General features: G+C 49.1%; 1 protein-coding gene across 1 annotated transcript; it reads right to left on the bottom strand.

Moving 5' to 3' along the window:
* Nucleotides 1–22,486: 22,486 nt before the first annotated feature.
* LOC138368431 (uncharacterized) lies at nt 22,487–40,059 on the bottom strand. Its single transcript, XM_069330943.1, has 5 exons — nt 39,933–40,059; nt 30,396–32,119; nt 28,413–28,583; nt 23,951–24,025; nt 22,487–22,924 (listed from the first exon to the last, which is right to left on the bottom strand). Exons 1-5 carry the CDS (start codon nt 40,057–40,059, stop codon nt 22,487–22,489), a joined length of 2,535 nt encoding a protein of 844 aa, XP_069187044.1.
* Between the last annotated feature and the right edge of the window lie 32,030 nt (nt 40,060–72,089).

The raw sequence follows: 72,089 nt of genomic DNA, 5'->3' as shown, positions 1-72,089 counted from the left end.
TTAAAGATGGTGTACTCACCTAGTTGTGCTGGCGGGGGTTGAGCTCTGGCTCTTTGGTCCCGCCTCTCAACCGTCAATCAACTGGTGTACAGATTCCTGAGCCTACTGGGCTCTATCATATCTGCATTTAAAACTGTGTATGGAGTCAGCCTCCACCACATCACTACCTAATGCATTCCACCTGTTAATTACTGACACTGAAAAAGTTCTTTCTAACGTTCCTGTGGCTCATTTGGGTACTCAGTTTCCATCCGTGTTCCCTTGTTCGTGTACCACCCGTGTTAAGCAGTTTATCTTTATCTACACTGTCAAATTCCACCGAGGATTTTATAGGTAGTGATCATGTCTCCCCTAACTCTTTTTGTCTTCCAGTGTAGTGTGGTTTAACTCCAGTAATCTTCCTCGTAGCTCATACCCCTCAGCTCGAGGACTAGCCTGGTGGCATACTTCTAAACCTTATTTTAAATTCGTTTTGTGTTTGACTAGATGTGGACTCCAGGCTGGAGCCGCATATTCCAGTATTGGTCTGACTTATGTGATATATAAGGTTTTGAATGATTCATTACACAAGTTTCCGAAGGCAGTTATTTTGTTCGCTAGCCTTGCATACACCGCTGATGTTATCCTTTTGATGTGGGCTTCAGGGGACAGGTCTGGTGTGATATCAACCCCAAGGTCTTTCTCTCTTCCTGACGCCTGAAGGATTTCCGCTCCCAGCTGGTGTCTTGAGTTTGGCCTTCTGCTCCCTATACGCCTGTCTTCATCGCTTTGCACTTGCTCCAGTTAATTCTAGTAGTCATTTGTTGAATCTTTCAGTCTGTCCAGATTATCCTGTAGCCTCTTGCTGTCCTCCTCTGTCTTAATCCTTCTCAGAATTTTGGCATCAGCAGCAAACATGGCGTGGTAGTCCTGCATAACGTGGTGGAGGTGGGGTCCCTCGATTGTTTCAAGTGTGGGTTGGACAAGTATATGAGTGGGATTGGGTGGTTATAGATAGGAGCTGCCTCGTGTGGGCCAATAGGCCTTCTGCAGTTACCTTTGTTCTTATGTTCTTATGTTCTAACATTGTCTATAATTTCTGGAAGATCATTCACATATATCAAAAAGAAGATAGGACCAAGTACAGAGCCCTGTGGGACTCTGCTGGTAACATGACGCTAGTCTGAGGTCTCGCCCCTCACTGTAACTCTCTGCTTCCTGTTGTTTAGGTGCTCCCTTATCCACTGGAGCACTCTACAGTAACTCCTGCTTGTTTCTCTAACTTACACAACAGTTTATGTATTCACCTTGTTGTGCTTGCGGGGGTTGAGCTCTGGCTCTTTGGTCCCGCCTCTCAACTCTCAATCAATCAACTGTTACTAACTACTATCCCCCCCCCCCCACACACAGGAAGCAGCCCGTAACAGCTGTCTAACACCCAGGTACCTATTACTGCTAGATAACAGGGCATCAGGGTGAAAGAAACTTTGCCCATTTGTCTCTGCCGGAAATGGAACCCAGGCCACAGGACTAAGAGTCCCGCGCGCTGTCCACTCGGCTACCAGACCCCCTGGTACACATTTCGACGTATTATCAACAATTAAAGCACAGTAATAGTGACGCTTTCTATGCATAGGTTAGGTGGGTTGCTTGGGTGCGTACGTTTCCGGCTAAACGAAACAGTCGCATTTATTACGGAGTGACAAACTGAGAGAACGAGCCGCACTGTGGTCGCCGTGAACGTTTTTCATGGGTTGTGAACGATATTAAAAGGACATTAGGCAGCTTTAATGAGAGAGATCAAACCCGTTGCCTCGCAATGACCCGGCTTCCATTACCAGGCGCTACTCTCTTATTGTTTCGTGTAACTCGCACATTAAGCACATAATAAGGAACAGGAGCAGAACGTTTATGGGTTGGTGGTGGTTGTAGGGGGGACATGGTTGGTGGTGGTGTAGGGGGGGACATGGTTGGTGGTGGTGAAGGGGGGGACGAGGTTGGTGGTGGTGTAGGGGGGGGACATGGTTGGTGGTGGTGTAGGGGGGGACATGGTTGGTGGTGGTGTAGGGGGGGACATGGTTGGTGGTGGTGTAGGGGGGGGACATGGTTGGTGGTGGTGTAGGGGGGGGACATGGTTGGTGGTGGTGTAGGGGGGACATGGTTGGTGGTGGTGTAGGGGGGGGCGTGGTTGGTGGTGGTGTAGGGGGGACATGGTTGGTGGTGGTGTAGGGGGGGGTCATGGTTGGTGGTGGTGTAGGGGGGGACATGGTTGGTGGTGGTGTAGGAGGGACATGGTTGGTGGTGGTGGTGTAGGGGGGACATGGTTGGTGGTGGTGGTGTAGGGGGGGACATGGTTGGTGGTGGTGTAGGGGGGGACATGGTTGGTGGTGGTGTAGGGGGGGGTCATGGTTGTTGGTGGTGTAGGGGGGGACATGGTTGGTGGTGGTGTAGGGGGGACATGGTTGGTGGTGGTGGTGGTGTAGGGGGGACATGGTTGGTGGTGGTGTAGGGGGGACATGGTTGGTGGTGGTGTAGGGGGGGACATGGTTGGTGGTGGTGTAGGGGGGGACATGGTTGGTGGTGGTGTAGGGGGGGACATGGTTGGTGGTGGTGTAGGGGGGACATGGTTGGTGGTGGTGTGGGGGGGGACATGGTTGGTGGTGGTGTAGGGGGGACATGGTTGGTGGTGGTGTAGGGGGGGGGTCATGGTTGGTGGTGGTGTAGGGGGGACATGGTTGGGGGTGGTGTAGGGGGGGTCATGGTTGGTGGTGGTGTAGGGGGGAACATGATTGGTGGTGTAGGGGGGGTCATGGTTGGTAGTGGTGTAGGGGGGGGACATGGTTGGTGGTGGTGTAGGGGGGACATGGTTGGTGGTGGTGTAGGAGGGGTCATGGTTGGTGGTGGTGTAGGGGGGACATGGTTGGTGGTGGTGTAGGGGGGACATGGTTGGTGGTGGTGTAAGGGGGGGACATGGTTGGTGGTGGTGTAGGGGGGACATGGTTGGTGGTGGTGTAGGGGGGGACATGGTTGGTGGTGGTGTAGGGGGGACATGGTTGGTGGTGGTGTAGGGGGGGGACATGGTTGGTGGTGGTGTAGGGGGGGACATGGTTGGTGGTGGTGTAGGGGGTCATGGTTGGTGGTTGTGTAGGGGGGGGTCATGGTTGGTGGTGGTGTAGGGGGGGTCATGGTTGGTGGTGGTGTAGGGGGGACATGGTTGGTGGTGGTGTAGGGGGGACATGGTTGGTGGTGGTGTAGGGGGGGGGACATGGTGGTGGTGTAGGGGGTCATGGTTGGTGGTGGTGTAGAGGGGGAAATGGTTGGTGGTGGTGTAGGGGGGACATGGTTGGTGGTGGTGTAGGGGGGACATGGTTGGTGGTGTAGGGGAGACATGGTTGGTGGTGGTGGTGTAGGGGGGACATGGTTGGTGGTGGTGTAGGGGGGGACATGGTTGGTGGTGGTGTAGGGGGGACATGGTTGGTGGTGGTGTAGGGGGGGGACATGGTTGGTGGTGGTGTAGGGGGGGGACATAGTTGGTGGTGGTGTAGGGGGGAACATGGTTGGTGGTGGTGTAGGGGGGGTCATGGTTGGTGGTGGTGTAGGGGGGACATGGTTGGTGGTGGTGTAGGGGGGGTCATGGTTGGTGGTGGTGTAGGGGGGACATGTTTGGTGGTGGTGTAGGGGGACATGGTTGGTGGTGGTGTAGGGGGGACATGGTTGGTGGTGGTGTAGGGGGGACATGGTTGGTGGTGGTGTAGGGGGGTCATGGTTGGTGGTGGTGTAGGGGGGACATGGTTGGTGGTGGTGTAGGGGGGGTCATGGTTGGTGGTGGTGTAGGGGGGGACATGGTTGGTGGTGGTGTAGGGGGGACATGGTTGGTGGTGGTGTCGGGGGGGTCATGGTTGGTGGTGGTGTAGGGGGGACATGGTTGGTGGTGGTGTAGGGGGGACATGGTTGGTGGTGGTGTAGGGGGGACATGGTTGGTGGTGGTGTAGGGGGGTCATGGTTGGTGGTGGAGTAGGGGGGGACATTGTTGGTGGTGGTGTAGGGGGGACATGGTTGGTGGTGGTGTAGGGGGGACATGGTTGGTGGTGGTGTAGGGGGGTCATAGTTGGTGGTGGTGTAGGGGGGGGGGAAATGGTTGGTGGTGGTGTAGGGGGGACATGGTTGGTGGTGGTGTAGGGGGGGCATGGTTGGTGGTGGTGTAGGGGGGGGACATGGTTGGTGGTGGTGTAGGGGGGGACATGGTTGGTGGTGGTGTAGGGGGGGACATGGTTGGTGGTGGTGTAGGGGGGGACATGGTTGGTGGTGGTGTAGGGGGGACATGGTTGGTGGTGGTGTAGGGGGGGACATGGTTGGTGGTGGTGTAGGGGGGGACATGGTTGGTGGTGGTGTAGGGGGGACATGGTTGGTGGTGGTGTAGGGGGGGACATGGTTGGTGGTACTAGTGTAGGCAAATACATCTATTAACACAAACACTATTCTCCAAATGTTAAAGTTTTAAAGAGTCGCCACAACCAAAGGAGCACATAAAGTAACCAAACGCAAATATCATTGTATTCTGCAATATAATTCTTCAGAATTATGGAGGAATATCTTGACAGGCTCGTCCAAGTGATATATAATGATATATCACCTGGATATATCATTATATATCAATACCCAGGTGTTTGTGAACCTAACCTCCCTGACCTTTATCAACTGACGCAGCCTAGCCTGAGAGAACTGATATGTATTCCATGTTTTAAAGGTTACAGGATATGGGTTCCATACCGACACATAGTGCACGAGTTCAACTTCGGGTCCGCGCACAGCTAATTATGTTATTACCCTTTTGATTAGGTTAAAGTTTGTTTCGAGTATTATTGATTATTGCAAGTTAGCTTACGATAAATGTATTTGGAATTGTGGCCGGAACGACTGTCTGGTATTGTGGAAAGGATGTGGAGGAATGTTTTGTGGTTTATTAAGCTCTCTTGGGTGTCATTATTCTTGTGTCTCGATGGGTCTGTGTATATGTGTGTGTGTGTGTGTGTGTCATTAAGTGCCAGGAGTGCAGGTGTGTGTGATATTAAGTGCCAAGATTACAGGTGTGTGTGACATTAAGTGCCAAGATTACAGGTGTGTGTGACATTAAGTGCCAAGATTACAGGTGTGTGTGATATTAAGTGCCAAGATTACAGGTGTGTGTGACATTAAGTGCCAAGACTGCAGGTGTGTGTCATTAAGTGCCAAGAGTGCAGGTGTGTGTCATTAAGTGCCAAGAGTGCAGGTGTGTGTCATTAAGTGCCAAGAGTGCAGGTGTGTGTCATTAAGTGCCAAGAGTGCAGGTGTGTGTCATTAAGTGCCAAGAGTGCAGGTGTGTGTCATTAAGTGCCAAGAGTGCAGGTGTGTGTCATTAAGTGCCAAGAGTGCAGGTGTGTGTCATTAAGTGCCAAGAGTACAGGTGTGTGTGTGTGGCATTAAGTACCAAGAGTACAGGTGTGTGTGTGTGTCATTAAGTGCCAGGAGTACAGGTGAATGCAGTAACTTGTGTCAGGGGTGCAGTTTGTACTGTATCATCTACACAGGACGATACAGTACTGCAGTCTGTGTCCTTGTCTGTGTCGGGGTCTGAGCATGAGGAGGAATCCAGGGGCCAGATTCACGAAGCAGTTACGCAAGCACTTACGAACCTGTGCATCTTTTCTCAATCTTTGGCGGCTTTGTTTACAATTATTAAACAGTTAATGAGCTCCGAAGCACCAGGCGGCTGTTTATAACAATAACAACAGTTGATTGGGAAGTTTTCATGCTTGTAAACTGTTTAATAAATGTAACCAAAGCCGTCAAAGATTGAGGAAAGATGTACACGTTCGTAAGTACTTGCGTAACTGCTTCGGGAATCTGGCCCCTGGAGCCAGCACAGTACTCTGGGGGGAGACTGAGCTCTTCACGCCGAATGATCCGGATTCTACTTTCCTAAGAGTTTCACTTTGTATTCCGTCGGGTAAGGAATTAATGATCCATTTTCCTCCTTTTTTGGAAGTAATTTTGTTTGGTTCGCGCGTCGTGGGGCAATAGCGCCGCGCAGGTCACTTGCGCTGAAAGCTTTCACGATATCTGTGTATATATATTACAACCCGCTCTTGCACAATGCAGTACATACATGACTTATTGCTTATAGTCAATATTTGGCTTATTGATAAGTACATATGTGGTATATTCCAATTTATATTTTATTTTCAAGTTATAAACTGTTCCTGACGATATGCTTAACACCAGTTTTAATATTAGTATTTCTTTTTCAGTTTTATTAAACAATAGAGATTTTATACAAATTTGACAATATCCTGAGTTACTTTACAATTTGTTTAAATATTTTAGTTTTTTTTTATTATTTATATAAAACTGTAATATCAATATAGGTAAAGGTTAAGTACTAATTGTAATTAGGACGCATTAAGATGCTTATCTTAACATACTAAGAAGGTTAAGTTAGGTCGGTGTTTTCTATTCAGCTTTTTAAGGTCAACTCAAATATTCACAATAAATTAGTATGTTACAAATGCACTTATTAATAAGCCAAATATTGAATATAAGCAAGTGCGAGAACGGGTTGATATATTACGTCGGCGTTTTGCTTGTCTTCCAGGGCAGCTAAGGAGAAGGGGAAAGCACCAAGCCATTACGACTATATAGCACTGGGAAGGAGTCAGGATAAGGATTTGGGGATGGGACGGGGGGAAGGAATGACCAACCACTTAGTGGACGGTCAGGGATTGAACGCCGACCTGCAGGAAGCGAGACCGTCGCTCTACCTTCCAACTGTGAGAGGCAGCAGCGTCCTCTTCTGAGCATCCAGCCCGGCCTCTCTACTAATACGTCTCATTTTGGACGTTATGGTTCCCAACGTAGCCGGTCGGCCGAGCGGACAGCACGCTGGACTTGTGATCTTGTGGTCCTGGGTTCGATCTCAGGCGCCAGCGAGAAACAATGGGCAGAGTTTCTTTCACCCTATGCCCCTGTTACCTAGCAGTAAAATAGGTACCTGGGTGTTAGTCAGCTGTCACGGGCTGCTTCCTGGGGGGTGGAGGCCTGGTCGAGGACCGGGCCGCGGGGACACTAAAAAAAAAAAAGGCCCCGAAATCATCTCAAGATAACCTCAAGAAGAAGATAACGTACACTGTACTAGCACCGGCTCACAAATATCCACGTTTTGTATGCTTAGGTTGGTTAGGTTAGGTGGGTGGTTTGGGTTCACAGGTTTAGGTTAGCACTTGTATTCTATACGTTGTGGCAGATGAAGTGAATGGCCTGGAGATAACACCACTCCACAAAGGAGGCAGTAAAGCAGCAGTAAAACATGATGCACCGATGGCACTAACATCGCACAGAATGAAATTCTAAGAAGTGGTATTACGAAGTATAGAGGTTTATATGCGGTTACCTTAGGAGGGTTTCGAGGATCAACATCCCCGCGGCCCCGTCTCCTGGTTGATGAGCTGGTCACCCAGGCTGTTGGACGCAGCTGCTCGCAGCCTGACGTATGAGTCACAACCTGGTTGATCAGGAATCCTTTGGAGGTGCTTATCCAGTTCTCTCGTGAACACTGTGAGGGGTCGGCCAGTTATGCCCCTTATGTGTAGTGGAAGCGTGTTGAACAGTCTCGGGCCTCTGATGTTGATAGTTCTCTCTCAGAGTACCTGTTGCACCTCTGCTCTTCAACGGGGGTATTCTGCACATCCTGCCATGCCTTCTGGTCTCATGTGATACTATTTCTGTGTGCAGGTTTGGGACCAAATGTCGCAACGTCTACATAACCCTCAACAACTAGTTTGTTTGAATAAATCCACAAGGGCCGTGACCAGGGATCAAACCTACGTCCGAGAGAATCCCAGACGGTGCCTTAATCGACTGAGCTACGACATGGTTTAAAGAATTGCAACCGGAAGTTCTACTGACCTTACAGCCTCTCAGAGATCCAGCCCAGAAGTGACCCACTCACACCACCCACCTAACCTAACCAATCTCAGCCAAGAGATCCTGCAGCCTCTCCGAGACACAAACAAGGGTTTTACACAATTCCCCCCATGCACCCGAGCTCTGTCAATAAGCTGATCTACCTCTTCGCCCTATTATCATTACACAGGATCTGAGTAAGGTCAGTAGAACTTCCGGTTGCAATTCTTTTAACCATGTCGTAGCTCAGTCGATTAAGGCAGCGTCTGGGATCCTCACGGACGTAGGTTCGAACCCTCGTCACGGCCCTTGTGGATTTGTTCATTTGATGCATCACGCTATTGTGATTTCTGTGTGTAACCAGTTTGTTTTCTTGATTTGCCACAACGTTCAAAATACAAAGTGGTAAATTAGCCAAACATGCGTTTACTTGAGACAGTTAAGCAAGTCCTAGCTGTGTCTGGGTACAAGTGACAGGATCAACAACCCAGCGGGTTTTCTTCCTATTGGGGAGTGTTGTACATGCTGCTATGGCGGTATGTCCACTCACAGGATGAGTGGCACTGCCCAATACTGTCACTATGGCGGTGTGTGTCCACTCACAGGATGAGTGGCGCTGCCCAATACTGTCACTATGGCGGTGTGTCCACTCACAGGATGAGTGGCGCTGCCCAATACTGTCACTATGGCGGTGTGTGTCCACTCACAGGATGAGTGGCGCTGCCCAATACTGTCACTATGGCGGTGTGTTCACTCACATGATGAGTGGCGCTGCCCAATACTGTCACTATGGCGGTGTGTCCACTCACAGGATGAGTGTGCTGCCCAATACTGTCACTATGGCGGTGTATTCACTCACAGGATGAGTGGCGCTGCCCAATAATGTCACTATGGCGGTGTGTCCACTCACAGGATGAGTGTGCTGCCCAATACTGTCACTATGGCGGTGTATTCACTCACAGGATGAGTGACGCTGCCCAATACTGTCACTATGGCGGTGTGTCCACCCACAGGATGAGTGGCGCTGCCCAATACTGTCACTATGGCGGTGTGACCACCCACAGGATGAGTGGCGCTGTCCAATACTGTCACTATGGCGGTGTGTCCACTCACAGGATGAGTGGCGCTGTCCAATACTGTCACTATGGCGGTATGTCCACTCACAGGATGAGTGGAGCTGCCCAATACTGTCACTATGGCGGTGTGTCCACTCACAGGATGAGTGGCGCTGCCCAATACTGTCACTATGGCGGTGTGTCCACTCACAGGATGAGTGGCGCTGCCCAATACTGTCACTATGGCGGTGTGTCCACCCACAGGATGAGTGGCGCTGCCCAATACTGTCACTATGGCGCTGTGTCCACTCACAGGATGAGTGGCGCTGCCCAATACTGTCACTATGGCGGTGTGTCCACTCACAGGATGAGTGGCGCTGCCCAATACCGTCACTATGGCGGTGTGTCCACTCACAGGATGAGTGGCGCTGCCCAATACTGTCACTATGGCGGTGTGTCCACTCACAGGATGAGTGACGCTGCCCAATACTGTCACTATGGCGGTGTGTCCACTCACAGGATGAGTGGCGCTGCCCAATACTGTCACTATGGCGGTGTGTTCACTCACAGGATGAGTGGAGCTGCCCAACACTGTCACTATGGCGGTGTATTCACTCACAGGATGAGTGTGCTGCCCAATACTGTCACTATGGCGGTGTATTCACTCACAGGATGAGTGGCGCTGCCCAATACTGTCACTATGGCGGTGTGTTCACTCACAGGATGAGTGGAGCTGCCCAATACTGTCACTATGGCGGTGTGTTCACTCACAGGATGAGTGGCGCTGCAAAATACTGTCACTATGGCGGTGTGTTCACTCACAGGATGAGTGGAGCTGCCCAATACTGTCACTATGGCGGTGTGTCCACTCACAGGATGAGTGGAGCTGCCCAATACTGTCACTATGGCGGTGTGTCCACTCACAGGATGAGTGGCGCTGCCCAATACTGTCACTATGGCGGTGTGTTCACTCACAGGATGAGTGTGCTGCCCAATACTGTCACTATGGCGGTGTATTCACTCACAGGATGAGTGGAGCTGCCCAATACTGTCACTATGGCGGTGTATTCACTCACAGGATAAGTGGAGCTGCCCAATACTGTCACTATGGCGGTGTGTCCACTCACAGGATGAGTGGAGCTGCCCAATACTGTCACTATGGCGGTGTGTCCACTCACAGGATGAGTGGAGCTGCCCAATAAACTCGCCCCTCGGGGCAAAATTACATCCGTAACAGGGCTCCCTATATATTAATGTTCAGGGCCAGTAACAGTGCTTTCTTTTGTGGGGTCTGTGACAGCTTCACCAGCCAGTAGTGGTGGTCAGTGACAGCTTCACCAGCCAGTAGTGGTGGTCAGTGACAGCTTCACCAGCCAGTAGTGGTGGTCAGTGACTGCTTCACCAGCCAGTAGTGGTGGTCTGTGACAGCTTCACCAGCCAGTAGTGGTGGTCAGTGACAGCTTCACCAGCCAGTAGTGGTGGTCAGTGACAGCTTCACCAGCCAGTAGTGGTGGTCAGTGACAGCTTCACCAGCCAGTAGTGGTGGTCAGTGACAGCTTCACCAGCCAGTAGTGGTGGTCAGTGACAGCTTCACCAGCCAGTAGTGGTGGTCAGTGACAGCTTCACCAGCCAGTAGTGGTGGTCAGTGACAGCTTCACCAGCCAGTAGTGGTGGTCAGTGACAGCTTTACCAGCCAGTAGTGGTGGTCAATGACAGCTTCACCAGCCAGTAGTGTGGGGTCAGTGACAGCTTCACCAGCCAGTAGTGGGGTCAGTGACAGCTTCACCAGCCAGTAGTGGGGTCAGTGACAGCTTCACCAGCCAGTAGTGGTGGTCAGTGACAGCTTCACCAGTCAGTAGTGGTGGTCAATGACAGCTTCACCAGCCAGTAGTGTGGGGTCAGTGACAGCTTCACCAGCCAGTAGTGGGGTCAGTTACAGCTTCACCAGCCAGTAGTGGGGTCAGTTACAGCTTCACCAGCCAGTAGTGGGGTCAGTTACAGCTTCACCAGCCAGTATTGGGGTCAGTTACAGCTTCACCAGCCAGTAGTGGGGTCAGTGGCAGCTTCACCAGCCAGTAGTGGGGGTCAGTGGCAGCTTCACCAGCCAGTAGTGGGGTCAGTGGCAGCTTCACCAGCCAGTAATGGGGTCAGTGACAGCTTCACCAGCCAGTAGTGGGGTGAGTGACAGCTTCACCAGCCAGTAGTGGGGGTCAGTGGCAGCTTCACCAGCCTGTAGTGGTGGTCAGTTACAGCTTCACCAGCCAGTAGTGGGGTCAGTGACAGCTTCACCAGCCAGTAGTGGGGTCAGTGACAGCTTCACCAGCCAGTAGTGGGGTCAGTGACAGCTTCACCAGCCAGTAGTGGGGTCAGTGACAGCTTCACCAGCCAGTAGTGGGGTCAGTGACAGCTTCACCAGCGAGTAGTGGGGTCAGTTACAGCTTCACCAGCCAGTATTGGGGTCAGTTACAGCTTCACCAGCCAGTAGTGGGGGTCAGTGGCAGCTTCACCAGCCAGTATTGGGGTCAGTTACAGCTTCACCAGTCAGTAGTGGTGGTCAGTGGCAGCTTCACCAGCCAGTAGTGGGGGTCAGTTACAGCTTCACCAGCCAGTAGTGGGGTCAGTGACAGCTTCACCAGCCAGTAGTGGGGTCAGGGACAGCTTCACCAGCCAGTAGTGGTGGTCAGTGGCAGCTTCACCGTTCAGTAGTGGGGGTCAGTGGCAGCTTCACCAGCCAGTAGTGGGGACAGTGACAGCTTCACCAGCCAGTAGTGGAGTCAGTGACAGCTTCACCAGCCAGTAGTGGGGTCAGTGACAGCTTCACCAGCCAGTAGTGGGGTCAGTGACAGCTTCACCAGCCAGTAGTGGGGTCAGTTACAGCTTCACCAGCCAGTAGTGGTGGTCAGTGACTGCTTCACCAGCCAGTAGTGGTGGTCAGTGACTGCTTCACCAGCCAGTAGTGGGGTTAGTGACAGCTTCACCCGCCAGTAGTGGGGGTCAGTGGCAGCTTCACCAGCCAGTAGTGGTGGTCAGTTACAGCTTCACCAGCCAGTAGTGGTGGTCAGTTACAGCTTCACCAGCCAGTAGTGGTGGTCAGTGACAGCTTCACCAGCCAGTAGTGGGGGTCAGTTACAGCTTCACCAGCCAGTAGTGGGGGTCAGTTACAGCTTCACCAGCCAGTTGTGGGGGTCAGTTACAGCTTCACCAGCCAATAGTGGGGTCAGTTACAGCTTCACCAGCCAGTATTGGTGGTCAGTGACAGCTTCACCAGCCAGTAGTGGGGGTCAGTTACAGCTTCACCAGCCAGTAGTGGGGGTCAGTTACAGCTTCACCAGCCAGTAGTGGTGGTCAGTGACAGCTTCACCAGTCAGTAGTGGTGGTCAGTGACAGCTTCACCAGCCAGTAGTGGGGTCAGTGACAGCTTCACCAGCCAGTAGTGGGGTCAGTGACAGCTTCACCAGCCAGTAGTGGGGGTCAGTTACAGCTTCACCAGCCAGTAGTGGGGTCAGTGACAGCTTCACCAGCCAGTAGTGGGGGTCAGTTACAGCTTCACCAGTCAGTAGTGGGGTCAGTGACAGCTTCACCAGTCAGTAGTGGTTGTCAGTGACAGCTTCACCAGCCAGTAGTGGGGGTCAGTTACAGCTTCACCAGCCAGTAGTGGGGTCAGTGACAGCTTCACCAGTCAGTAGTGGTGGTCAGTGACAGCTTCACCAGCCAGTAGTGGGGGTCAGTTACAGCTTCACCAGCCAGTAGTGGGGTCAGTGACAGCTTCACCAGCCAGTAGTGGGGTCAGTGACAGCTTCACCAGCCAGTAGTGGGGTCAGTTACAGCTTCACCAGCCAGTAGTGGTGGTCAGTGACTGCTTCACCAGCCAGTAGTGGGGTCAGTGACAGCTTCACCAGCCAGTAGTGGTGGTCAGTTACAGCTTCACCAGCCAGTAGTGGGGGTCAGTTACAGCTTCACCAGCCAGTAGTGGGGTCAGTGGGGGTCAGAATATGGCATCTGATAAGAGTGTTGTGGTCGGGGTCTGTTTGTTTATGGTCACTAACTCTCACACTCTCAAGACAAACTGTTTAACACGGGAGGGATGCGAACAAGGGGGACACAGGTGGAGACTGAGTACCCACATGAGCCACAGAGACGTCAGAAAGAACTTTTTCACTGTCAGCTGCCACCACTCGCGGCCTCGCTGCCACCACTACCACCCGCGGCCTCGCTGCCACCACTACCACCCGCGGCCTCGCTGCCACCACTACCACCCGCGGCCTCGCTGCCACCACTACCACCCACGGCCTCGCTGCCACCACTACCACCCACGGCCTCGCTGCCACCACTACCACCCGCGGCCTCGCTGCCACCACTACCACCCGCGGCCTCGCTGCCACCACCACCACCCGCGGCCTCGCTGCCACCACTACCACCACCACCACCCGCGGCCTCGCTGCCACCACTACCACCACCACCCGCGGCCTCGCTGCCACCACTACCACCCGCGGCCTCGCTGCCACCACTACCACCCGCGGCCTCGCTGCCACCACTACCACCCGCGGCCTCGCTGCCACCACTACCACCCGCGGCCTCGCTGCCACCACCACCACCCGCGGCCTCGCTGCCACCACCACCACCCGCGGCCTCGCTGCCACCTCTACCACCACCACCCGCGGCCTCGCTGCCACCACTACCACCCGCGGCCTCGCTGCCACCACTACCACCCGCGGCCTCGCTGCCACCACCACCACCACCACCCGCGGCCTCGCTGCCACCACCACCCGCGGCCTCGCTGCCACCACCACCACCCGCGGCCTCGCTGCCACCACCACCACCCGCGGCCTCGCTGCCACCACCACCACCACCCGCGGCCTCGCTGCCACCACCACCACCACCACCCGCGGCCTCGCTGCCACCACCACCACCACCCGCGGCTTCGCTGCCACCACCACCACCACCCGCGGCCTCGCTGCCACCACCACCACCACCACCCGCGGCCTCGCTACCACCACCACCACCCGCGGCCTCGCTGCCACCACCACTCGCGGCCTCGCTGCCACCACCACTCGCGGCCTCGCTACCACCACCACCCGCGGCCTCGCTGCCACCACCACCCCCACCACCACCCGCGGCCTCGCTGCCACCACCACCACCACCCGCGGCCTCGTTGCCACCACCACCACCACCACCACCCGCGGCCTCGTTGCCACCACCACCACCACCCGCGGCCTCGCTGCCACCACCACCACCACCCGCGGCCTCGCTGCCACCACCACCCCCACCACCACCCGCGGCCTCGCTGCCACCACCACCACCACCCGCGGCCTCGTTGCCACCACCACCACCACCCGCGGCCTCGCTGCCACCACCACCACCACCCGCGGCCTCGCTGCCACCACCACCACCACCCGCGGCCTCGCTGCCACCACCACCACCCGCGGCCTCGCGGCCACCACCACCACCACCCGTGGCCTCGCGGCCACCACCACCACCACCCGCGGCCTCGCGGCCACCACCACCACCACCCGCGGCCTCGCGGCCGCGGGTGGCCGCGAGGCCACAAACATCACATTTCTTGGACACCATTGATGATGTTATCTCTGAATTCAGCGATTTTTTCACATTACATCATATAATGACGCAAAGTATGCGAATAGTTCTGCTGACAGAGTTTACATTTAGTCAAATCTACATCAGCAGATGTTACACACTCCCAGAAGTACTTGTAGCCGAGCCTAAGCCTAGCAGTGGTAACATCTAGAAGTCTGCTAACATTATTGGATGACCCATAGACGTGCGGTACTTCCTGCATAATAGAATGATGATAGATGGAGGAACTGGTGTGAATTTCAATTTGCCTTAAGTCTCCGAAATTTAGTTGATGTTCCCGGAATATTGCTGCCCTCAGGCTGCTCAAATGCAATTCAAGTTGGTAATCAATTCCCTCTTTACGAGCAAAAGTCTTGGGTAATTCGTCAGTTCTATCATGCATTCGGAGACCAATATGGGAAGGAATCCACAGGAGACAAAATCTGACTCCATCATTGATTATTACATTATATCTGTGTCAAGCTTCAGAGATAAGCACGTCACAGTTATGCCTTGGGGAGCTGAGGGCAGTCATGGATGACAAGGAGTAACTTAAAATTAGCGTGTCAACTTTGGATTCATATACGCGCTCGAGTGCAAGATTATGGCAACCAATTCTGTTTGAAGAGTGGAGGCCCAGTTACTTAGACGCGCTCCACACTCATGGGAGAAGGAACCATCTCTCTCTGTCACAACAACTGCACTTCCAGCTGCACCATGGGACTGGTGCAAGGAGCCATCAGTGTAAATAATCTGGGAAAGGGAGCGCTCTCTGACTAAAGCATCAATTTGGCTTAAGGCATTGTACTTAGCTTCTTGTCGAAGCAAGGACTGTTCTTTAATCAACTTTTTGGGTGGGAAAGGGGGGAGAGTATTTTGGAAAGGAGTGATCTCCCATGGGGGCAGGAAAGTGTCGTTGTCTCTTTTGGAGGAGGTGATGAATATTATACATTATGAGCACAGTGGCAGTTTTGGTAATCCATTTGGAGGGATGGTGACCTTCAAGGAAGAAGGCTTGGAGGGCTTCAGTGCAGGGGTTAGGGTGGGTTAACTGAAGCATCTTGATACCAATTAAAGCATTAATTTCAGTGATACGATCACTTACACACGAAATATTCAGTTCCTTCCTCATGTTTAGTAATTTAGTTGTACGGGGACATCCGAGGATAATCCTCATGGCTTCGTTTTCCATCTTTTCCTGCCCTCCAAGCATTCAGACGGTAAACAGGACTATTATCTCGAAGTCCAGTGGAGGGGAGGTAACAGGACCTTCATTCCTTGGTCCATTGGTTATATATCATGGTCCATTCCACTGGACCATGATGCATAACCTGCATATCATGGTCCAGTGGTTGTGTCACTGTTCCTGTGTCACATAGGTTGTGTGTTAGGGTAGATAAGAATGGATTATTTAACACGGGTGGAACACGCACCAGGGGACACAGGTGGAAGCTGAGTACCCAAATGAGCCACAGAGACATTAGAAAGAACGTTTTCAGTGTCAGAGTAGTTAACAGATGGAATGCATGAAGCGATGTGGTGGAAGTCGACTCCATACACAGTTTCAAATGTAGATATGATTGAGTACAGTAGGCTCGGGAATCTGTACACCGGTTGATTGACGATTGAGAGGCGGGACCAAAGAGCCAGAGCTCAACCCCCGCAAGCACAACTAGGCGAGTACAACTAGGTGAGTACACACGGGGTATTCTGCACATCCTGCCATGCTTTCTGGTCTCACGTGGTGTTATTTCCGTGTGCAAGTTTGGGACGAGCCCCTCTACTATTTTCCACATGTAAATTATTATCCCACCTGCGGCCCTCACAAGAGATATTGTAATTTGGTCATATAACGGCCAAAATTCCAGTTTTCATAATTTAATCAATCGCCTTTTAATAATTTCAAAAGCACAAAAGGAACACGAATGCAGCTGTGAGCAAGCGAGTTAAGACCTCTCAAAATAGACATAACATTAACTGTTATTCTGGCCTAGATTTTGTTTCAGTTTTTAACCAGTGATTTTATTTTTCGTTTTATTTTTTTAGTTTTCAGATTCCAGATCATCTTTAAAATGGGTCGTGTTCCTCCAGCTAAGAGGAAAAGAAAACTGAACGAAGAAGGGCGAGGGAGGGAATTATCATGAGAGCGCGCCAAGCCAGTACGACTATATAGCACTGGAAAGGGGTTAGGATGAGCGTTTAGGATGGGACGGGGGGAAAGGAATGGTGCCCAAGCACTTGGACGGTCGGGGGAGTGAACGACGACCCGCATGAAGCGAGACCGTCGCTCTGCGGTCCAGCCCAAGTAGTTCGACCGAAGAAGAGCGAGTGTTTCCAGAACAATGGGAATTACAATATTTTTGCACAACGGTGAATGTAAAGATACAATGTTTAATTTGCAACAACAGCATTGCCACGCTAAAAGACTACAACTTGAAAAGACATTATGAAACGAATCATCGAACTTACGTTATATATGAATGTCCAATGTGTGTGTGTCTCAAGACTCAACGAATTGAAGGCTAACTTGAGACAGCAACACACCTGTTTTACGAACATTTGATAAAAGGAATGTGGCTTCCCTTACTGCCAGCTGTGAACTCTTCCCTTACTGCCAGCTGTGAACTCTTCTCTTACTGCCAGCTGTGAACTCTTCCCTTACTGCCAGCTGTGAACTCTTCCCTTACTGCCAGCTGTGAACTCTTCCCTTACTGCCAGCTGTGAACTCTTCCCTTACTGCCAGCTGTGAACTCTTCCCTTACTGCCAGCTGTGAACTCTTCCCTTACTGCCAGCTGTGAACTCTTCCCTTACTGCCAGCTGTGAACTCAATGATCGCCATGAGAGGGAGACATCTTACAGTGAAGGAGATGTCTTAAAGCAATGTCTTGTAATAACGGCTCAAGCTGTGTGTCCAGAGAAGTACACTTACTCAAAGATATTTCATGAACCAGGAACACTGTTGCTGAACGGAGTGATGAAATGTCGGGTGATTTGACACAACAGTTGAAGGCCGCATCATCAAGTTTGATGTGTTCTATTGATGAGACGGTTGGCACGACTGGCATAGCACAGCTCGGGGTCGTCATCAGGGCCTGTGATAGTGTGTGTAATATTGATGAAGAACTGCTTGAACTGATCCCCGTGTATGACACTACAACCACCCAGGACTTCTTGGAGAAAGTCCAGCAGGTTCTGCAAGACTTGGGGTTTAGATCCGAGTAAACTTGCATGGTTATCTACCGACGGTGTTGCCAACATGGTTGACAGAGATAACGGTATCGCCGCCAAGTTATCAACACAAATAGAAAACTCATCCAGATTCATTATTTTCACTGCATTATTCACCAGTAAAATTTGTGTTCAAAGATTTTCAACCTGGATCATGTGGTTAGTTTGGTGACCAAGACAGTGAACTACATCAGAGGCGGAGCTGTCAACCAGCGCCAAGTGAGCCAGGTGTTGGAAGATAAGGATAACCAGTCTACACCCAAGAGAGCCAGGTGTTGCAGATAAGGATGACCAGTTTACACCCAAGTGAGCCAGGTGTTGAAGATAAGGATAACCAGTCTACACCCAAGTGAGCCAGGTGTTGGAAGATAAGGATGACCAGTTTACCGGTTATCTTGAGGGTTATCTTGAGATGATTTCGGGGCTTTTAGTGTCCCCGCGGCCCGGTCCTCGACCAGGCCTCCACTCCCAGGAAGCAGCCCGTGACAGCTGACTAACTCCCAGGTACCTATTTACTGCTAGGTAACAGGGGCATTCAGGGTGAAAAAAACTTTGCCCATTTGTTTCTGCCTCGTGCGGGAATCGAACCCGCGCCACAGAATTACGAGTCCTGCGCGCTATCCACCAGGCTACGAGGCCCCCCTACGGTGGTTCAGTCTACACCCAAGTGAGCCAGGTGTTGGAAGATAAGGATGGCCAGTTTACCGGTGGTCCAGTCTACACCCAAGTGAGCCAGGCGTTGGAAGATAAGGATGACCAGTTTACCGGTGGTCCAGTCTACACCCAAGTGAGCCAGGTGTTGGAAGATAAGGATGACCAGTTTACCGGTGGTCCAGTCTACACCCAAGTGAGCCAGGTGTTGGAAGATAAGGATGACCAGTTTACCGGTGGTCCAGTCTACACCCAAGTGAGCCAGGTGTTGGAAGATAAGGATGACCAGTTTACCGGTGGTCCAGTCTACACCCAAGTGAGCCAGGTGTTGGAAGATAAGGATGACCAGTTTACCGGTGGTCCAGTCTACACCCAAGTGAGCCAGGTGTTGGAAGATAAGGATGACCAGTTTACCGGTGGTCCAGTCTACACCCAAGTGAGCCAGGTGTTGGAAGATAAGGATGACCAGTTTACCGGTGGTCCAGTCTACACCCAAGTGAGCCAGGTGTTGGAAGATAAGGATGACCAGTTTACCGGTGGTCCAGTCTACACCCAAGTGAGCCAGGTGTTGGAAGATAAGGATGACCAGTTTACCGGTGGTCCAGTCTACACCCAAGTGAGCCAGGTGTTGGAAGATAAGGATGACCAGTTTACCGGTGGTCCAGTCTACACCCAAGTGAGCCAGGTGTTGGAAGATAAGGATGACCAGTTTACCGGTGGTCCAGTCTACACCCAAGTGAGCCAGGTGTTGGAAGATAAGGATGACCAGTTTACCGGTGGTCCAGTCTACACCCAAGTGAGCCAGGTGTTGGAAGATAAGGATGACCAGTTTACCGGTGGTCCAGTCTACACCCAAGTGAGCCAGGTGTTGGAAGATAAGGATGACCAGTCTACACCCAAGTGAGCCAGGTGTTGGAAGATAAGGATGACCAGTTTACCGGAGGTCCAGTCTACACCCAAGTGAGCCAGGTGTTGGAAGATAAGGATGACCAGTTTACCGGTGGTCCAGTCTACACCCAAGTGAGCCAGGTGTTGGAAGATAAGGATGACCAGTTTACCGGAGGTCCAGTCTACACCCAAGTGAGCCAGGTGTTGGAAGATAAGGATGACCAGTTTACCGGTGGTCCAGTCTACACCCAAGTGAGCCAGGTGTTGGAAGATAAGGATGACCAGTTTACCGGTGGTCCAGTCTACACCCAAGTGAGCCAGGTGTTGGAAGATAAGGATGACCAGTTTACCGGTGGTCCAGTCTACACCCAAGTGAGCCAGGTGTTGGAAGATAAGGATGACCAGTTTACCGGTGGTCCAGTCTACACCCAAGTGAGCCAGGTGTTGGAAGATAAGGATGACCAGTTTACCGGTGGTCCAGTCTACACCCAAGTGAGCCAGGTGTTGGAAGATAAGGATGACCAGTTTACCGGTGGTCCAGTCTACACCCAAGTGAGCCAGGTGTTGGAAGATAAGGATGACCAGTTTACCGGTGGTCCAGTCTACACCCAAGTGAGCCAGGTGTTGGAAGATAAGGATGACCAGTTTACCGGTGGTCCAGTCTACACCCAAGTGAGCCAGGTGTTGGAAGATAAGGATGACCAGTTTACCGGTGGTCCAGTCTACACCCAAGTGAGCCAGGTGTTGGAAGATAAGGATGACCAGTTTACCGGTGGTCCAGTCTACACCCAAGTGAGCCAGGTGTTGGAAGATAAGGATGACCAGTTTACCGGTGGTCCAGTCTACACCCAAGTGAGCCAGGTGTTGGAAGATAAGGATGACCAGTTTACCGGTGGTCCAGTCTACACCCAAGTGAGCCAGGTGTTGGAAGATAAGGATGACCAGTTTACCGGTGGTCCAGTCTACACCCAAGTGAGCCAGGTGTTGGAAGATAAGGATGACCAGTTTACCGGTGGTCCAGTCTACACCCAAGTGAGCCAGGTGTTGGAAGATAAGGATGACCAGTTTACCGGTGGTCCAGTCTACACCCAAGTGAGCCAGGTGTTGGAAGATAAGGATGACCAGTTTACCGGTGGTCCAGTCTACACCCAAGTCTGCGGGTTGTCCTGTCACAAAGTGCTCACAAGATTGTATTTGTTGAGTCAAGAAATAATTATGTTTTTGGAGAGGCAAGGTCAAAACACGGAGGAAATAGAATAAGAAAGTTGGCTCCAGGATCTGGCTCTTGCTGTGGCCATTACTGCACAGTTAACTGATCTTAATTTGAAATTACAAGGCAAAAACAAACTCATCAATTATCTTTATGATGACATCAAGAGCTTCATTACAAAACTAAACTTATGGAAGTCACAGTTGTCAAATGAAAATTTAGTTAGTTTAAAATTTAGTTTTAAATATTATTAAATGACTTCATTTGCCTAAGTGCAAAGAGGTGAAAAACATTAAGTGTAACAGTCACCTGGAGCTGTTGTCAGAGGAATTTCAGGAAAGATTTCGTTATTTCTCATCTTTTGAACACCACTTTGCATTATTCTCAGCACCATTCATCTTGGATGTTGCCAAGGCGGAAGAAAGCCTGCAGACAGACCTATTAGAGATGCAGTCTGATACTACACTCAGAGCGAAGTATCTTCAAGTGGGGATACCTGGCTTCTTCTCGTACCGTCCTGAAAAGTTTAAAAACTTCAGAAAGTTAATAAACATTGATATAGATCAATGCCTTAAACATTGTCACAAGGATTTGGGGTATATTGTTCTACCGATGTGTGTGTGAACAGTTATTTTCCTTCGTGAAATGAACAAAAACTTGTCAGAGAACAAGGCTGACTGATCAACACTTGTCATATCTGATCAAAGTGGGAACTGCACAGACATTTCAGCCAAACATAGCAAAAATTGTCATTAAACAGAGGTGTCAAGCCTCAGGACAAAACACTAGAAATGATTGGATAGTCGTAAATATATGTTCATTTTTAACTTGTAATTTGTGTACAATGTATTTTTTGCTGTTGCATAGAGTTTACATAGAATGTAACATAGAATGTTGCCGTTTAAAATGTATTTTTTTTTTCAAACTACTTTATTACTTTGCATTCAACAATGTGGGTACCCGCTAAACCATTTGTATACACCTTGTATATTTCTAAGTTTAAGCAATACAAATATTGTTCAATAATGAACAAATCCACAAGGACCGTGATGAGGGCTCGAACCTATGTCCAGGATGATCCCAGACGTGCCTTAGGCAACTGCGCCACGACATAAAAAAAAAAAAATGCAACCGGGATTGCTACTGCTCTCTCACGGCTCCTGCAGCCTCTCCGAGACACAAACCAGAGTTTCACACAATTCCCCCCGTGCACCCGGGCTCTGTCAACAAGCTGTTCCACCTCTTCGCCCTTACCTCAATGCACTCAGAAATCACAATAGCCTGATATATCAAATGAACAAATCTACAAGAGCCGTGATGAGGGTTCGAATGTACGATGAGGAATCTATGAGGAACGCTCATCTCTACGCTCTCATCTCATTTGGGAGCCGGTCGGCCGAGGGGAGCACGCTGGACTTGTGATCCTGTGGTCCTGGGTTAGATCCCAGGCGCCGTCGAGAAACAATGGGCAGAGTTTCTATCATCCTATGCCCCTGTTACCTAGCAGTAAAATAGGTACCTGGGTGTTAGTCAGCTGTCACGGGCTGCTTCCTGGGGGTGGAGGCCTGGTCGAGGACCGGGCCGCGGGGACACTAAAAAGCCCCGAAATCATCTCAAGATAACCTCAAGATAACGCTAGTGCTTCGGAGAAGCTGCGGGATCCTCGTGAGGGCAGTAGCACACCAGGTTGCAATTCTTTTAACCATGTCATGGCGCAGTCGACTAAGGCGCGTCTGGGATCGCGTCTGGAATGTTGGGATTGAATGAATGTTGGGAATGTTGCGCGTCTGGAATGTTGGGATCATCCCGGACGTAGGTTCGAACCCTCATCACGGCCCTTGTTGATGTGCATTTGATATATCACGCTATTGTGATTTCTGTGTGTATTCTGCAATAATTTATATTAAATGACTTCAATTAAGTAGTAAATGTGACCCATATGGCCCTCGGGGGACCCTCAGTTTAACTTGCCTGCTGTACAGAACACAGATTTAGACTCTTTAGTCGGTCCCAGTAGTTTAGATATTTTACCGAGTGGATTCTAGCAGTCAAGGCTCTCTGTACGCTCTCCAGGTCAGCAGTTTCTCCAGCTTTGACATTGTTGTCACTGTCATCCAGCACAGTGTCACTGTCATCCAGCACAGTGTCACTGTCATCCAGCACAGTGTCACTGTCATCCAGCACAGTGTCACTGTCATCCAGCACAGTGTCACTGTCATCCAGCACAGTGTCACTGTCATCCAGCACAGTGTCACTGTCATCCAGCACAGTGTCACTGTCATCCAGCACAGTGTCACTGTCATCCAGCACAGTGTCACTGTCATCCAGCACAGTGTCACTGTCATCCAGCACAGTGTCACTGTCATCCAGCACAGTGTCACTGTGCAACAGTATTCCACTCTAGAGAGTGACCGGCCAAGAGCCCTCTGGTTATACTCCTAGGAATACAAGCAAAAAAGATACATCATAATAATCTATACCTACAAAATGGTGTATTGAGTGGGTAGAGAGATGCGCAGACCCGTATTGAGAGCGGGAGGCGACGCCCAGGTGCCAAATTGCTCATGTGAACGCTTGGGCAGAACTTGCGAACATAATATTTTCCGACATATTGCCAACCATATATTTCCTGAAGAGGTTTGCCTAAAATTAAATGTTATTTTGAACTCTTCTTTGGAAATCTTCACGATTTACGTCTCCATTAAGTTTAATTTATCGCTCAGAACAGCGAGGGGGAAGAGTTCCATTTTGATGTGAATAACGTCGCAGGGGTCCCGCCGAGGTCCTGGGGTCCCGCCGTGGTCCTGGGGTCCCGCCGTGGTCCTGGGGTCCCGCCGTGGTCCAGGGGTCCCGCCGTGGTCCAGGGGTCCCGCCGTGGTCCAGGGGTCCCGCCGTGGTCCTGGGGTCCCGCCGTGGTCCTGGGGTCCCGCCGTGGTCCTGGGGTCCCGCCGAGGTCCTCGGGTCCCGCCGAGGGCCTCGGGTCCCGCCGTGGTCCTGGGGTCCCGCCGTGGTCCTGGGGTCCCGCCGTGGTCCTGGGGTCCCGCCGTGGTCCTGGGGTCCCGCCGTGGTCCTAACTTAACCTAACCTAAACTAACATAACAAAATCAATAATTTCTGTTTTTAATATAATATAATACAAATATTTAAAATAAACCAACTAGAAACAATTTATTGAAAATAAAGAAAATGACTCAGCCTATTAGGCAAATCAGTCCTTGCAAAGTAGGCCGAGAAGTGTGTTCTGACTACTAGGTACGACATATATGTGTGTGTGTGTGTGTGTGTGTGTGCGTGTGTGTGTGTATATATATATATATAATATATAAAATATATATATATATATATCCAAAGAATAACGAGGACGTAGCTGTTCACACAGTCACATATATTGCTTCATCTTCCACTAAATCTTAGAGCGATGTTTACCGCGAGCCAAAAGTTTCCAGGGAAACTATTCTGACGGAAGTTAATCTGAGAAGTTGAAGGCTGTTGCTGCAAGCTCTGCCAGAGAAGGTTTTATAATCCAACTAAAACTATTTTCTCTTCAACATAATCATACTGGCTTAGTGCCTTCTCTGCCCAGTAGTAATATTAACACAGACCAACATATCTGCAACTTATTATTATTTTATACACCACAGCATCTCATAATCCTGTCATTAATAATTATTAATAATATTCAAGATTAACGGAAATTGAGGTGGGCGATTTCCGTTTGACGCTGGTAGCATGCCGGCCTTATTGGCTCACGTCCAATATAGCCATAACGGCCGTAGGCCTTTATTGCACATTCCATAGACCTGAGCAGAGGTATATCCTACCTCTTCCATTATGGGCTGGCGGCATGTCTGTACGGAGGAGTGTTACTGCTCTCACACAAACTGTTCAGAAGTTATAATGTCTCTTGATGTGTAAGAGTGAATTATAATGGGAAAGCGCAAGCCATTAAGGCTATATAGTACTGGGAAGGGATTAGGATAAGGATTTGGGGTGGGACGGGGGGAAGGAATGGTGCCCAACCACTTGGACGGTCGGGGATTGAACGCCGACCTGCTTGAAGTGAGACCGTGGTTCTACCGTCCAGCCCAAGTGGTTGGGAAGAAGAACGCCATACTCCACACCTTCAGCATACTGCAGGGTGTGGTCTCGAGTACTCATCTAGTTGTGCTTGCGGGGGTTGAGCTCTGGCTCTTTGGTTCCGCCTCTCAACTGTCAATCAACTGGCGTACAGGTTCCTGAGCCTACTGGGCTCTATCATATCTACATTTGAAACTGTGTATGGAGTCAGCCCCCACCACATCACTGCCTAATGCATTCCATTTGTTAACTACTCTGACACTGAAAAAGATCTTTGTAACGTCCCTGTGGCTCATTTGGGTACTCAGTTTTCACCTGTGTACCCTTGTTCGTGTTACACCCGTGTTAAACAGTTTATCTACCCTGTCAATTCCTCTGATTAATTTGTAGGGTGTGATCATGTCTCCTCTGTCTTTCAGTGTCGTGAGATGCATTTCACGCAGCCTTTCCTCGTAACTCATGCCTCTTAGTTCTGGGACTAGCCTAGTGGCATACCTCTGAACTGTTTCCAGCTTTGTCTTGTGCTTAACATGGTACGGGCTCCATGCTGGGGCTGCATACTCCAGGATTGGTCTTACATATGTAGTATACAAGGTTCTGAATGATTCCTTGCACAGGTTCCTGAAGGCAGTTCTGATGTTAGCCAGCCTTGCATACGCCGCAGACGTTATTCTTTTTAAGTGGGCTTCAGGAGATTGGTTTGGTGTGATATCAACTCCTAGAACTCGCTCTTTCTCTCTGTCCATTTCATGAAGGACTTCATCTCCCATTCGGTATCCTGTGTCTGGCCTCCTGTTTCCTCCGCCTAGCTTCATTACCTTACATTTACTCGGGTTGAACCTTTGTAACCATTTGTTGGACCATTCCTTCAGTTTGTCTAGGTCATCTTGTAGCCTCGTACTATCATCCTCCGTCTTAATCCTCCCCATATTGTTTGCTGATGATGCAAAAATTGAGAGGAACGATTCTGTATTTTCTGGAAGATCATTTATATATATCAGAAACAGAATAAGGCCAAGGATTGATCCCTGCCAGACTCCACTGGTGATTCCTCTCCAATCTGAGGCCTCACCCTTCAGAGTGACTCGCTGTATTCTGTTACTTAGGTATTTCCTTATTCAATGGAGTACTTTCCCTTTCACTCCCGCCTGCATCTCCAGCTTTTGCACTAGTCTCTGGTGGGGTACTGTGCCAAAGGCTTTCTGGAAATCCAAAAATATGCAGTCTGCCCACCATCCTCTTTCTTTCCTGATTTTTGTTGCCTGATCGTAGAATTCAATTAATCCTGTGAGACATGACTTGCCATCCCTGAACCCATGCAGATGTTGAGTCAGAAAGTTCCTTCACTCCAGATGTTCCACTAGCATTTTTCACACAATCTGCTCTATCAACTTGCTTGGTATGTAAGTTAGGTACACTCCTGTAGTTTTGTTCCTCCTGTCTATCCCCTTGTATATCGGGACTTCATTTGCCGTCTTCCAAATATCTAGCAGTTCACCTGTTACCAGTGATTTATTATACACCATGAGAGTGGCAGGCACCGTGTTCTGTTCCTTCCTTTAGTATCCATGGTGATATTCCATCCAAGCCAATAGTCTTTGTCACATCCAATTCTAACAAACACTTCCTTACATCCCCACTGGTAATCCCAAACTCTTCTAGTGGTGCCTGGTTAACTATTCCTTCTCTTATCTGTGGCACGTCTCCTTGCTCTAATGTGAAGACCTCCTGGAATTTCTTATTGAGTTCCTCACACACACTTCCTTGTCGTTTGATGTGAATCTGTCTGCCCCTGTCCTCAGTTTCATTACCTGTTCCTTCACTGTTGTTTTTCTCCCGATGTGGCTGTGCAGCAATTTAGGTTGAGTGTTTGTCTTGTTTGCTATGTCATTTTCGTATTGCCCTTCTGCTTCTCTTCTCACTCCTGATGTATTCATTCCTGTCAATATGGTAACCTCTGCTCTCAAGTGTTCTGTTATTTCTATAGTTTCTCCATGCTCTTTTACTTAGTTGCTTTGCTAGGTTACATCTCTGATTAAACCATGAGTTTCTCATCTGCATTTAATTTTTTTCCTATTAAACCGGGATAAACTTGTCTGCTGCGTCCTGCGCGATGTATTCCATCATGTTTTGGGCCGTCATTCTCCTGAGCTCTGTATCCCATGTTATATATGTTTCGAATTTTCTTATCTCCACATAGTTTCCCTTTTGGAATGCCGGCCTCTGGTTTTCAGGTTCCTTCCTTGAGTACATTAACCCTTCTTCGACCAGATACTCAAACACCAGTACACTGTGGTCGCTCATTCCTACTGGGGCCTCGAAGCCGATTTCCCTTATGTCGGAGTCGTTCAGAGTGAAGACTAGGTCGAGTCTCGCTGGTTCGTTGTTTCCTCCTCATTCTTGTGGGGTTCCCTGACGTGCTGGCTTAAAAAGTTCTTTGTTGCCACCTCCAATAGTTTAGCTCTTCATGTTTCCTCTCCTCAATGCGGTTCCTTGTTCTCCCAGTCAATCCTTCCGTGATTGAAGTCCCCCATGATGAGCAGATGGGATCGAATTCTACAGGCAGCAGAGGTTGTCCTCTCAATTATATTGTTAACTGCCATGTTGTTTCTGTCACACTTTTGCCGGGATCTTCTGTCGTTTGGTGGAGGGTTATATATCCCCACTACTACTACCGGGCTGTGGTGGGTATGTGGGCCTGCGGGCAGCTAGAAGCAACAGCCTGGTGGAACAAACTCTCACAAGCCTGGCCTCGGGGTGGGTTTAGGGAGTAGAACAACTCCCAGAACCCCATCAACCAGGTATCAACCAGGTAACCCTTGGTCCTCGAGTGTGTACACGGTATTATTTCCTCACACGGGAAAGATGTCTGGTAAAATACGCAAAATAACTCCACTGAAATGGGGGCTTGATAATGCCCAAACCACACATCAGAAAATTATAACCACGTTTCGTCCTTACACGTCGGGATAATGGTCCAGGACGGACCGAAACGTCGTCGTTTCTCTATTTTCTGACGTGTGGTTTGGTCATCATATCTCCAGCCACGTTACTGCGACATCGTCTACACAGGGGCTCGTTAAGAGAGGTTAGAGATACCTCTATAAGACCATGTTGCCCAAAAGTACTCCGTACTCTCTCTAGACGAACTAAGGAAGTAACCAACGGACCCCCCCCCCTAATTATCTTCGAATGGGAACGTGTCACATTAATACAGAATATTCAGAGTCACTTTTCCATATGCCGCTGATGTTATTGTGTTTATATATAACTCTAGTGCAGGAATAATATCCATTCCCAAATCTTTTTCAGTCACAAAGGTTTGTAGTTTCATTTCCCTTATGCTCTAGATTGTTTTTGGTCTTTGATTACCCAACCAATATAATAATGTATATTTGTTGAGGTTGAACACTAAGTCATTTATCTTCCCACTCTTAGAGCTCATCAGTCTCTAATTATCTCCCACTCATCATCAGGTTTTACAGTCTTCAATAATTTTGCATCATCTACGAACTTTCACAAGTTCAAGCTCACTCCCACGGGAAAGTTACTCACATATATTTGTCTCGATGTCCCGAAGTCTCGATGTCCCGAAGTCTCGATGTCCCGAAGTCTCGAATCGAGACGAATCTTGTTACCCCCCCCCCCCTCTAGCTCGGCACCTTTTGCTCTCATAGTGACTCTTTGTTTTCTCTCTGGCAGGTACTTCCTGATCCAGTTCAGCATATTCGATGTATTCCACCTTCTATTTCCAGTAGATTTTCAGGAGGAATAAAATCAAGTGTTTTTTGACAGTCAGCTTTGAGGTTACCTTGAGATGGTTTCGAGTAACCACAACCTTGGTCTCAGACCATGATGCCTCCTGGATGATGGTCTGGTTAATGGTCTGGTTAATTTTCCTGTTGGACTCTGCAGCATGTAGTCTAGCGTAGGAACCACAGTGTGATTGATCAAGTACTCTACGGAGGTGTTTTATCGAGTTCTTTTGAACACCGAAAGAGGTCAACTAATTATACATCTTAAAGATTATGGTGTCCTTATGTTTATAGTATCGACTCAAGAGTACTCATTGTACTCCTGATTGGTCAATGGGGCTATTGTGCATTTCCTGCCATGCTTCCTTGCCTTGTAAGGAATTTCAGTGTGCAGATTTGGATTAGATTCCTCTAATATCTTCCTCTGTTCCGGGTTTTCTGTAACTTTTCCATGCATGTTTTGGGCCTTTCCATCTCTTCCCTGCATTGTCTATTGAACCATATGTTCTATTGAACCATACGCGTTTCACGTCTGTTTCATTTTTGATTAGGATAAACAGCTCTGGCAACAGCACATTTCCGGGATATGAATTTCATCATTTCACTTCTTGGGCACCATTCCTACCTGCCGTCCCATCCCAAATCCTTATCCTGATCCCTTCCAAGTGCTATACAGTCGTAATGGCTTGGTGCTTTCCCCTGATACTTCTCTCCCCTCACTTTTTGTCTCCTGGTGGCTTACTCCTTGGTGTGACCGCCTCTCGTGCCCTCACTGTGTAGGCGACGGCACTACTGCAGTAGACACTAGCTCCTAGAGGCACCTCTTACCTTCTACCTTCCAGGTCTTCTCACCATTTGGGAGTGGGAGCCGGTCGGCCGAGCGGACAGCACACTGGACTTGTGATCCTGTGGTCCCGGGGTCGATCCCGGGCGCCGGCGAGAAAAAATGGGCAGAGTTTCTTTCACCCTATGCCCCCTGTTACCTAGCAGTAAAATAGGTACCTGGGTGTTAGTCAGCTGTCACGGGCTGCTTCCTGGGGGTGGAGGCCTGGTCGAGGACCGGGCCGCGGGGACACTAAAGCCCCGAAATCATCTCAAGATAACCTCAAGATAACCATATGCCTCGTTTTGGGCACGTACAAGGTCTGGTGGTTCCTCCTCCCATTCATCTTGTCAGTTCTGTGATATGTTGCCTCAAGAAGTGCGTGTGAGCTGTATCCGTAAGGTTGGGGCTCTGTGCCTTTTCACCCCCTTGGGTGAAAATTAACCCCTTCATTACTCAACCCTCTATGCTAGGCGTGGTTATAATTCTAAAGTACTGGTATCTTGTCCACCATTACTTTCAGGCAAGTCTCAAAGCATTGGTCGTATTCTTCTCGAGAGTTTCTGTGTATCGAGGGGTTATAAATACCAGCTAGCACAATCTTCATAGTTACAGTTCCTACCATGTTTTTCTACTGACCAGTTTTGTCAAATAATTCTCTTTCCTCAAAGCTGCAGTTGAGCAGTAACAGTAAGGCCAGCCCTCCCCCCCACTGCTCGCCCTTCATTCCATATTACCTGGTAACCTCACCATATTACCTGGTAACCTCTTGGAAAAGATCGTGTTCTCTATAACGCTTATAGTTTTGTTTCCATAATTGCAATAATTTGTGGCTTTTGTGGCATCCATTCTTTTAGCTCTACTCCCTTATTAGTAAATTGATTTGCATTCGTGTACATTAATGCTTCTCATATCCAATGAACTGGTGGGGTTTTAAACTTGGGTTATGGGGGTTCGAAAACCAGTGCTGATTGGACAAGAGGTGTGTACATTGAGCAAGTCACTAGTGAAAGCTCAGTTACATGGATCCTACCTGGAGAGGGTTCTAGCTGGGAGTTGATCTACTTGTGAGAGCTTGGTCCAACAGGCTGTGTTGCTTGGAGCGGCCCGCAGGCCCACCTATCCACTACAGCCTGGTTGGTCTGGCACTCCTTGCAGGAAGCTATATAGATGCTTTTTAGATGAAAGCCTCGACAGATTGATATGATATACTGACCTGTTGAGTTGCTTCCCTGTTCTTGCCCACTGCTTGTGTTGCTGCTTCCCTGTTCTTGCCCACCGCTTGTGTTGCTGCTTCCCTGTTCTTGCCCTCCGCTTGTGTTGTTGCTTCCCTGTTCTTGCCCACTGCTTGTGTTGTTGCTTCCCTGTTCTTGCCCACTGCTTGTGTTGCTGCTTCCCTGTTCTTGCCCACTGCTTGTGTTGCTGCCTCCCTGTTCTTGCCCACTGCTTGTGTTGCTGCTTCCCTGTTCTTGCCCGCTGCTTGTGTTCCTGCTTCCCTGTTCTTGCCCGCTGCTTGTGTTCCTGCTTCCCTGTTCTTGCCCACTGCTTGTGTTCCTGCTTCCCTGTTCTTGCCCGCTGCTTGTGTTGCTGCTTCCCTGTTCTTGCCCACTGCTTGTGTTGTTGCTTCCCTGTTCTTGCCCACTGCTTGTGTTGCTGCCTCCCTGTTCTTGCCCACTGCTTGTGTTGCTGCCTCCCTGTTCTTGCCCTCCGCTTGTGGTGCTGCCTCCCTGTTCTTGCCCACTGCTTGTGTTGCTGCCTCCATGTTCTTGCCCACTGCTTGTGTTGCTGCCTCCCTGTTCTTGCCCACTGCTTGTGGTGCTGCCTCCCTGTTCTTGCCCACTGCTTGTGTTGCTGCTTCCCTGTTCTTGCCCACTGCTTGTGTTGCTGATTCCCTGTTCTTGCCCACTGCTTGTGGTGCTGCCTCCCTGTTCTTGCCCACTGCTTGTGTTGCTGCCTCCCTGTTCTTGCCCACTGCTTGTGTTGCTGCCTCCCTGTTCTTGCCCACTGCTTGTGGTGCTGCCTCCCTGTTCTTGCCCACTGCTTGTGTTGCTGCTTCCCTGTTCTTGCCCACTGCTTGTGTTGCTGCTTCCCTGTTCTTGCCCACTGCTTGTGTTGCTGCCTCCCTGTTCTTGCCCACTGCTTGTGTTGCTGCCTCCCTGTTCTTGCCCACTGCTTGTGTTGCTGCTTCCCTGTTCTTGCCTACTGCTTGTGTTGCTGCCTCCCTGTTCTTGCCCACTGCTTGTGGTGCTGCCTCCCTGTTCTTGCCCACTGCTTGTGTTGCTGCCTCCCTGTTCTTGCCCACTGCTTGTGTTGCTGCCTCCCTGTTCTTGCCCACTGCTTGTGGTGCTGCCTCCCTGTTCTTGCCCACTGCTTGTGGTGCTGCCTCCCTGTTCTTGCCCACTGCTTGTGTTGCTGCCTCCCTGTTCTTGCCCACTGCTTGTGTTGCTGCCTCCCTGTTCTTGCCCACTGCTTGTGGTGCTGCCTCCCTGTTCTTGCCCGCTGCTTGTGTTGCTGCCTCCCTGTTCTTGCCCACTGCTTGTGGTGCTGCTTCCCTGTTCTTGCCCGCTGCTTGTGGTGCTGCCTCCCTGTTCTTGCCCACTGCTTGTGTTGCTGCCTCCCTGTTCTTGCCCACTGCTTGTGTTGCTGCCTCCCTGTTCTTGCCCACTGCTTGTCGTGCTGCTTCCCTGTTCTTGCCCACTGCTTGTGTTGTTGCTTCCCTGTTCTTGCCCGCTGCTTGTGTTGCTGCTTCCCTGTTCTTGCCCACTGCTAGTGTTGCTGCTTCCCTGTTCTTGCCCGCCGCTTGTGTTGCTGCTTCCCTGTTCTTGCCCGCTGCTTGTGTTCCTGCTTCCCTGTTCTTGCCCGCTGCTTGTGTTCCTGCTTCCCTGTTCTTGCCCACTGATCGTGTTGTTGCTTTCCTGTTCTTGCCCTCCGCTTGTGGTGCTGCTCACATCTCGTACTTGTTCTTAGTTTCCTCCATATCCTCCTCGGACCTGTCCCACCTACCGTGTAGTTCACGTCACTAAGATCCTCCCCTTCACTGGGAACCTTCCCAGCCCATCACCAGTGTGCCCATCACCAGTGTTCCCATCACCAGTGTTCCCATCACCAGTGTTCCCATCACCAGTGTTCCCATCACCAGTGTTCCCATCACCAGTGTGCCCATCACCAGTGTGCCCATCACCAGTGTGCCCATCACCAGTGTGCCCATCACCAGTGTGCCCATCACCAGTGTGCCCATCACCAGTGTGCCCATCACCAGTGTGCCCATCACCAGTGTGCCCATCACCAGTGTGCCCATCACCAGTGTGCCCATCACCAGTGTGCCCATCACCAGTGTGCCCATCACCAGTGTGCCCATCACCAGTGTTCCCATCACCAGTGTTCCCATCACCAGTGTTCCCATCACCAACATTGCTCACGAATTTTGGTGAGGGGTTTTCTGGGACCTTTTTCTGGCCTCCCTTCTCCAGACTCTGGCACTGGTAGATAGTAGATTCCCGCCTATTTCTCTCCTTTCTCCAGACTCTGGCACTGGTAGATAGTAGATTCCCGCCTATTTCTCTCCTTTCTCCAGACTCTGGCACTGGTAGATAGTAGATTCCCGCCTATTTCTCTCCTTTCTCCAAACTCTGGCACTGGTAGATAGTAGATTACCGCCCATTTCTCTCCTTCTCCAGACTCTGGCTGTGGTAGATAGTAGATTACCGCCTATTTCTCTCCTCCAGACTCTGGCACTGGTAGATAGTAGATTACCGCCTATTTCTCTCCTTCTCCAGACTCTGGCTATGGTAGATAGTAGATTACCGCCCATTTCTCTCCTTCTCCAGACTCTGGCTGTGGTAGATAGTAGATTACCGCCTATTTCTCCCCCTTCTCCAGACTCTGGCTATGGTAGATAGTAGATTACCGCCTATTTCTCCCCTTCTCCAAACTCTGGCTCAGGTAGATAGTAGATTACCGCCTATTTCTCTTCTTCTCCAGACTCTGGCACTGGTAGATAGTAGATTACCGCCTATTTCTCTCCTTCTCCAGACTCTGGCACGGGTAGATAGTAGATTACCACCTATGTCTTTCCTTCCAACTGCTGCTGTGCACTTCTCCACCTGCTGGGGGCTCACCGCCCCCCTTACTCCTGATTTAATGAACTGCTGTTCGCTCTGAGAATTTATCTACTTCAGTAAATATTTTTTTTTTCTTCAGATCTTGTTGCTTGTTTCAAGGTATTTGATTACCTCTTGGGAGGGAACTTTTGTTTTGTCTCGTCTTGCACTGGAGTAGTTGAGCATGGCAGGGGGGGGGGGGGGGACCTCAGTACCTGTGCCGCGTCCCCTTAAAGCGGTACTTACCTAATTGTGCTTGCGGGGGTTGAGCTTTGTCTCTTTGGTCCCGCCTCTCAACTGTCAATCGACTGGTGTACAGGTTCCTGAGCCTATTGGGCTCTATCATATCTACACTTGAAACTGTGTATGGAGTCAGCCTCCACCACATCACTGCCTAATGCATTCCATTTATTAACTACTCTGACACTGAAAAAATTCTTTCTAACGTCTCTGTGGCTCATCTGGGTACTAAGTTTCCACCTGTGTCCCCTTGTTCGTGTCCCACACGTGCTGAAGAGTTTGTCTTTGTCCACCCTGTCAATTCCCCTGAGAATTTTGTAGGTGGTTATCATGTCTCTCCTTACTCTTCTGTTTTCCATGGACGTGAGGTTCAGCTCCCTTAGCCTTTCCTTGAAGCTCATACCTCTCAGTTCCGGGACGAGCCTGGTGGCATACCGCTGAATCTTCTCTAACTTTGTCTTGTGTTTAGCTAAATATGGACTCCAGGCTGGAGCTGCGGTGTGGCTCAATAAGGTGTAACACTTGGCATGATTTTCCGGAACTGATACGAATGTCGTAATTTAATTAATTTTAAAGTCTGTGTTTTCCAAGGAAGAGTTTGGTCACTTGAAGACTTGCGTCTTGTAGTGGCCAGGAGTTGAGTGAATCACGACCTATGGGGGCCAAGAGACGAGAGAATCACGGCCTATGGGGGCCAAGAGACGAGAGAATCACGACCTATGGGGGCCATGAGACGAGAGAATCACGGCCTATGGGGGCCAAGAGACGAGAGAATCACGACCTATGGGGGCCATGAGACGAGAGAATCACGGCCTATGGGGGCCAAGAGACGAGAGAATCACGGCCTATGGGGGCCATGAGACGAGAGAATCATGGCCTATGGGGGCCACCGGACCAGCGGACAGCACACTGGACTTGTGATCCTGTTGTCCCGGGTTCGATCCCGGGCGCCGGCGAGAAACAATGGGCAGAATTTCTTTCACCCTATGCCCCTGTTACCTAGCAGTAAAATAGGTACCTGGGTGTTAGTCAGCTGTCACGGGCTGCTTCCTGGGGGTGGAAGCCTGGTCGAGGACCGGGCCGCGGGGACACAAAAAGCCCCGAAATCATCTCAAGATAACCTCAAGATAACCAAGAGACGAGGCTGAACCATGGCGTGTGACATCCCTGGAGTTTATCACCAGCGCGGCTAGGCCCATTTGTTTTTTCCCTCTTCTGCCGACGTGAGCACACATTGTGAGCGTGCTCTACTGTGTGAGCGCACACAGGCTCTAATCCTGTCCCGCCGTGACAGGATCAGAGATCTGCTCCAGTACATAGTGAGTGAGTGAGCCTTCACCCAAAGTAGGTGATTGAAGTGCTGTACAATTATATATTTTTTCAAATATATATACAAGAGTTGTTACATTCTTGTACAACCACTAGTACGCGTAGCGTGTCGGGCAGGTCTTTATTCCTAATTTCCCCCGGAATACGACCCGCCAAATCGTTTAACAACCAGGTACCCATTTTACTGCTGGGTGAACAGAGGCTACAGTTAAGGATTGGCACCCGGTCAATCCTCAGCCGGCCAGGATCCGAACCCCCACACCAAATTGTTTATCACAACGGCCAGCCGCGCTGGTGAGGTTCACACACAAAGGTGAACAAAATGAACTAAAAAAAACAAAAAAAGTCCCGGGATTCGACTCCCGGGCTTTCATTCGGCGCGATGCTTCACAACTCACAATGAACCATCTCCAGTGAAACAAAAGTCAAAGAACCTGATAACAAAAATCGTTGTCTATGTAAATGGAAGAATGTGAACGAATTAAAATTGTGAATAGTGAACGAACAAAATGGGGAAAAATATATATATATATATTTTTACTCCTCGCTGGAATGACAACATCTGTGTGTGGAGGCGAGAGGTCCAGCCAGGCTACTCTTGTGCGCCGGATTGAAGAATAACACTGTGAGGGTTTTAAAGCGATTTAGAGCGTATTGCAGGGTTTCTAATTCAAATATCCGATTTAGAAAGTGAAAACGGGATCTTGCCTGGCTTATAATTAAACTGAAAATGATTGCAGAGTTAAAATGATTTCTGAGTAAAATTTTAGTAAATACAGATACATTCAACGTCATTAATGAAGTCCCGGGTCGGGTACCTTTGGATGATTCGGAGGGGGGGGGGGGAGTAGGGGGGGCCCGGTCTCTGACCAGGTCACCTAGTTGGTGGAGTGGTCACCCAGGCTGTTGGACGCGGCTGCTCGCAGCCTGACGTATGAGTCACAGCCTGGTTGATCAGTTATTTTTTGCAGGTGTTTATCCAGTTCTCTCTTGAACTGTGACGGGTGATAACTGTGAGGGGTCGGCCAGTTATGCCCCTTATGTGTAGTGGAAGCGTGTTGAACAGTCTCGGGCCTCTGATGTTGATAGTTCTCTCTCAGAGTACCTGTTGCACCTCTGCTCTTCAACGGGGGTATTCTGCACATCCTGCCATGTCTTCTGGTCTCATGTGATGTTATTTTTGTGTGCAGGTTTGGGACCAGCCCCTCTACTATTTTCCACGTGTAAATTATTATGTATCTCTCCCGCCTGTGCTCAAGAAAATATACATTTAATATATCAGTCCGCATAATTTCGATGTTTTAGTGAGCATATTCTAGCAGTAAATGATCTTTGCACATACTCAGGGTCTCCATTTTTTCCAGCTTTGAATTCAGCTGAAATCCGGTGTCGGGCGTAATGAAGTCAAATGTCGGGCCTCCACGGTGTACCGGGCCCCCCTTCTCTCATAAATTTATTTATTTATTTTATTTATTTATTTATTTATTTATATACAAGAAGGTACATTGGGATTGTGAGGATACATAGGATAATAATTACAATCTTGTAAAGCCACTAGTACGCGCAGCGTTTCGGGCAGATTAAATAATTATATCTGTGTAGGTTTTGTCGTGGAATATGAGCTATCTTGCCTTCGCTCCACGATGCAATTCAGTTTGGACGCTTTTTAAGGTGTTGTCAGGAGGTTCTGCACGTTGGTGTTGGCGGTTAAATTTGTGTGCTTATGTTAAGTCAGCGGTTATACCAGCTTTAAATTGGGCTATTAGTGTGCATCAATATTCCAATCGAGAGAGTAGAAGTTCCTTAAAAAAATAACATCTATGCATTTATCGCCGAATTTAGACGGCATTTTGTTATATATAGACGGGGGGGGGGGGGAGAAGAGTCATGCATACGCGTAGACAGACAGACAGACAGAGGCGAAATTCGTCCATTGAAATTCCATTCCATTCGTCCATGTCCTTCAGAAAACGCAAATTTCTTGTCTGACTTTGAAAGTTGCATTAAAATTCCAACCCGTTCTCGCACTTTCGTATAGTCAATATTGACTTATTAAATAAGTGCATATGTGACATACTAATTTATTGTGAATATTTTAGTTTACCTTGAAAAGCTTCATAGAAAACACCGACCTTACCTAACCTTCTTAGTATGTTAAGATAAGCATCTTATTGCTTCGTAATTACAATTATTACTTAACCTATTATAGGTATAGGTTAAGTAATAATTGTAATTACGAAGCAATAAGATGCTTATCTTAACATACTAAGAAGGTTAGGTAAGGTCGGTGTTTTCTATGAAGCTTTTCAAGGTAAACTAAAATATTCACAATAAATTAGTATGTTATATATGCACTTATTTAATAAGTCAATATTGACTGTAAGAAAGTGCGAGAACGGGTTGTAAAATTCACTTCGACTCCTAATCCCCCCCCCCCCCCCTGTTTTTTCTTGTCTATGCGAGTTACTGACATAGAAGCCCGAGTTTTGTGCAAGCTAAAAGGCTGGATGTTTTCATGCTAGGCTAATATCGCTTGTTGCTGGAATGAGAGTTATTTAAGGTGTAAACTTTGGTATTGGAACACCAGTTACTAGAGTATACTGATGCTATAGTTACATACACACTGTAGTGAATGATGATGTTAGAACATCCACTGTACATAAACAGTTAATAACAGTACATAAGGTGGTAAACTCAGAACGTTCATTATACAAATAATTTATTCAGGAATAATAATTTCAACCTCACATAATCCTTCAGTAATTTAGTTAAGATCAGCGTTGTAGTCATAATACACGTAAATGAACAAAGTTATTTAATCAGTCATAACTTTATGCATAAATGTTCGTTTTGCACGCGCGCGCGCGCACACACATGTTTAGCTTATGTATATATATTAATACATCTTCATTCCTTCTGAAGATGTATTAATATATGAAAGTACTTAAGGAAATTCCTGTTTCGATTCTTCCTCCGTGGTCTGACACTGTCACATTTAGTTTAGTTTACATAAATGTATAGTAAATTTTTTACCTAAGAGAGTCATAATAATATGATATTTCAGAAGTTATAATATGTTTACTCAAGTATTAGATTTCGATTTGCAAGGTACATTTATCAATGATGTTAAAATCATTACAGTTGTCAAATTCAGAATAAGAAACTACTTCTGTAACAAGGTACACAAATTGTTACAAAAATAGTTGAACTAAACAGATGAACATCAGTCAAAATCAATCTTTACATTTTGGCTTAATAAAGCGAGTAACATCCAGTTTACTCCCCTTACTGAAAGGTGAAATAACTAAATAGAGTGTAATTTATCACTAGAGTTCGAGTTGAGTTTACTCATTATGCACCCCATACCCATTTCTTGGGCAGTACACATTATATTTTACAAAGTAAGACAATGAAAATTCAATTTAAAGTACTAATATTAACTAATAATTCAATTAATTTATGCCAAAAAAAAATACTGGAGGGCCTTGTCCCAAATTTGTGCAGTAGAATAACAACATACTGGAGCGAAAGGTACTGAAGGAAATGAGAACCAGTGAGATATAGAGGTATCATAGGCACAATCAGAGAACACTGTCTGAACATCAGCCACAGCTGTTAAACACCCTCCCAGGAAGCATTAGAAATATTGCTGGGACAAAGGTGGATGTATTCAAGAGACACTTAGACAGGTTCTTGCAAGAAGTGCCGGACCAACCAGTCTCTAGTGGACTTGTGGGCCTGCGGGCCGCTCCAAGCAACAGCCTGTTGAACCAAGTTATCACAAGTCGAGCCTGGCCCCAGGCCGGGCTCGGGGAATACAAGAACTTCTGAAAAAAACCTCTCCATAGGGTTAGCCATAAACCCTCTCCTGGTATGCTGCAGATAAAACAAAAATCCCACCCTCTACACTATCAATCAACAAATTCTAGGGAGATTGCGAATCAAAATCACTAACTGGACATCCACCTTGCAAGTTGAACTTTTTTTTTTTTTTTTTTTTTTTTTTACATGCAAGTATAAGGCAATAAATACAATAAAAAGAACAGAAGAAACAAAATAATCAAAACAAAAAACCACCGGCCAGAAGGACTGACAGCACAGCACAAGAACAACAAACATCAACAGAACACAAGAGGAAATAGCGTAAACAGGCTAGCAATACACAAAACATAATAACACATAAAGCAAAACAATCATAACACATTGGGAAAGCATTAGGATAACAAAAAAAATATATATAAAAATATACAACAAGCCAAGAAACAGAAACATAAGCCACACCTGGCACAATAACAACACAAACAATAAACAAGAACACGCACAAATAACCACTGGCCGTGCAAGAAATAAAAGGAGAGGCACAAGCACAGAACATAATAGGGCAAACATCATAGCCAGAGGGACACATAACACAACAGACTCAAAGGAACAGATAATCAGTGAGTGGTATAGCTACACGCAAAGCATGTTAAGAAATATAAGAAACACAATAAACAGGGTCATGAGAAAACTAAACATAACACCGGCCTGAAAGGCGCACAATAAATTATAACACATAGCAGAACATACCACAGGTCCCATTCACACAATAAACACACAGCAACCACACAAACTACTCAAATTACTCATACTTTTCCGGCCACTTCGCCGCCGGGAAACGAAGACAATATGCCTCCCAAAGCAACATGATGTTTTCCGGAACAGGGTGACTATGGGCAATACGAGGATCAGTCATCAAGTCCAGCACACCCACAACAAAACACCGAGCCTGCGGAACCCAGACGGATGAGGGGCACCACGGAACAGGCTGCACGCAATCAACAAAGTGAAACGACAAAGGGTTCTGCTTCCCATCATACGCCACGCCGGAGGCCAAGACGATTGGGAGGTGCTTTCCCCCACGGGGCCGAGCAACGGGCAGCGCACTGGTAGCCTCCTTGGCAGCCCCACAGAGCCCCGTGGCAACCACCGGACGTGTCACCTGCAGGGACCCCCAACGTCGAGCATCCTTCTTCAGCACCAGCACGAGGTCGCGGCCCGCACCAGCACCCACACCACCGACGTCCGGAGGAGCGACCACCCACACTGCGGAGAACCTTCTGCAGAAGAAAGAACAGGAGGTAAATCATAAGCAGAATCGTCGTCATCAGCAGGCACATGGACGTCAGCAACCACCATCGACATAGAACGAAGCACCCGAATCCACCACATCATCGCCCGAAGACCCACCGGCGTCGAAATCCTCCACATCAGCTCAAGCAGTAGAAGAACGCCGGGACTGCTTGGGCTCCAGCCACACATCCTCAGAGCCGGAGGCGGACCCAGAACCAAGGGCTTCACAAGCCATGTGAACCGATGCCCGTCGCATGACGGCTGCAGCCTCAACCGCAGAGGGAACCGGGCTGCACACAACAGGATGCTCCACAGCCCCCCCAGCACCCAGCTCAGCAGAGACAACCGGCGAGGGCGCAAGTCCAATCGCAGCAGCAGGAGACGAGGAAGACGAAGACGTCGACGACACGCAGAGACCATCTGGAAGACCCCCAGGAGCTGCTGGGACAGCGACAGGGGCAGGAAGATCAGCCGACGGCACTGGAACACCCGGAGGAGGGGCCGCACCATCAGGAGGACCGCCGGGCGACGCAGGGGGAGCCGCAGCAGCCAGCGGGACGTCAACATCCTTGCCCACGGAATCCACCCCAACAGGGAGCGGCGGGAAATCCTCCTCCCGGAACAGGTTCACAGGAGAGACTGCAGCCTCCGAGCACCAGGCAGCCTGATGCCCCAACAGGCCACACCGAAAGCAAGTACGGGGTTGCCGGGCATATTATACCCGGACGTAGTACCCCAGAAGCCGGACCGAAGAAGGGATGTCAGATCTCAGGCGCATCCCAAGGGTACGAATGTTCGTCCGCTTACCCTGATACCTCTCTGAGGACAGCGTGTGCACCCGCACACTGACGACCACGCCAAACTGCTGGAAGTAACGCCGGAGGAGATCTTCGGGAAACTCCAAGGGCGCCCCATGCACACTCACGTAGGTCAGGGCACCACTACGGTCTGTAATGGTCACAGAGCCGGCACCATCTGGCAGCGACAAGGAACGCCCCTCATAACGGCGGAGGAACGCACGGTTCACCTCCTCCTCCCCCGCCAACTTGATAATAACCCGGTGAGCAGTAACCAGCTCAACTCCGTAGACGTCGTCGACCGGGACATGGAGCATGTCACACATGACAAGCTCAACTAGAGGATAGCCAACACGGCCCGTAAACTCCAGTCCCACGGAGTGTACTCTCATCACAGGAGGGAGAAGGCCTCCCATCGCAAGCGTGCGACGTCAACACCGGCCAAGCAGCAACTGCAGGGAGGGTGGGGACGCCCACACCCCCTGGCGACGAAAACGGCAAATACCCCAAACTACCAGAGGCCAGGCGACATGTCTGTACCTCACGGCAGCTCCAGGTGCACCTTGCAAGTTGAACTGGTAACAATACTCGTAGCACTCAAAATTATTGAGAACACTGAAGCAGACAGCTTAATTATTTCTGACTCTCTTTCCTCTCTACTACCATTAAATATTTTACAATCAAGATATAACGTGCTTTTTCTCAGAAGCCACACATAGATATATAAGCATACTTAATAAGGGGGTAAATATAAATATGTTGTGGATTCCTTCTCACATTGGCCTGCAGGAAGATGATAAAGTTGACGCCCTTGCTAAGGTTGCAGTAAATAAAGACAGTATTGAACGGAATCTTGAGTTATCAAATAGGTCCCTTAAAAGTCTCATTAGACGAGAACTCTTTGATGAATTTTTAGAAAGCAGAACACTGCAAACTGGAACTAGCAGGTCCATTGTTTATCACAATGAAATGTGTGAAGTAAAACATGTGTATGGGGCAAGTAACACAGTAGACTTACAGACGTTATCACAGCGCGAATAAGACCTGGCTACAGTTACCTCTGGCAGTTCGGCTTGTATAGGGATCTAGATGAAGTAAAGTGTGAAGTGTGGACAAAGACAGGGACACACACTTGAGAACTATATCTTAGACTATAATAACATTGAGTCATTTAGAGATAAATCTAAACTCACGCTGTAAGAAATGGCAAATCATCTTGTTACTAAGAATAGAATATCTGAAATCCTTGCAATAAATCTATATTTCGCTTCCAATAGATAAATGATACGAGATTAAGAAGTAGTGTATTGTGAAGATTAATAATAACAAACAGCAGCCTTTCTGTGACTGTAATATCTACATTTCCTTAGCTCAAACAATTATGTATTAGCAAAAAGACGTATTATTAATGTATAATGAACTCTAAGTACATAGCTATTGAAATGGAACAGTCTGTCTTACTAGCTGACAGTCTAAATATATGGTGTGTGCAATGTAGATGTAATTGTTAACGTAATAATGTCAGTTGAGGTCTGATAGTTTTTGTGCCCTCTTTTTTTTTTTGCGCTACCGCTCACAGGATGAGTATAGGGTGTAAATAAACTAGCCACCTCCGGCGGCAGGGACCAATCAAACACGCAGTTCATGTATCATTGCTCTGTTGGTAAACCATCTCTTGTGACAATAGTTCCTTCAGAAGTCATAATATCCAACACATATAAGAATATTACATTGAGGAGGAATATTACTGCTTCCCAAACAGCAGTGACAGAAATAGTTTACATCTAATGTTGCTTAGCACAAACGGGAGGATTCCTCTTACCAGACCGCGCGTGACCACTTGATTTAGTACTCACACGGCTGATAATCTGGCAAGAAGATTGCAGTACTTTGTTGATCCTCCAGATCACTTGTCGTTGACTTGCAATAAAGGTGTCATCATCACTAGCAGAGTGGTAACATGCCATACATTAATGTGGAGCCCCTCCACATTAAGAGAGTGGAGGGGCTCTCTCCACTTCCTGCATGTCTTGTAAGAATCTTTTTACCGACGACCAAGTCTGCGTTGGAGCGGGTCTTCTGGTAGCCTTATTTAATGTGGAGATCACCAGTGCTCAACTCTCAGGGTTGGTCCGGCTTGGGTTGGTCTGGCTTGGGTTGGTCCGGCTTGGGTTGGTCTGGCTTGGGTTGGTCCGGCTTGGGTTGGTCTGGCTTGGGTTGGTCCGGCTTGGGTTGGTCCGGCTTGGGTTGGTCCGGCTTGGGTTGGTCCGGCTTAACACTGTCACATGCCCGGCCGATCACCAGCATCGCACCAGGTGGTGGGCCGAGCATTGCCGGTGAGCACACAACCCAATATTAAATACTCACAATGTTTATACTTATTAATAAGAATAATAAAAAATTAATGGATGGCACCGAAAGTGTCGTGAAGACGCCAAAGTGCGTCCTGAGGCAGGGCTTCAGATATAGATGAAGGCTCAAGTGTTTGTAGAACACTAAGTTGAAGTTCTCTAACACCCATATGGCCAACATTCCAATAACAAGTTGTCTTGCTAATGCATTACATTATTGGTCCCTTTCCCATGTATCTAAGACGCTAGGCCTTAGAGCCACTAAGACGTAGACACGGACACTAGGGTCCTAAGTCACATGGCTTTCATGCATCGTCGATAGATTAGACGTCTGATTTCTACCAGCCTCAAACATCATCTTGCTTGGTGACCAATTTACAGCATTTAAAAAGAGAACATGTAGCAAATACCGTTATATCGGAGCGAACACCAGGAAGGAGTTAAAAGTAGCGTCACACTCAAACGGATGTGTAACAGATTTGCCTTAAACCAACACATAGTGGTTGTTGGTTTAGAAACGAAACCCCCTCTAGACCTTATCTTCACAAACAAAAACGAACTGGTTAGGAATATAATAATCACAAACACACGTTACCCAGATCACAGCCTAATCAAAGCAGGGGGCAACATACACAGACAGTTTCACATCTACGAGAAGAATTCAGCCATTTAATTTCAATAATAAACTGATTATCTTGGAACTAGTAAACCAAGACCTCACAGAATTAAGCTTCGACACGCAGCTTGATGATTACAAATCCAATTCAGTGACTCGAGAACATAGGCAAAGCAACACTAGACTCTTAAGTCTAGCGTCAAGTCACACACCGCTAAGGAAAAACAAAAGAAAAAAAGATTCGAATTGGGATGAGCAAGGCGCCTGGATAGACGAAGAAAACCAACTGTAGAACCACTTAAACGCCCACTCTCTCCCAAGAACGACCAGGACAAGGCTATGTAGAGAAATAGAAATGATCGAGCTCAAGCTACAAGAATCAATCTAAGATCAATCCATATACAATCCAATAGGGGCAAAGATGGGAAAAAGATCATCAGTGAAATGGAAAGTAACCCAAAATTAATTTTCCTCTCATGCAAAATACTGAACAAATACTACATCTAGCAATGAGATCTGGCCCATGGTAGATGGACCTTTTAGATTTTAGAGATGACAGCAAGGAAATAAGTGAAGTAATGATACAGTACGAGGCTGTTTTCAGTGAACCCCTGAACACACTGCAGGGCGATAATTCAAGTGAATTTTTTAATGCAGCTGGAACATCAACCCGTGTCACCTTAAGATGACCAAACCACAACTCATTGTGGTTTGTTCAAACCACAACTCATTGTGGTTTGTTCAAACCACAACAAACCAAGCCACGTCATTGTGACTATCGTCAACTCATGTCACCTTAACCCTACGGGACCTTGAACTAGCCATAAACATCATGCCCATGCATTCCGCATCTCCATTGATTAGAAAATGGAGTCTAGATACTGGTGTTATCCCAGAACACACGTAAAACTACGGAAATCGTGTTACTCTACAAAGGAGGCAGTAAAGAAGATGCACTAACGTCACACACATCTTTTAAAGAGTACTAAGAAGCTCGATCACAAAACTCGCTGAGTCACAGCGTCTACATAACAATGGGCAACATGGGTTTCAGAACAGGGCGTCCTGCCTCTCTCACTTATGAGACAACTATGACATAGCCGTAAGTGCCATGGAAGACATACAAAACGCTGGTGTAATATACTTGGATTTCGCGATAGTTTTCGACAAATGTGGTCATCATGTTATTGCTCAGGAATAGTAGCAGTGGCAAAGTAAGAACATGTATTTTAAATTTCCTAACAAACAGAACCCAGAAAACAATACTTAACAAAGTAAAATCTGAACCATCCACTGTGTAAAGCTCAATCCTCCAGGGTACTGTACTTGTTACAATAATTATCATCATCATCATCTAGGATACAGACAACGACAAACACTGTAATACCTTTGCAAACAACACAAGGATTTTTGAAAATTGACAATTCAAAGGACGCAATGAACCTCCAAACAGATGTAAATAAGTTTGGAGGTTTAAATCTTCCAATGGGCCACAGAAAACATGTTTGTTACAAGTTAGTTAAACAAAATTTCTGCCAATTGATACCATACCAGTGATTGTACTTTGTAAGACACTAGTGCTCTCTAGGGTGGAGTATTGTCGCACGCTAACAGGCCCATTGAAACATGGATAAATTGCTGACCTGGAGAACGTACAGAGATCTTTTTACTGCCCAAATCCATTCGATAAAACATCCTAATTATTGGGAAAGTTGAAAATGTCTTAATCTGTATTCCCTTGAGCACAGACGAGAAAGATACATAATAATTTATACTTCGAAGATGTTAGAGGACTGGTTCCAACTCCGAACTATTGGCATGAAGTATGAAGGAACTATAGTTACCAACTCTCAGGTCTCTGATGCGGGGAGCTGCTGCCTGCTCTGAGACTCCCTGCCCTCACTCCCTGCCCTCACTCCCTGCCCTCACTCCCTGCCCTCACTCCCTGCCCTCACTCCCTGCCCTTACTCCCTGCCCTTTCCTCCGAGTCCTTATCGGCGAGAGGGAAGAGAAGGGAAAGAGCACCAGCAAGGCAGTTGAGGCAACGTTCTAGGGACCTTCAGATCGATAGCAGTTCCTGATAAACAGTTACCGGGCTTCGACACCCGGCATCAATGTATACAAGTGGAGGATCGCAGAGAATGTATACAAGTGGAGGATCGCAGAGAATGTATACAAGTGGAGGATCGCAGAGAATGTATACAAGTGGAGGATCGCAGAGAATGTATACAAGTGGAGGATCGCAGAGAATGTATACAAGTGGAGGATCGCAGAGAATGTATACAAGTGGAGGATCGCAGAGAATGTATACAAGTGGAGGATCGCAGAGAATGTATACAAGTGGAGGATCGCAGAGAATGTATACAAGTGGAGGATCGCAGAGAATGTATACAAGTGGAGGATCGCAGAGAATGTATACAAGTGGAGGATCGCAGAGAATGTATACAAGTGGAGGATCGCAGAGAATGTATACAAGTGGAGGATCGCAGAGAATGTATACAAGTGGAGGATCGCAGAGAATGGAATTAAAACCCAGAGGTCAGCAGTTCAGTGGTTGTAGAATTAACAATATACTACATGGGGGACGCCTCTGTCAGTCAGTGGAGGCAACTGAGAGAGAGAGAGAGAGGAGTTGCAGCATCCCACTCAAGAGTGATCTCATTAATGGTCTTACATCTCTGGAGCTGCCAGTTTGTAGCCTCATTATAGTTTGCTTTAGGCGCGTGTGACTCTAATCAGCTTAGGCATTTAATTGAAGTGAATAGTGTCGGTGTGGTTTCAAGTAAACAAGTATTCAACATTTGGAAGGTGTGTGTTTATATGTCCTTCCTGTGACACGCACATGGAGTATGTTTTTTTTTTTTTTGAGATATATACAAGAGTTGTTACATTCTTGTACAGCCACTAGTACGCGTAGCGTTTCGGGCAGGTCCCTGGAATACGATCCCCGCCGCGAAGAATCGTTTTTTTCATCCAAGTACACATTTTACTGTTGCGTTAAACAGAGGCTACAGTTAAGGAATTGCGCCCAGTAAATCCTCCCCGGCCAGGATACGAACCCATGACATAGCGCTCGCGGAACGCCAGGCGAGTGTCTTACCACTACACCACGGAGACTGTAAACTGTTTGTTTGTTGAGACTGAGACTGTTTGGCTTGTGGGTGTGTGCTTCAGACCCAGGAAATACTGGAGGGTCGGTTGGAGCTACAATTCAGTGCGAAAATAGTCATATTCTTCCAATACATAAATGACTAGAAGGGTTGGCCGGCGGTGCCTGGGTTTACCCGATATCAATGTCTCCTTCAGGGTCTTCCACAGCGTCCTCCACGTGCACACATCTCCTCACATCACTGTAACTTCCTATAATACAGTCTTCACCCTATACACACCCTTTGTATCACCACCTACATATGCCCAACCCGTCACCCCCCCCTACACACTCTGGTGTGTAGGGGGGGGGAGTGACCCCCCCCCTCATACACATGTTTGCTACTTACCCCCCCCCCCTCCCCCACACATACATCCTCTCTCAGTATCCCTACCACATTGCCTTCATCTCTCTGTATACATCTTCACACCACATCTCCCTTAGCCATTCACCATCCCTGTCTTCCCCCCCCCCCCCCCCACATACTCCCTCGCCCATCAAACACCTTCACTCTCTCTCTCCCATCTCTGTGAACGTTTTCACTACACCCTATTTCAGTGTAAACAAAGGGATTATACCTGGATGGGGTTCTGGGAGCTCTTCTACTCCCAAGCCCGGCCCGAGGCCAGGATTGAAGCGTGAGAGCTTGGTCCAACAGGCTCTCAAAAGAATTTGAGTGAGTGATCAGGAATCAGGTCACCAGATTCATGGAGACCAATGACCTCCACAACCCAGGCCAACATGGTTTTAGAGCGGGAAGATCACTCTCTCACAGCTACTTGACCACTACGACAAAGTCACTGAGGCATTAGAAGAAAAACAGAATGCAGATGTGGTATACACGGACTTTGCAAAGGCATTCAATAAATGTGACCATGGAGTGATAGCACACAAAATGTCAGTGGGAATAGCTAGTAAAGTAGGACGGTGGTTACTCACTTTTCTGTCGAACAGAACACACAAGAGTAACAGTCAACCATATAAAATTAAATCCAAGCGCAGTTAAAAGCTCTGTACCTCATAGTACAGTCCTTGCACCAATGCTTTTCCTTATTCTCATATCAGATATAGACTCGATTACAAGGCACACCTTTGTATCATCCTTTGCAAATGACGCAAAAATCAGCATGAAAATTGCCTCGGCTGAAGATATTGAAAAACTTCAAGCAGATATTAATAAAGTTTTCGACTGGGCAACAGAAAGTAACATGATGTTTAACAGCGATAAATTCCAGGTACTCAGTTACGGTAAAAATGAGGTTGACAATACAATCAAATGTGCCCATAGTAGGAAAACAGCATGTCAAGGATTTGGGAATAATGATGGACGACGACCTAACGTTTAGGGAGCATAACTTAGCAAGTAACGCGACAGCCAGAAAAATGATAGGATGGATTATGAGAACGCTCAAATCCAGGGATCCCATCACAATGGTTGTACTCTTCAAATCACTTGTGTTGTCCCGTCTTGAGTACTGCTCAGTACTCACTTCCCCCCTTCAGAGCAGGAGAGATTGCTGAAATAGAGGGAATACAGAGAACATATACGGTACGCATAGACGTGATAAAGCACCTAAATTATTGAGATCGTCTCAAAGCTCTCCAAATGTACTTACTAGAAAGAAGACGAGATACCAAATAATATACACATGGAAAATACTGGAGGGCCAGGTACCAAATCTACACAGTAAAATAACAACATACTGAAGTGGACAATATGGAAGAAAAGGCAGAATAGAACCAGTGAAGAGCAGAGGTGCCATAGGCACAATCAATTTTTTTTTTAACACATTTAGGTACATCTACATTTGTGCAGCTGCCCTAGACCATATGAAGGGGAGTACAGTGTGTGTCAAAAAGCTAGCTACGTGATGCTAAAAATCCCCATCACGCAGGATGGTTAGTCATATAGAGGCATGTGATAAGTAGTCTGTACTGGCAGACTCTGGGTGCATTATGAGGATATCTTCAAGAACACGAGAGTGAATAAAATATTTACAAAGCTCCAGGTACCTCATGCCAACGGGTCAGAAAGGTCTAATAACTTGGCATTCAGTGATGTAGTGCGGGAGATCATGCCGCAGTTCCTGCTCACAGAGTTTGCACCTGGAGTGCTCAGGATTGGGAGACCCGTCACCTGCAGCCACCTGCCACAGGTAACGGTAACCCAACCTGATCCTTGCAACCACTGTGTCGCACAGTCTAGTGGACGTTTTGTGCTGCCCATAGATATAGGTTTCAGATCTGAATAAATCATAGCTTTTTATACTGGTGCTTTCAGGTCGTTGGGAGTCAGTAATTTCTTTCCTATAAGACCTGAGTGTTTGGACCAATAGAGTTTTGACAGTAGAGATGGGAATACCTAGATCTAATTCAAATTTATTACAATTAGAGAACACTATTAACATCAGAGGTCCGCGGTTGTTCAGCATCCTCCCAGCGAGTATAAGAAATATTTCCGGAACAACAGTGGACATCTTCAATATAGAGAAAACTAGATAGTTTTCTTCAAGAAGTGCCGGACCAACCGGGCTGTGGTGGATATGTGGGCCTGCAGGCCTCTCCAAGCAACAGCCTGTTGGACCAAGCTCTCACAAGTCAAGCCTGGCCTCGGGCCGGGCTTGGGGAGTAGAACTCCCAGAACCCCATCAATCAGGTATAAAGCATGCTGTTGCTTGAAGCGGCCCGCAGGCCCACATATACATCACAGCCTGATTGGTCTGGCACTTTTTGAACAAAACTATTTAATTTTCTTTCTCTTGAAGATATCTACGGTTGTTCCGGTACTATTTCAATATTTCCGGCAATAAGTGAATAAACATATGCATGCATCCACGAACAAACTCACACACTCGGGACCAAAGAGCCAAAGTTCAACCCTCGCAAGCACAACTAGGTGAGTACATGCACAAACACAAACGAGGACCTTTCTCAACCCTATAAACAGCATAGGTGAGACCCACTTTTGAATATGCATCCCCCAGCATAGAATCCTTACCTGAAAAAAGACAAGAAGAAACTGGAAAAGGTCCAAAGATAAGCAACGAGACTCGTTCAGAACCTGAGGGGATTGAACTATGAGGAAAGACTGAGAGAATTGGACCTTACTACAGTAGAGGAAAGAAGAGATAGGGGAACATGATAACATAGAAGTAATTTGGCAAAGCAGACAAAGCAGCGTTGTTCAAAGCTAGGAACAGCAGAACGAGGGGTCATAGATGATAACTGGAGACGCAAATGAGTCAGAGACATCAGGAAGAACTTTTTCACTGTTAGAGCTGTCAGTAAATGGAATTGGTTAGATGCAGGAGTCGTTGAAGCTAATTCAATTCAAAATTTTAAATGTAAATATGATAAAAGCGTGAGAAATAAGTCATTGTATTAATCTAAGAACGTCCGGAAGGCGGAGCTAGAGAGCCTAGCAGGGGCAGAGCCTAGCTTGATCCTGCAAGCACATCTAGGTGAGTACTCACACTTCTAACTCTTATAACTTGATATCAATAACCCCTGAATGTTCAGTTTGCCGAAGAGCCGGAGCTGGGAGTGCAAGCACAGCACATGACATGCTCTGCTCTCAGGGGTTCAGTCTCAGGGGAAAGACTGGCTGCTTTTTCACAACATGGCCACAACCAAGCCAGGCGAGACCTCTGGTGGCCGGAGACACCAACCATGCATCAGGTGACTTGCTCTCCAGCATCCCAGAAGGGTGGACGCTCGCTGATGCCCCTCACTGAGCCTAATCTCCTGCACACGCTCACGGGTGCAAAGCGCAGCCAAAGGGTTAAGAAGCTTCATGTCTTGTGGTTGGCAGGTTCTTGTCATCTGGCATGTAACTTGCCTCACAGTTGTGGTAGGTATTATATTGTGCTCTTTAATGGTAAGATTCAACAGCACACACACTTTCTGCATTGTACAAAGTTTGTAAAACATTATCTACCTGGTGCAGGTGGGAGAGGCCAGAAGTGCCAAGTGTGCGTGAACTCGCTTAGTTGTGATTGCGGGGGTTGAGCTCCGCTCTATGGTCCCGCCCCTTAACTCTCAGTCAACTGGTATACAAGTTCCTGAGCCTACTGAGCTCTTTCAGAGCCACATTTGAAACTGTGTATGGAGTCAGCCTCCACCACATGCATTCCGTTTGTTAATTAATGCATTCCATCTGTTAACTACCCTGACACTGAAAAAGTTCTTTCTAATGTCTCTGGCTCATTTGGGTAGTAAGTTTCCACCTGTGTCCCTCTCTTCGTGTACCACCCGTGTTAAACAATTTATCTACCAAGTCAATTCCCTGGAAACACAAACCGAAACTGTCTCTATTTTCCTCTTGTTACAACTTGTAATAAAGTTGTTACATCTTGGCTTAACGTGTTTATGACGTATTAGAACGTTGTTACAACTTGCTATATTGGTTGTTATAACTGGTTAGGAGGTGTTAAAACTTGTTCGAACGTTGTACCAACGTCGTAGTTTCGGTGTGTGTTTGGCGGGTTCCTCTTGAGATTTTTATGGGTGGTGATCATGTCTCCCCTAACTCTTCTATCTTCCAGTGTCGCGAGGTTTAGTTCCAATAATCTTTCCTCGTAGCTCATACCCCTCAGCTCAGGGACTAACCTGGTGGCATTCCTCTGAACCTTTTCTAACTTCGTTTTGTGCTTGAAGAGATACGGATTCCACGCTGCAGTGACATACTCCAGTATTGGTCTGACATAGGAGGTATACAAGGTTCTGAATGATGCCTCACACAAATTTGAAGGCAGTTCTTATGTATGAAAGCCTTGCATACGCCGCTGATGTTATCAGCGGCGTAAGATGTGGGCTTCGGCGGACCCCCTGATCTTACTTCCTGATTACTGAAAGAGTTCATCTTCCAACTGATACCTTGTGTTTGGCCTCCTGCTCCCTACATCAATTTTCATCACTTTACATTTGCTCAAGTAATTTACGTATATCAGAAACAGGATAGGTCCGAGTATAGAACCCTGCCTGACTCCGCTGGTGACATCTGCCATTCTGAGGTATCACCCCCTCACAGTAACTCTGCTTCCTGTTGTTTAGGAAGCACTTCCTTATCCACTGGAGCAACCTGCCAGTTACTCCTGCCTATTTCTCAAACTTATGCAACAGCCTCTTATGGGGGACTTTATCAAAAGCTTTCTGACTGTTCAAAAATTAAATGCAGTCTGCTCACCCTTCTCTTTCTTGCTTAATGCTTGTTGCGTGGTCATAGAAACCTGTGTTAAACCTGTGAGGCACGATTTTCCATCCCTGAACCCATGTTGGCGATTTGTCACAAAGTCCCTTTTCTCCAGATGTGATACCAGGTTTTTTCTCACGATCTTCTCCATCACCTTGCATGGTATACAAGTCAAGGACACTGGCCTGTAGTTCAGTGCCTCTTGCCTATCACCCTTTTTGTATTTTGGGACCTCATTCGCCATCTTCCATATTTCTGGTAGGTCTCCCGTCTCCAGTGACCTACTATGGAGAGTGGCAAGCAAAGTGCCTTTCTAGCATCCAGATCCAGCAGGTGTCTCTTGACCTCCTCTCTCGTAATTTCGAACTCTTCCATGGCCGCCTGGTTTTCTTCCGTTTCTCCTAGCACAGTGACCTCACCTTGTTCTGTTGTGAAGACCTCCTGGAACCTCTTGTTGAGTTCTTCACACACCTCTTTGTCATTCTCTGTATACCACTATTGGGACCGACTAAAGAGCCTAAATCTGTATTCCCTTGAGCGCAGATGGGAGAGATACATTTTAATCTATACGTGGAAAATAACTGAGGGGCTGGTCCCAAATCTGCACACAGAAATAACATCACATGAGACCAGAAGGCATGGCAGGATGTGCAGAATACCCCCGTTGAAAATCAGAGGTGCAACAGGTACTCTGAGAGAGAACTCTATCAACATCAGAGGCCCGAGACTGTTCAACACGCTTCCCCTACACATAAGGGGCATAACTGGCCGACCCTCACAGTGTTCAAGAGAGAACTGGATAAGCACCTCCAAAGGATACCTGATCAACCAGGCTGTGACTCATACGTCAGGCACACCTTTGTGACACACGTGATCTTCTCCATCACCTTGAATGGTATAAAAGTTAAGGACACCGGCCTGTAGTTTGGGGCCTCCTGTTTATCATCCTTTTTGTATGTTGGGACTACGTTAGCTGTCTGCCAACATTCTGATATGTCTCCAGTTTCCATTGACTTGACATACACCATAGAGAACGACAGGCAAAGTCCTTCTGCCCTCTCTTTTAGTATCCATGGTGAGATTCCATCAGGTCCAACAGCCTCAGTCACATCCAGATCTAGCAGATTCCTCCTAACCCCATCGCTGGTAATTTCAATATCTTTCAAGGATGCTATCCTTCTTAGTTTAGGGACTTCTCCTTGCTCTAATGTGAAGACCTCCTGGAATATCTTGTTGAGTTTTTCACTCACCTCTTTGTCATTTTCTGTGTACCCATCATCTCCCTTTCTTACTTTCATCACCTGTTCTTTCATTGTTGTTTTCCTCCTGATGTGGCTGTATAGCAGTTTTGGTTAGGTCTGAGCTTTATTTGCTATGTCGTTTTCATACTGCCTCTCTGCCTCTCTTCTCACTCTGATGTATTCATTTCTGACCCTCTGGTATATCTCTCTGCTATATGGTGTCATGTTATTTTTGTAGTTTCTCCATGCCCTTGTGCTTAGCTGTCTTGCTTCCTTACATTCTTTCCTTACGTGCATGCATTGCTTCCTTACGAGTGCGTGTGTGTTTACTAGTTGTGTTTTTGCGGGGGTTGAGCTCTGCTCTTTCGGCCCGCCTCTCAACTGTCAATCAACTGTTTACTAACTTTTTTTTTTCCACACCACACACACACACACACACACACACACACACACACACACACACCCCAGGAAGCAGCCCGTGACAGCTGACTAACTCCCAGGTACCTATTTACTGCTAGGTAACAGGGGCACTTAGGGTGAAAGAAACTTTGCCCATTTGTTTCTGCCTCGTGCGGGAATCGAACAGAATTACGAATCCTGCGCGCTATCCACCAGGCTACGAGGCCCCATACCAGGCTACGTGTGTGTGTGTGTGTGTGTGTGTGTGTGTGTGTGTGTGTGTGTGTGTGTGTGCGTGTGTGTGCGAGTAGTGTGTGTGTGTGAGTGTGGTGTGTGTGTGTAGTGTGTGTGTGTGTTTATGTGTAAGGGTGGGCGGGAACTATCAGAGGAGAGCGCTAAGCAGTTACGACTATACAGCACTTGGATAAGGATTTGGGATGGAAGGGGGGGGGGAGAATGGTGTCCAACCACTTGGACGGTCGGGGATTGAGCGGCGACCTGCATGCAGGGAGACCGTCGCTCTACCGTCCAGCCCAACTCTTTGCTCCCCCAGTTACTCCTTCCTATTTTTCAACCAGGGTTTGTGTGTTTTATTTCATGAAATTTTTAACTTTCTGTCTTGCGATCATTGCTGGGCAGGAGACCGGCTGAGGTCTTCAAATGCACTAATGCGCTTGAACTACATATAATTCTGAAATATTTCTCGATGTAATAATTTATAATTATTACAATTAATAATTTATAATTTATATGTAATTTCCCCACGTTCTTGGTTCAGGGAAGCGTTCCCCAAAGTGATGACATCAGTCCAAACACCCTGCCTACCTGCGGAGGTTATCTTGAGGTTATCTTGAGGTTATCTTGAGGTTATCTTGCGATAATTTTGGGGCATAGCGTCCTCGACCAGGCCTTCTTTTTGTTACACACCCTCAGGAAGTAGCCTGTAGCAGCTGTCTAACTCCCAGGTACCTATTTACTGTTAGGTGAACAGAAGCATAAGGGGTGAAAGAAACTCAGCTTATTTGTTTCCGCCTCCACCGGGGAACGAACCCGGAACCTTAGGACTGCGAATATCGTGCGTTGTCCACTCAGCCTTCATACCCCGCCTGAGGGGGCCCCCCCCCCCAAATTCTGTCTACCTGCTGACAGCCGCCCAAAAATTCCGTCTACCTGATTGTTGACACCGCCAGCACCTTGCCGGCTTGTTGACAGCCCAGTCAGCACGCTACCTGGATTTTGACAGTCACCCCGACAGCTTGCCGGCCGGTTGCCAGCTGTTGAATGGCACTATTCAACATTACAGACATTACATACATTACAGACATTACAGAAGAGTGTAGAGTCGCCTAGAGTAGGCCAGCACCAGGAGTCGTCTTAATATGTGCCAGAGCAGCGACACACTCTCTAAGGAGAGGTCGTCGAGGGAAGGTCCTCGGGTGAGGACGACCTCCCTCCCTCCTCAGACAAGTTTTCCGAAGTGGGTGATCTTACCGGCTCTTGTCTCCCGGACAGTTCACGGACAAGGAGGTTATCTTGGGAGATGATTGATATCATTTCGGGGGCTTAGCGTCCCCACGGCCCGGTTCTCCCTTAAGGAGAACATTAAACTCAACATCAAGAAATTTATAGTTTATATGATAACCCAAGATGATGATGATGGTTATATGATAACCCAAGATGATGATGATGGTTATATGATAACCCAAGATGATGATGATGGCTATATGATAACCCAAGATGATGATGATGGTTATATGATAACCCAAGATGATGATGATGGTTATATGATAACCCAAGATGATGATGATGGTTATATGATAACCCAAGATGATGATGATGGTTATATGATAACCCAAGATGATGATGATGGTTATATGATAACCCAAGATGATGATGATGGTTATATGATAGCCCAAGATGATGATGAGGAGTCTCTGTACGTCTTGTAAGAGAAGGCCTCTAAAACGGGTCGAATAGTTAACAAAGGTGGGAGCCGGTCGGCCGAGTGGACAGCACGCTGGACTTGTGATCCTGTGGTCCCGGGGTCGATCCCGGGCGCCGGCGAGAAACAATGGGCAAAGTTTCTTTCATCCTATGCCCCCTGTTACCTAGCAGTAAAATAGGTACCTGGGTGTTAGTCAGCTGTCACGGGCTGCTTCCTGGGGGTGGAGGCCTGGTCGAGGACCGGGCCGCGGGGACACTAAAAAAAAAAACAGAAATCATCTCAAGATAACCTCAAGAAGGTACTCGTTAAAGGTAGTTACACTTAAATGATACTATTCTGTTGAAGGAACAGCTTCAACAGCTTCACTTTAACTGTAATTTCGGATCCAATGAATCAATACTGCTTTCTAATTACTGCAGTAATTATTTGGGACACATGGGGGCTGTAATGAGATGCTCGGGTTGCACATGTGGCGTGTGCAGTCAGTCAACACACAGCGATGTCTCTCGGACATCTGCAAAGAAGAATCAACTTTCTAACATGAGTGTGCGGGTACACAGGCCGTCGCTGGCCGCCGTGACGCCAGCCTTAAGCCTCGCAAGACTCTTTTTTTATTATTATTAAGAAGCTTAGGTATACACAACAATGTGCTACTACCCTATTCTATATGAAAGATTACACAGTGTAGATCAACAACTTGCTATAAGTTCATCTAATACTCCCATCTCACAGGATGGTTAGTCATACATGGAATCAGGGGAGAAAATACCAGCCTCAGTACAAAAACAAATCAACACTGAGAAAAAAAAATCAGGAGAGAACAAGAAATGTAAGACTGCTCTATTAGCCTCCACTAGAAAAATCTGGGGACAGCACAAGAATATCTTCCAATATTCCTGAGTGTATGAAGTAATTACACAGCTTAAAGTACCTCATACCATTTGGTCTAAAGTCACTGATAACAGGGCAATCACAGATATGGTGTTGGAGACTGTGTCCCAGCTCTTGTTCGCATAGTTTACAATTGGAATGCTCACCATTGGGGGATTCATTACCTGCAGTCACCTGCCATAGATATCGTTATCCCAGCCTAATTCTGGCAATTACAACGTCACACTGTCTAGTGGATGTTTTATGCTGCCCGGACATACAAGTCTCGGTTCTAAACATGTCATAGCTCTTTATACTCGTGCTTTCTGGCCTTTGTGTGTCAGTGACTGCTCTTCTAGTCAGAGCAGAAGGGTTCGTCAGTTACGATGGGTTCGTAAGAGATGCAGCTTAAAAATAATATAAATAAAATTGTTCTTCATTCTATAAAATGGACAAGCAAATTTTGGATAAATTGTTAGAATGTCGTCCAGTACATCAGGTTAAATGAAATTGTTAAACAGTTGGTGGTACAAGAGGCCAAGAGGGCTAAAATCTTCTTCTGTTTCACATTCAACAATACAGTGTTCTAGAGAATGCATTAAAGGTTTGTCACAGAGTTTAGAATCTCAATATTCGGGTAGTGGCTGACTCTCATTCTTCCCGCTCGTCTCTGTGCGCACATAGCCACCACAGCCCGGTTGGTCCACGACACTTATTGAAGAAAACTGCTCACTTGTTTCCTGAAGATCACCACTTTTGTTCCAGCAATATTTCTTATACCTGCTGAGAGGATATTAAACAGCCGCAGACCTCTGATGTTCATACAGTGTTACACACACAAATCACAATAGCGTGATGTATCAAATGAACAAATCCACAAGGGCCGATTAAGGCAGCGACTGGGATGCTCTCGGACGTAGGTTCGATTCCTCGTCACGGCCCTTGTGGATTTGTTCATACAGTGTTCTGTGATTGTGCCTATGGCCCTGCTCTTCACTGGCTCTACTCTGCATTTCCTGCCATGTCTGCAGTATTATACCGATGTATAAATAGCAATTTCCAAAGTCTTCCCGATGTTGATCCGCATGATCGCGATGTTGACCTGCCTCACACGACCACCTGCCTCACACGACCACCTGCCTCACACGACCGCCTGCCTCACACGACCACCTGCCTCACACGACCACCTGCCTCACACGACCACCTGCCTCACACGACCACCTGCCTCACACGACCACCTGCCTCACACGACCACCTGCCTCACACGACCACCTGCCTCACGCGACCACCTGCCTCACGCGACCACCTGCCTCACACGACCACCTGCCTCACACGACCACCTGCCTCACACGACCACCTGCCTCACACGACCAGTCAGTAACGCACCCTCGCTCCAGCAATATTAAACACTCGCATGGTTCACATATTCGGGTTGCAGTAATGGGGGTGGCGGTGGGTGTGGACCAGGGGGGGACGTGCCTTTTTTCTTTTATTTTTTTTTTCTTCACACAGGTGGGTACCGGAAGAGACGACCTGCGACTCCTGTTGACAGGTCGAGAGCTGTTCCTGCCAGCAGTTCATGGCAAGCCTCACCCACTAGTTTACCCTAGAACACAAACCGCCAGTCGGGTTACCAACCAGGTACACATATATGATCAGATATATATCATGTGTTCTTGTTATTACTTCTAGGCAAATAATTTACTGTAAATTTGTGTCAATTATCGCAATTATAAATGTACAAATATTTATGAAGCATTTCAATTTCACTGCTGGATCAACAGGGGGGAGGGAGGGAACTATTAGGGGGAAAGCGCCAAGCCATTACGACTATATAGCACTGGGAAGGGGTCAGGATAAGGATTTGGGATGGGACGGAGGGAAAGGAATGGTGCCCAACCACTTGGACGGTCGGGGATTGAACGCCGACCTGCAGGAGGAAAGACCGTCGCTCTACAAAGGAGAGCTTAAGGATTTTGGCCCATTCAATCATCCCCGGCCAAGACTGGAACCTATATACCTCACTCCCGAGGCGCTAGGCGGGTGTGTTACCACTGCGCCACTTACCAGTGTGTAATTCAGCTCCTCTGACCATATGGGACCTGCAACACTCATCTTCTCAATATGAGCTCACCAGTTACAATGTTTCATACCTTGTGGTTACTTTGTTGATGGTACCGGGGAATATCATCCTCGCCGGCCCGGTCTCCGACCAGACCTGCTGGTTGTTGGACTGGTCAACCAGGCTGCTGGACTGGTCAACCAGGCTGCTGGACTGGTCAACCAGGCTGCTGGACTGGTCAACCAGGCTGCTGGACTGGTCAACCAGGCTGCTGGACTGGTCAACCAGGCTGCTGGACTGGTCAACCAGGCTGCTGGACTGGTCAACCAGGCTGCTGGACTGGTCAACCAGGCTGCTGGACTAGTCAACCAGGCTGCTGGACTAGTCAACCAGGCTGCTGGACTGGTCAACCAGGCTGCTGGACTGGTCAACCAGGCTGCTGGACTGGTCAATCAGGCTGCTGGACTGGTCAATCAGGCTGCTGGACTGGTCAATCAGGCTGCTGGACTGGTCAATCAGGCTGCTGGACTAGTCAACCAGGCTGCTGGACTAGTCAACCAGGCTGCTGGACTGGTCAACCAGGCTGCTGGACTGGTCAATCAGGCTGCTGGACTGGTCAATCAGGCTGCTGGACTGGTCAACCAGGCTGCTGGACTGGTCAACCAGGCTGCTGGACTGGTCAACCAGGCTGCTGGACTAGTCAACCAGGCTGCTGGACTGGTCAACCAGGCTGCTGGACTGGTCAACCAGGCTGCTGGACTGGTCAACCAGGCTGCTGGACTGGTCAATCAGGCTGCTGGACTGGTCAATCAGGCTGCTGGACTGGTCAATCAGGCTGCTGGACTGGTCAATCAGGCTGCTGGACTGGTCAACTAGGCTGCTGGACTGGTCAACCAGGCTGCTGGACTGGTCAACCAGGCTGCTGGACTAGTCAACCAGGCTGCTGGACTGGTCAACCAGGCTGTTGGACGCGGCTGCTCGCAGCCTGACGTATGAGTCACAGCCTGGTTGATCAGGTATCCTTTGGAGGTGTTCATCAAATTCTCTCTTGAACACTGTGAGGGGTCGGCCAGTTATGCCCCTTATGTGTAGTGGAAGCGTGTTGAACAGTCTCGGGCCTCTGATGTTGATAGTTCTCTCTCAGAGTACCTGTTGCACCTCTGCTCTTCAACGGGAGTATTCTGCACATCCTGCCATGCCTTCTGGTTTCATGTGATGTTATTTCTGTGTGCAGGTTTGGGACCAGCCCCTCTACTATTTTCCACGTGTAAATTATTATGTATCTCTCCCGCCTGTGCTCAAGAGAATACAGATTTACAAATTTTAATCGGTCCCAATAATTTAAATGTTTTTATAAATTCCTGGATGCTGAATTGAGGAATTCTTATAGTACAAGATCTCCAGGTCGATCGCCAACAGTGTCTACGAATTAGCCAATCCAAGTGAAGCATCTTGAACCTTCCTGACGTCACAGTTAATGACCGCAACAATTGGTGGATTTGACCCATCGTCTGTCTCAAGTCAGATTGGTACAGCAAGTATCAAACAAGATGGTGGCCTAATGTATGCTATCATATAATCATGAGTGAGTTCTTCGTCCTAATTAATCAGCCAATCATCCTACAACGGCCGTTCTGCTATAAATTCGTGTCGACGCAACTAAAGCTCCCCTTGTATCTCTCACAACAGGTGGAACATCCAGGAATTGATCACTTTAGGTTCAGTTTACTCGTGCACTCTTGCAATCTGGAATCTGCACACAGCGACACTCAGTCAGGTGTGAAGAGCCAGCGCCTCCCAACAGCTGCCCCAACACCCTGGTGTCATCCATAGTGCAGGTGTGTGGTGTGTCGTGGAGGGCGGTGCAGGTGTGTGGTGTGTCGTGGAGGGCGGTGCAGGGCCTCACACCTCACGTTTACTGGCCCCCGCCGCTGACTTGTGTTTATGCTTCCCTGGCGAGGGCTGGCAAAAGTGTCGTGGGTGGGCGGCCATAACCCGCTACGAGCAGCTCAATAGTCACAGTCGGTCCGCCTCACTCACCCGCCCACCACATTTGTTCATCTAATGATGCTGAAATATCCCGACCCTCGATTCCTGGAGTGAGCCAGGCTGTGGTGTGTGAGTGTTTGTGTGTGTGTGTGTGTGTGTGTGTGTGTGTGTGTGTGTGTGTGTGTGTGTGTGTGTGTGTGTGTGTGTGTGTGTACTCACCTAACTCACCTAATTGTGCTTGCGGGGGTTGAGCTTTGGCTCTTTGGTCCCGCCTCTCAACTGTCAGTCAACAGGTGTACAGATTCCTGAGCCTACTGGGCTCTATGGTTTTGTGTGTGTGTGTAGTTATTATATGTTTGTATCTGCAGAATCGAGCTACTAGCTCTTGGACCCCGCCTTTCTAACCAATTTATTTTTCCTCTTATGTCTACTAAATATATTTCTCTCTAACACACACATTAGTTGATGGACAGTTGAGAGGCGGGACCAAAGAGCCAGAGCTCAACCCCCGCAAGCACAATTAGGTGAGTACACACACATCCCCAGGAAGCAGCTAACTCCCTAACTCCTAACTGTAAACTCATATTTACTGCTAGGTGAACAGGTGCTCCAGAGTGAAAGAAAGTGACCATTTATTTCCGCCCCGGCCGAGAAACGAACCTGGGTCTTTAGGACTACGATGCCCGAGCGCTATCCACTCGGCCGCGATGCCCTCTGTTCACACACAGCTCATTGGTCCCCCCTTTGAACATTCTGTGGGCTTTGAACATTCTGTGGGCTTTGAACATTCTGTGGGCTTTGAACATTCTGTGGGCTTTGAACATTCTGTGGGCTTTGAACATTCTGTGGACTTTGAACATTCTGTGGGCTTTGAACATTCTGTGGACTTTGAACATTCTGTGGGCTTTGAACATTCTGTGGACTTTGAACATTCTGTGGACTTTGAACATTCTGTGGGCTTTGAACATTCTGTGGGCTTTGAACATTCTGTGGGCTTTGAACATTCTGTGGGCTTGACACATTCTGTGGGCTTTGAACATTCTGTGGGCTTTGAAACATTCTGTGGGCTTTGAAACATTCTGTGGGCTTGAAACATTCTGTGGGCTTGAAACATTCTGTGGGCTTTGAACATTCTGTGGGCTTTGAACATTCTATGGGCTTTGAACATTCTGTGGGCTTTGAACATTCTGTGGGCTATGAACATTCGGTGGGCTTTGAACATTCTGTGGGCTTGAAACATTCTGTGGGCTTGAAACATTCTGTGGGCTTTGAACATTCTGTGGGCTTTGAACATTCTGTGGGCTTTGAACATTCTGTGGGCTTTGAACATTCTGTGGGCTTTGAACATTCTGTGGGTTTTGAACATTCTGTGGGCTTTGAACATTCTGTGGGCTTGAAACATTCTGTGGGCTTGAAACATTCTGTGGGCTTGAAACATTCTGTGGGCTTTGAACATTCTGTGGGCTTTGAACATTCTGTGGGCTTTGAACATTCTGTGGGCTTTGAACATTCTTTGGGCTTTGAACATTCTGTGGGCTTGAAACATTCTGTGGGCTTTAAGTATTCTGGTCTTCTCAAAGCAGGTGGAGATAACCAACAGTACCATTGTACCATTGTACCATTGTACCATTGTGATGGGGCAACTTTGCTAGAGGGAACAACACAAGTTCACTGTACTAACCTCACTTGTAAATATGACTTGTGTCGGGAATTATTTTAGTTCCTAGATAAATAATCTAGAGTCCAAATGGTGTGGTTCAGAAGTTATTGATTATCGACTAATGATTGCAAGCACAATAAAAGTAGATAAAAATATGAATATGATGACAAATGAAAAATAAAAAAAAGTGACAGACACAATCGCGGAAGGAAAGCAACATGTAAAAGATGTGGGAATTAAGATGTCTGACGACCTGACATTTAGTGAACATAACCGAGCAAATATAGCGGCTGCCAGGACAATGATAGGATGGATTATGAGAACGTTCACATCCAGAGACTCCACAGCAATGTTAATACTGTTTAAATCACTGGTGCTGTCCCGTCTTGAGTATTGCTCAGTACTCGCCTCACCTTTCAGAGTGGGAGAGATCTCTGAATTAGAGGGAATACAGAGAACATATACGGCACGCATAGACACGATAAAACATCTAAATTATTGGGATCGTCTCAAAGCTCTCAAAATGTACTCTCTTGAAAGGAGACGAGAAAGGTATCAAATAATGTGTATATGGAAGATACTTGAAGGCCAGGTCCCACATTTGCACAGTAGAATGACAACATACTGGAACGAAAAATATGGAAAAGAAATGCAAAATAGAACCAGTGAAGAATAGAGATGCCATAGGCACAGTCGGAGAACACTGAACATCAGGGCTCCACGGCTGATTCAACACCCTTCCAGTAAGCATTAGAAATATTGCTGGAACAAAGGTGGAAGTATTCAAGATTTTTTATACTGATATTACCATACAAATATTTTCATTCATTAGTGTAATCTAAAACCATGTACCGCACACCCATTAAACTGATGTCAAACACTGATGTCTTACAGAAACACTCTCCCATGGTACATCACCACCATGTGTCTTACAGAAACACTCTCCCATGGTACATCACCACCATGTGTCTTACAGACACACTCTCCCATGGTACATCACCACCATGTGTCTTACAGACACACTCTCCCATGGTACATCACCACCATGTGTCTTACAGACACACTCTCCCATGGTACATCACCACCATGTGTCTTACAGACACACTCTCCCATGGTACATCACCACCATGTGTCTTACAGACACACTCTCCCATGATACATCACCACCATGTGTCTTACAGACACACTCTCCCATGATACATCACCACCATGTGTCTTACAGACACACTCTCCCATGGTACATCACCACCATGTGTCTTACAGACACACTCTCCCATGGTACATCACCACCATGTGTCTTACAGACACACACTCCCATGGTACATCACCACCATGTGTCTTACAGACACACACTCCCATGGTACATCACCACCATGTGTCTTACAGACACACACTCCCATGGTACATCACCACCATGTGTCTTACAGACACACACTCCCATGGTACATCACCACCATGTGTCTTACAGACACATTCTCCCATGGTACATCACCACCATGTGTCTTACAGACACACTCTCCCATGGTACATCACCACCATGTGTCTTACAGACACACACTCCCATGGTACATCACCACCATGTGTCTTACAGACACACACTCCCATGGTACATCACCACCATGTGTCTTACAGACACATTCTCCCATGGTACATCACCACCATGTGTCTTACAGACACACTCTCCCATGGTACATCACCACCATGTGTCTTACAGACACACACTCCCATGGTACATCACCACCATGTGTCTTACAGACACACTCTCCCATGGTACATCACCACCATGTGTCTTACAGACACACTCTTCCAAGGTACATCACCACAATGTGTCTTACAGACACACTCTCCCATGGTACATCACCACCATGTGTCTTACAGACACACTCTTCCAAGGTACATCACCACCATGTGTCTTACAGACACACACTCCCATGGTACATCACCACCATGTGTCTTACAGACACACTCTCCCATGGTACATCACCACCATGTGTCTTACAGACACACTCTCCCATGGTACATCACCACCATGTGTCTTACAGACACACTCTCCCATGGTACATCACCACCATGTGTCTTACAGACACACTCTCCCATGGTACATCACCACCATGTGTCTTACAGACACACTCTCCCATGGTACATCACCACCATGTGTCTTACAGACACACTCTCCCATGGTACATCACCACCATGTGTCTTACAGACACACTCTCCCATGGTACATCACCACCATGTGTCTTACAGACACACTCTCCCATGGTACATCACCACCATGTGTCTTACAGACACACACTCCCATGGTACATCACCACCATGTGTCTTACAGGCACACTCTCCCATGGTACATCACCACAATGTGTCTTACAGACACACTCTCCCATGGTACATCACCACCATGTGTCTTACAGACACACTCTCCCATGGTACATCACCACCATGTGTCTTACAGACACATTTTTCCAAGGTACATCACCACAATGTGTCTGAAAAGAGCCACACTAATATCATGTTTATGAAGATAAAAACACTGTCTCGGAAGAGGCACTTAGACAAGTTCTTGCAAGAAGTGTCGGACCAACCAGGCTGTAGTGGGGTATGTGGGCCAGCGGGCCGCTCCAAGCAACAGCCTGTTGGACCAAGTTATCACAAGTCGAGCCTGGCCTCGGGCCGGGCTCTGGGAGTAGAAGACCTCCCGAGACACTCTCCAGGTAAGGCAACTTTGGTTTGGGGCGGAGAGCGCCTCACTTGTTTGTGTCCATGTTTACTAGGTCCGTCCACCTTCCCTGAGAGGCGGTGGTCACTCTCACCCAACACAACCGGATTTCTTTTCTACTTCCGCAGATGTCGCAGGGGGGGGGGGGGACTGTGGCAGACATTGTGGCAGGGGGGGGGGACTGTGGCAGGGGGGGGACTGTGGCAGACATTGTGGCATGGGGGGGGGACTGTGGCAGGGGGGGGGACTGTGGCAGACATTGTGGCAGGGGGGACTGTGGCAGACATTGTGGCAGGGGGGGACTGTGGCAGACATTGTGGCAGGGGGGGACTGTGGCAGACATTGTGGCAGGGGGGGACTGTGGCAGGGGGGGACTGTGGCAGACATTGTGGCAGGGGGGGGACTGTGGCAGACATTGTGGCAGGGGGGGACTGTGGCAGACATTGTGGCAGGGGGGGGACGGTGGCAGACATTGTGGCAGAGGGGGGGGGACTGTGGCACACATTGTGGCATGGGGGACTGTGGCAGACATTGTGGCAGACATTGTGGCAGGGGGGACTGTGGCAGACATTGTGGCAGGGGGGGACTGTGGCAGACATTGTGGCAGGGGGGACTGTGGCAGACATTGTGGCAGGGGGGGACTGTGGCAGACATTGTGGCAGGGGGGGACTGTGGCAGACATTGTGGCAGGGGGGGACTGTGGCAGACATTGTGGCAGGGGGGGGGGACTGTGGCAGACATTGTGGCAGGGGGGGACTGTGGCAGACATTGTGGCAGGGGGGTCTGTGGCAGACATTGTGGCAGGGGGGGACTGTGGCAGACATTGTGGCAGGGGGGGACTGTGGCAGACATTGTGGCAGGGGGGGACTGTGGCATACATTGTGGCAGGGGGGGGGGACTGTGGCAGACATTGTGGCAGGGGGGGGGACTGTGGCAGACATTGTGGCAGGGGGGGACTGTGGCAGACATTGTGGTAGGGGGGGGACTGTGGCAGACATTGTGGCATGGGGGGGACGGTGGCAGACATTGTGGCAGGGGGGGGACTGTGGCAGACATTGTGGCATGGGGGACTGTGGCAGACATTGTGGCAGGGGGGGGGGACTGTGGCAGACATTGTGGCAGGGGGGACTGTGGCAGACATTGTGGCAGGGGGGGACTGTGGCAGACATTGTGGCAGGGGGGGACTGTGGCAGACATTGTGGCAGGGGGGGACTGTGGCAGACATTGTGGCAGGGGGGACTGTGGCAGACATTGTGGCAGGGGGGGGACTGTGGCAGACATTGTGGCAGGGGGGACTGCGGCAGACATTGTGGCAGGGGGGGACTGTGGCAGACATTGTGGCAGGGGGGGGACTGTGGCAGACATTGTGGCAGGGGGGGGACTGTGGATGACATTGTGGCAGGGGGTACTGTGGCAGACATTGTGGCAGGGGGGGGACTGTGGCAGACATTGTGGCAGACATTGTGGCAGGGGGGGACTGTGGCAGACATTGTGGCAGGGGGGGACTGTGGCAGACATTGTGGCAGGGGGGGACTGTGGATGACATTGTGGCAGGGGTGAGACTGTGGCAGACATTGTGGCAGGGGTGAGACTGTGGCAGACATTGTGACAGGGGGGACTGTGGCAGACATTGTGGCAGGGGGGGGACTGTGGCAGACATTGTGGCAGGGGGGGACTGTGGCAGACATTGTGGCAGGGGTGAGACTGTGGCAGACATTGTGGCAGGGGTGAGACTGTGGCAGACATTGTGGCAGGGGGGACTGTGGCAGACATTGTGGCAGGGGGGGACTGTGGCAGACATTGTGGCAGGGGGGGGGGACTGCTGCAGACATTGTGGCAGGGGGGGACTGTGGCAGACATTGTGGCAGGGGGGGGACTGTGGCAGACATTGTGGCAAGGGGGGGGACTGTGGCAGGGGGGGACTGTGGCAGACATTGTGGCAGGGGGGGGGGACTGTGGCAGACATTGTGGCAGGGGGGGGGGACTGTGGCAGACATTGTGGCAGGGGGGGACTGTGGCAGACATTGTGGCAGGGGGGGACTGTGGCAGACATTGTGGCAGGGGGGGACTGTGACAGACATTGTGGCAGAGGGGACTGTGGCAGACATTGTGGCAGGGGGGACTGTGGCAGACATTGTGGCAGGGGGGACTGTGGCAGACATTGTGGCAGGGGGGGACTGTGGCAGACATTGTGGCAGGGGGGGACTGTGGCAGACATTGTGGCAGGGGGGGACTGTGGCAGACATTGTGGCAGGGGGGGACTGTGGCAGACATTGTGGCAGGGGGGGACTGTGGTAGACATTGTGGCAGGGGGAGACTGTGGCAGACATTGTGGCAGCGGGGGGACTGTGGCAGACATTGTGGCAGGGGGGACTGTGGCAGTCATTGTGGCAGGGGGGGACTGTGGCAGACATTGTGGCAGGGGGGGGGAACTGTGGCAGACATTGTGGCAGGGGGGTGCTGTGGCAGACATTGTGGCAGGGGGGTGCTGTGGCAGACATTGTGGCAGGGGGGTGCTGTGGCAGACATTGTGGCAGGGGGGACTGTTGCAGTCATTGTGGCAGGGGAGGACTGTGGCAGACATTGTGGCAGGGGGGGACTGTGGCAGACATTGTGGAAGGGGGGACTGTGGCAGACATTGTGGCAGGGGGGGGACTGTGGCAGACATTGTGGCAGGGGGGACTGTGGCAGACAATATGGCAGGGGGGACTGTGGCAGACATTGTGGCAGGGGGGACTGTGGCAGACATTGTGGAAGGGGGGACTGTGGCGGACATTGTGGCAGGGGGGGACTGTGGCAGACATTGTGGCAGGGGGGACTGTGGCAGACAATATGGCAGGGGGGACTGTGGCAGTCATTGTGGCAGGGGGGGGGACTGTGGCAGTCATTGTGGCAGGGGGACTGTGGCAGACATTGTGGCAGGGGGGTGCTGTGGCAGACATTGTGGCAGGGGGGACTGTGGCAGACATTGTGGCAGGGGGGACTGTGGCAGACATTGTGGCAGGGGGGGAGGGAAACTGTGGGAAGGGAACGGAAGGGACACTGTAGCAAGTGTCCGTAGACCAGTACACCCACAGCAAGTGTCCGTGGTCCAGTACACCCACAGCAAGTGTCCGTGGTCCAGTACACCCACAGCAAGTGTCCGTGGACCAGTACACCCACAGCAAGTGTCCGTGGTCCAGTACACCTACAGCAAGTGTCCGTGGTCCAGTAAACCTACAGCAAGTGTCCGTAGACCAGTACACCTACAGCAAGTGTCCGTGGTCCAGTACACTACAGCAAGTGTCCGTGGTCCAGTACACCCACAGCAAGTGTCCGTAGACCAGTACACCTACAGCAAGTGTCCGTAGACCAGTACACCCACAGCAAGTGTCCGTGGTCCAGTACACCTACAGCAAGTGTCCGTGGTCCAGTACACCCACAGCAAGTGTCCGTGGTCCAGTACACCCACAGCAAGTGTCCTTGGACCAGTACACCCACAGCAAGTGTCCGTGGTCCAGTACACCCACAGCAAGTGTCCTTGGACCAGTTCACCCACAGCAAGTGTCCGTGGTCCAGTACACCCACAGCAAGTGTCCGTGGTCCAGTACACCCACAGGAAGTGTCCGTAGTCCAGTACACCCACAGGAAGTGTCCGTGGTCCAGTACACCCACAGCAAGTGTCCTTGGACCAGTACACCCACAGCAAGTGTCCGTGGACCAGTACACCCACAGCAAGTGTCCGTGGTCCAGTACACCCACAGCAAGTGTCCGTGGTCCAGTACACCCACAGCAAGTGTCCGTGGACCAGTACACCCACAGCAAGTGTCCGTGGTCCAGTACACCTACAGCAAGTGTCCGTAGACCAGTACACCCACAGCAAGTGTCCCTGGTCCAGTACACCCACAGCAAGTGTCCTTGGACCAGTACACCCACAGCAAGTGTCCGTGGTCCAGTACACCCACAGCAAGTGTCCGTAGACCAGTACACCCACAGCAAGTGTCCGTGGTCCAGTACACCCACAGCAAGTGTCCTTGGACCAGTACACCCACAGCAAGTTTCCGTGGTCCAGTACACCCACAGCAAGTGTCCGTGGTCCAGTACACCCACAGCAAGTGTCCGTGGTCCAGTACACCCACAGCAAGTGTCCGTGGTCCAGTACACCCACAGCAAGTGTCCTTGGACCAGTACACCCACAGCAAGTGTCCGTGGACCAGTACACCCACAGCAAGTGTCCGTGGTCCAGTACACCTACAGCAAGTGTCCGTAGACCAGTACACCCACAGCAAGTGTCCGTGGTCCAGTACACCCACAGCAAGTGTCCTTGGACCAGTACACCCACAGCAAGTGTCCGTGGTCCAGTACACCCACAGCAAGTGTCCGTGGTCCAGTACACCCACAGCAAGTGTCCGTGGTCCAGTACACCCACAGCAAGTGTCCGTGGTCCAGTACACCCACAGCAAGTGTCCGTGGTCCAGTACACCCACAGCAAGTGTCCGTGGTCCAGTACACCCACAGCAAGTGTCCGTGGTCCAGTACACCCACAGCAAGTGTCCGTGGTCCAGTACACCCACAGCAAGTGTCCGTGGTCCAGTACACCCACAGCAAGTGTCCTTGGACCAGTACACCCACAGCAAGTGTCCGTGGACCAGTACACCCACAGCAAGTGTCCGTGGTCCAGTACACCCACAGCAAGTGTCCGTAGACCAGTACACCCACAGCAAGTATCCGTGGTCCAGTACACCCACAGCAAGTGTCCTTGGACCAGTACACCCACAGCAAGTGTCCGTGGTCCAGTACACCCACAGCATGTGTCCGTGGTCCAGTACACCCACAGCAAGTGTCCGTGGTCCAGTACACCCACAGCAAGTGTCCGTGGTCCAGTACACCCACAGCACGTGTCCGTGGTCCAGTACACCCACAGCAAGTGTCCGTGGTCCAGTACACCCACAGCAAGTGTCCGTGGTCCAGTACACCCACAGCAAGTGTCCGTGGTCCAGTACACCCACAGCAAGTGTCCGTGGTCCAGTACACCCACAGCAAGTGTCCTTGGACCAGTACACCCACAGCAAGTGTCCGTGGACCAGTACACCCACAGCAAGTGTCCGTGGTCCAGTACACCCACAGCAAGTGTCCGTAGACCAGTACACCCACAGCAAGTGGCCGTGGTCCAGTACACCCACAGCAAGTGTCCTTGGACCAGTACACCCACAGCAAGTGTCCGTGGTCCAGTACACCCACAGCAAGTGTCCGTGGTCCAGTACACCCACAGCAAGTGTCCGTGGTCCAGTACACCCACAGCAAGTGCAACTCATTATATGTACGCCCGACCCGACTTGCCAACGATCCCCAGAATCGCCACGTTCCACTGCATTGCCACGTTCCACTGCATTGCCACGTTCCACTGCATTGTCGCGTTCCACTACATTGCCACGTTCCACCTGGCTCGCCACGTTCCACCTGGCTCGCCACGTTCCACCTACATAGCCACGTTCCACCTGGCTCGCCACGTTCCACGGCATCGCCACGTTCCACCTGCATCGCCACGTTCCACCTGCATCGCCACGTTCCACGGCATCGCCGCGTTCCACCTACATCGCCACGTTCCACGGCATCGCCGCGTTCCACTGCATCGCCACGTTCCACTACAGCGATGTAGTGGCGGTGACGACCAGGATAACGCCTCAGCCGTGGTGATGCTTCAGGAATTAGCATGTATATTGGTCTGTCGGTTTTTGCGACACAGTATATGTACAAGGAATCTGTGGAGCGGTCACTCACCAATTGTGTCGACCGCAGTCATTTTCATAAACAGAAACCGTGTTTGGAGGTTGAATGGGTGCATGTGTGGTGAATGTTTGGTGAATGTTTGGAGGGTTTCTACTAGTTGTACCGAGCGCTGAAGGAATATTATTATTTTTTTTTCAGGGATATTCCCACGCGGGCCCTAAGCCTCTGGCTGGCCCACTAAGAATTTATGATAACGAAATCCAGCCCACATGTGCGAGAAGTGCTTCTTCACACTCTTGGTGCACATGTACTTCATATATTTTGCTCTACTGTTACTCTGCTACCTCAAAGAATCTTGTATGTCTCGATCATGTCACCCATTTTTTATTTGTCTTTTCTTGCGCTGTGAGGTTGAGATCCTCTCTGGATTTTGTCATTTGCCCAGCACACACAGTTCTGGGTCCAGCCTTGCTAGAAATTTCTAACTTTTTGCTTTTAACATTTTAAAATGTTAATGGTTCGATAATAAGACTAGATGCATTATGCCTGGGCTCGTGTAGTGTACACACCTAGTTGTGCTTGCTGGGGTTGAGCTTTGGCTCTTTGGTCCCGCCTCTCCACCGTCAATCTACTAGTGTACAGATTCCTGTTCATATATTTTGTCCATAGTGAAGGCCACTTTGCCCGAGTGCCTGAAGGAGCACTGTACCCCCAACCACCGGCTGTAGCCCGGTTACAGGAGCACTGTACCCCCAACCACCGACTGTAGCCCGGTTACAGGGGCACTGTACCCCCCAACCACCGGCTGTAACCCCGGTTACAGGAGCACTGTACCCCCAACCACCGACTGTAGCCCGGTTACAGGAGCACTGTACCCCCAACCACTGACTGTAACCCCGGTTACAGGAGCACTGTACCCCCAACCACCGACTGTAGCCCGGTTACAGGAGCACTGTACCCCCAACCACCGACTGTAACCCCGGTTACAGGAGCACTGTACCCCCAACCACCGACTGTAGCCCGGTTACAGGAGCACTGTACCCCCAACCACCGACTGTAGCCCGGTTACAGGAGCACTGTACCCCCAACCACCGACTGTAGTCCGGTTACAGGAGCACTGTACCCCCCCAACCACCGACTGTAGCCCGGTTACAGGAGCACTGTACCCCCCCAACCACCGACTGTAGCCCGGTTACAGGAGCACTGTACCCCCCCAACCACCGACTGTAGTCCGGTTACAGGAGCACTGTACCCCCCCAACCACCGACTGTAGTCCGGTTACAGGAGCACTGTACCCCCCAACCACCGACTGTAGTCCGGTTACAGGAGCACTGTACCCCCCCAACCACCGACTGTAGCCCGGTTACAGGGGCACTGTACCCCCAACCACCGACTGTAGCCCGGTTACAGGGGCACTGTACCCCCAACTACCGAC

Source organism: Procambarus clarkii, chromosome 25, assembly GCF_040958095.1.
Source record: "Procambarus clarkii isolate CNS0578487 chromosome 25, FALCON_Pclarkii_2.0, whole genome shotgun sequence".
Taxonomy (NCBI): domain Eukaryota; kingdom Metazoa; phylum Arthropoda; class Malacostraca; order Decapoda; family Cambaridae; genus Procambarus; species Procambarus clarkii.
The sequence above is the reverse complement of the archived record's forward strand: the minus strand, read 5'-3'. Positions and strand labels throughout refer to the sequence as shown.

Excerpts from the sequence above, each read along its gene's own strand:
- LOC138368431 (XM_069330943.1), bottom strand. The coding sequence starts at position 40,059 with ATGTGGTGGATTCGGGTGCTTCGTTCTATGTCGATGGTGGTTGCTGAC. Across the intron at positions 32,120-39,932 it reads TGCAGAAGGTTCTCCGCAGT|CACCACAAGCGGAGGGCAAG; the intron begins GTGGGTGGTCGC and ends AGATGTGAGCAG. Across the intron at positions 24,026-28,412 it reads TTACTCGAAACCATCTCAAG|AGCTTGCAGCAACAGCCTTC; the intron begins GTAACCTCAAAG and ends CTTCTCTGGCAG.